This window comes from Lepisosteus oculatus, unplaced genomic scaffold (genome assembly GCF_040954835.1).
Source record: "Lepisosteus oculatus isolate fLepOcu1 unplaced genomic scaffold, fLepOcu1.hap2 HAP2_SCAFFOLD_85, whole genome shotgun sequence".
Taxonomy (NCBI): domain Eukaryota; kingdom Metazoa; phylum Chordata; class Actinopteri; order Semionotiformes; family Lepisosteidae; genus Lepisosteus; species Lepisosteus oculatus.
Window position 1 is genome coordinate 1 of NW_027168414.1, and position 72089 is coordinate 72089.

At 40.8% G+C, this 72089-nt stretch overlaps 2 protein-coding genes across 5 annotated transcripts; both read left to right on the top strand.

Annotated features, from left to right (window-relative positions):
• Positions 1–2061: 2061 nt before the first annotated feature.
• LOC138236008 (cathepsin E-like) lies at positions 2062–16724 on the top strand. The gene is made up of 12 exons (XM_069186771.1): positions 2062–2285; positions 3309–3644; positions 3950–3995; positions 4158–4322; positions 10786–10945; positions 11252–11369; positions 11609–11727; positions 12040–12239; positions 12555–12677; positions 13441–13585; positions 13994–14092; positions 14719–16724. Exons 1-12 carry the CDS (start codon positions 2249–2251, stop codon positions 14884–14886), a joined length of 1716 nt encoding a protein of 571 aa, XP_069042872.1. The 5' UTR covers positions 2062–2248; the 3' UTR covers positions 14887–16724.
• Positions 16725–17887: 1163 nt separating this feature from the next.
• Positions 17888–27203, top strand: LOC102685383 (ras-related protein Rab-7b). Of its 4 annotated transcripts, none has more exons than XM_015342736.2 (6): positions 17888–18046; positions 20415–20467; positions 20764–20899; positions 21536–21751; positions 21963–22019; positions 24922–27203. In XM_015342736.2, the coding sequence occupies exons 2-6, from the start codon at positions 20424–20426 to the stop codon at positions 25009–25011; spliced, it is 543 nt and encodes a 180-aa protein (XP_015198222.2). In that variant the 5' UTR covers positions 17888–18046; positions 20415–20423; the 3' UTR covers positions 25012–27203. The 4 variants fall into 4 exon arrangements, with proteins under 4 accessions (XP_015198222.2, XP_015198220.2, XP_006628677.3 ...); XM_015342734.2 differs by having other exon boundaries at positions 17890–18046; positions 21963–22088; XM_006628614.3 differs by having other exon boundaries at positions 17891–18046; positions 20764–20890; positions 21963–22088; positions 24922–26243.
• Positions 27204–72089: the final 44886 nt, after the last annotated feature.

Below are 72089 nucleotides of genomic sequence, written 5' to 3' on the forward strand. Positions count from 1 at the left end.
ACCAGTACTGCACCAGTGGCATCATGGGTACCTACCTGCCATCCCAGAACGGCCAGCCTCTGTGGATCTTGGGAGATGTGTTCCTTAGGGAGTATTACTCCGTCTATGACAGGCAGAACAACAGAGTTGGATTCGCCGCTGCTGCCTAAGCTGACCTGCCCTTCATCTCTCCTCCCTAAATCTCTCTTCCACATGCCCAGATTACAACACATTCTCTCCCCATCTCTCCCTGTCCCTCTGGAGGTGTGAACAGCACCCTGTCCACTTTTGATAATCTCATACCTGAGACTGCGAGTCCCTTAAATACCCTTACATCATGGTGCAATGCACAGAGAACCTGCGTACTTGGAAAGGAGCAGCCGAATTCTCATGGGTTTTTGGAACAAGTCGGTGTCCTACTCTGAGTCTTTGTGATGTCCCCAATGGTACCCGCTTACCTGACAGTACTGAAGGTTGTTGTCCTGGGGATACTTTTAGAATTGTGTAGCCAATACTATGGACTTCCCACATCAGAAGTCTCCATTAGTATCCTGTGTTGATTAATTTAAATTGTTTTTAACCAAAAACAGTGTGTTGTAAAGTGTATGTGATCAATTTAATCATTCTAACATAGATCATTTAAAATCTGAATTTTATCAACTCTCTTGTAATCAGCTTTGAAGTAACTGTATAATAGGTCAGTGTAATAAATAGTTTTTCCAACTATCTCGACTAGAAGCCGTGTCCAGTTTTTACTATTTTAAGTGGGTGTGAGGGTGTCCACTTACTGAACCTGATAGTCCTCTGTGATTCAGCTTTGTGTTATGCCTAGAGTTGGCAAAATCTGAAAAAGGGAACTTAGATTTAGAAATCCCTATGCAGGAGGCCCAAAGGAAAGGGACTGTACAGTTCTATTTATTCCCACAGCTGGTGCAAATCCCTTTCACAGGTTATTTTTAGTTGTGTAAAACTGTTGTCACCTCAGTTGGCTCAAACTCAGCTGCCAATCAGAGAACATCTGCTGCTCGTTGGCACCCATCCTGTTATTTACAAAAATTGAAAGACAGACTCTTGTTTTTTTATGTGAGGGGGGAGAGAAAAAGCACCAGGAATTCCAGGAATGAATAGAGGAGGGAGGTGTGTGGTATTTTTTCCAGATTATAAACAATGTAATTTTAAAATAAATGCAAATGCAATAACTAAGCAGATAAATGTGATTTAAGTTACTAATTGGACTAAGGATGCACTAGTGATCTCTTGACACACTGGGATCCTTTACACAATAGTCATTAGAATAATCTTGCTAACTTTAGGCCCTGTCTTTTTACTTGTGCTTATGCAGAAGAATGTGGCTTATGCCAGGGTCACTACATCACTTACAGCCCCACTGTAAGTCAGAGGTCAGAGATGAAAGACGGAACTTTAGAATCGGAGCAACTTGCAGCCATGGGCCTCTGCTCCTGCACTTGACAATTAACACCTGGCTCATTTCACTTCTCATACATGTACATTTCTAAGTCAAGCAGAGTGTCTAGCTTGCTTTAACATTGAAGGTGTTCTCCTGTGTAGGCACATGCAGAATGTGTGTTTGCCTGTGATTGTAGCCAAGTGTTTTGCTTGCCTTGGCTCAAAGCTGTGAATCCAGTAGCTATGTGCAGGGGAATGAGGGAATGGAGGCTGCAGAGGTCGCCATGCTCATAAAAGCCTAGACAGCCCTGACTGACTAATCCCACTCTTGGGAATCCCAGTCTCTTACCTGCGATCAGAACACACAACCCATGCTTGGGGAAGTGCCTGTACTTGTTGAGCCGCTGAATTACACCCAATTTATTCCACCTCCTCTAGAGTTAAAGAACACACAAGTTTATCATGGTTGTTTAACCCATAGATCGTGAAAACAACATCTGCTGTCCGTCACTGGTCCTCGGTTACCAGTTATCATCCAGAACAGCAGCTGTATGTGCTTCGTGTCAGACCCCTTTCTAATTGTAATTTTTACTCATTTTGTTAACAAAGGAGTCAGAGACAGACATATTGTGCAATTTCCACACTGGGGTTATTTAAAGCACACATTGCCATGACTGTTATCCAGCACTTCCTCCTTAGAAACCCTTTACAAATTGCTATAGGACATATATTTGCTGTTTTTTTTTTCCTTTTTTTGGAAAGATAAGACAGTGGGGGTAGCTAGTATCAGCACTCACTCCCCAACTCCTGCTCCCAGCTTGGGCACAGCCTCCTCGCAGTGCTTTCTCTGTAGACGCTCATCATGCTGCAGCTGCTCATACTCCTGGCTGTGACAACAGGCAAGTACCTCTCTATTAGCATAACCGGGCATTTCCACATAAGTGCAAATCTTTCTTGAAATATTATTTGTATTCTTTCAGGATTTACTACTTTGCGATAGAGCAACAGGAGTTTCTTTTCTTTGGCAGCAGTGCACAGTTTTTGGCAAGGCCCATGTGGAGGAATGGTGTTCTAGAGTGTTGCAACATGCGCTGTAAATGGTTGTTCCCCGTTGTCATTGTAAATGACTTTTTATGGGTTTTTAATAAAGATTTGTTTAACTAAGAAACTAACCTGTTGAGGTAGAAGATATATTTATCTGGAATATTTAGAAAAAAAATTAGAATTTACTTAAATATGAAGCTAATTTATCTTGGACATCTTAAAGATATTTGCAGCTTATAAAATGCAAAAATCTAATTAAAAAATTCTTCCATATTTGTGGTGGTTTCTTAATATCATAATTTCATTTTTTAATAAAGATTTATTTTTACAATTTTGTTTGTTGCTATTCTCAAATGATTAAATAACTTTTTTTAAAGAATGAAATACCTCTTGAAAAAATAATTATATTGTAAATGAAATTATAGCCAATTGATCGACTTTGTATTTAATGAGCCACTTAAAAGCAGGTTATTTACCCTTTATAACTGTAAGGGTGGAATTGTTATTTAAAGTTGTAGAGCATTTTGCTTTGTTTTGAATGGAATGGAAAAATCAGTGAGCATTTGACTGTTTCAAGTGGAAAAAAATGGTGAGCACTGAGCGTGGAGAAATAACCACTAAAGACAAGAGACAATAGTGTACTGTATATGTACTAAACATCTGAGCACATCTGCCCAGTGAGGGAGCCCCATTATTAAAAGCTCAGTGATATTTCGGTGGCAACAAACTGAGAACAATATCAGAGCAAGATGCACAGTGTCTCTTGCATCTTTTTGCATATTGTGTATTTTTCCACTTGTAATTAACACATCTCCTCTATGGTTTAGTGTTGAGAGCGTGTTAAGGGGTCCCCTGACCACATGCTGTGTGTCCGGCAGGGTGGCCCGTCAGGTGTCAGGAGGAGCAGGTGAGGGTGCATGAGAGGAGCAACTTGACCCTGTTCTGCCGCTACAACATCCCGAAGTACCGGCTGCACAAGAAGTCCTGGTGCCTCCAGCAGGGGGCAGGAGGGTTCATGCCACTTGTTGGCACTGACGGCTACTTGGCTGATAGCTACAAGGGCCGGGTGTCCATCGTGGACCTGAAGAAGAGTGGGATGGTATTAGTTAGGATGGCCGGGCTGCGGGAGAGCGACTCGGGAAACTACGGATGCGCTGCCAGGATGTTGTATGGACTGGAGGTCCTGCACAGCATTGAGCTGCAAGTCTACACTGGTGAGCCCTACGGCTTCAGCTGGTACAAATACAAACAAAAATAAAAAGAGTTGTTCTCACCAAAGAGCCCAGGTAGTGTAGGGCAACATACTGTTAATGTTTGGACCATAACATGAAATTATTATTTTTATGAAATTGTCCCTCTAAGGGCAGGGGTGTAGATTGATAGTTTCTCATCCAGCCTATTTATTTGGCAGGATTAGGGATTTCTATCTCTAAATTCTTCTCAGATGCAGGCATTTGTAGTAACATCCTGTGCCTTACACTGTGGTTGTGCTAAACTGACTCTTCATTACTGCTTGCAGATGCAGATGCACATTCGGTATCTACAGAAACCCCTGCACCTGAAAGGTAAGTCACATCTTGGCTGTTGTCATTTTTACGTACAGAAGAGGCTCGGCTTTTCTTCCTACAGGATGTAAGATGATGACTAAAAACACAAAGCTATAACAACTTAAAATGCCATTAACCTTCAAACAGTTTTTACTGTCCTGATTTTTGTCCTTTAAACAGATTCCACCTTGCTGCACAGGAAATACACGGGAGCAAATCACACGGGGAGGGAGACAGACCCCTCCTGTGGGGCATCTTGCGATGGGTTTTGTTTGGAGTGATGGCATCGTGCCCAGTGCTGGTCTGCATCATTGCGCGGTCTGGGAGAGGTGAGCCTACATTAGAAGACAGATGGGGGAAAGTGGAATAGTTATGTGATATTGAAAAATGCTGATCAAATACACCTGCCTTTTTCAAATATAGTTAATAAATCTTAACAGCTATTATACAAATAATTATTGTGATATAAATGCTTGGACAATAGTAGATTTTCTCACATTTATGAAACTATGTGCAGAACAAAAATCAAGGAAATCCTATATTATAGGACAGTTATTGGATACTGTAGGATAGCATACCCTCAGTATGGCAGTGTTGTGTCATACAAATGACAAAGTTCAGGTGTCTGTGAAGCAGAAGTGTCTTTATTTTATATGCATATGGAAGTCTGGCTTGCAACCACCAGACTTATATATAAGTAGCTGAAGATGGTTCTTTATACCTTAAAACAAACCAGTTACTATGACACATTCTAAACAAATGATAAGATAGCAACAAATGCCAATTAATTATATCTAAATTGCAGACTAGACAACAGTTGGTTCTTTTCACATTCTGGGCGTACAGCCAGCTTACCACATACATGCCCTTTATTTTACTGACCAAGGACAGGCAGCATCTTTATATATTTGGGCGCGAAGCCAACTTCTGGCTACTAGACTGTATAGTTTGCAAAAATATTTAGGAAAAATAACAGGAAATTATATTATTATCTCACTTCCCAGGTGTCTCTCTTATCTCTTCAGCAGTGATTATGTTAACTATTAGTACATTTAAGACTTGAGGTGCTTCAGTCTCAGTTCTATACTGCCAAATGTTTCAAATCAAAACGTGCAAAATGTAAAGGAAAGCAGGCAATCCAAAACATCAAACTACATTTTAGGCTCTGATCTCAATGGTACTTAGCCCTTCACTCAAAGGGAGTGCCTTTTTATCCTGTTTGATACTTTATCTACAATGTGTAACTCTGGTATTCTTTCTGTGTCCATTTCCTCAGAGAAAACCAGCCAGCAGCTTGTGAAGGAGGGGGTGCTTCGTGTCACGGTAATGAGATGAATTATCTGCACTGTGTTTCTGACTCACTGGCACATGACTGTGAGAGGGACTGTAGCACTGCAGTGTCACAGCTGTATAGTGGTAGAATCTCAATAAGGGAACAGAAAAAAGGAGCAACAGCAATTACAAGGCAGAGGAAATGGGTGCAATAAAATGATGTACAGCGTGTACAGAGAAATGGAATAAGAGCTCTTGCTCTGTTCTTCTGTCAGTTTTCCAGGAACCCAGAAGTAGCAGCCTCTGTCTGCACTGAGGAGGTCCAGCCGTGACCAAGAGGAGCCAGGAACAGAATGATACCTGACAGTCCTGCAGTAGCTCTTCACTCACTTTCAGCTTCCTCGAGCCACTGCTATCGACACGAATAAACAATGGACATTTCCCCCTTTGTCGAAAGGACTGAAACAAGACATTACTTGCTCCAGATCTGAGCGCCAGAAGACAGTTTCTTAAGGCCACAGGTATATAGCCTTAGGTGGTCACTTGACAGTACCCGGGATATCATCTCTATATAACCTGTATACTGTACCTTTGATTGTAATAATCAATCTGAATGGCTCTTAAGAAGCTGACTTATTATTAGCTTAGAAGCTATGTCACAACAAATTAAAATATTTTAATAAAAACATTTTTAAAATGAAGGTTCATCAGATGTCTAAATTAATCAACTAAAGTAATTAGTAAACTAATGTTTTTCATTCAGCAAATAAATCATAAACAGAAATGTATTGCAAAGACTAAACAGGGAAAGTTGTTCAAGAAAGGTACAATACTTGTACCAATGTGTAGCATTGATGGTGAAGTAAGAAACAAGATGTAAAAAGGGTTAACTTAAGTCAGTTCTGCCTGAAAATTAGACTTCTAAGCAACAGGGGTTTATGGCAGGAAAGGGGGTTAACTGATAAGGATTCCAGATGCGAGCAAGGAACCCCCTGGGGGCATAATCTTAAACTGACCATTTGGCCAGGGCCTCTTAACTGGCCAAATACCATGACCCTCCCCTTACCATAACACCAAATGACGTACGAAGCAGCAAGGAAGGACTATATAACTTAATAGTTTGTACCGGCACATCGAACAATACTTTGGTTTTGTTGTTTCTTGCGGGAAACAAGACTTCGGCTTTATTGTTCCTTGCATGCAATAAATTATTTTACTTCATCTTGGGATCAAGAACCTTATTCCTTCTGTTACAACAATGGGAAATGCAAAGCCAAATCAGATGATTTAGTACATCCATACAATTGGATTATTACAAAATGAACATGAGCCACTGTTATGAGAAAGTCTCTAAATATGGATGAATTAGTGTGCAAAATAGATATAAACATCTCTGAACACTTAAAAACATAAAAAAGCCCAAACTATAAAATAAATAAAATAATTTCTGAGGAATACAGAAAAAGAGAACAAAGCTTTCTTAGCTGATTTCATATTTTTTTGTTGGCACGTGGTTCCTTCTTTTGGCTGCAGGAGCAGTGATGTGTCACTGGTGTTTGTGCAGTAGGATGTACCAACATTGGAGATTTCCTTCATCATGATGTTTTAACTCTTATACAAGTTCTACAATGAAATGAGTAAAACAACAAAGAATCTAAGGGATTATTTGTGCTTAACAACATAATAGTGTACAATGTTTCTTTTTGTTCGAAGAAATTATCTATCATAAAAAACTCAATGAAATACTAAGTGTGTAGTGTACAACAAGGAGTATGTTTTACTTAGTGTTATTACAGTAAATATGTAACTTTAAGATGCTTAAAACTATAGATAATGCTGCTTTTGTACAAGAACACATTTCATATTGTATCACAGTACAGTGTATCTAGTAAGGTTGTGATTTAAAAATCATGTTTTTTTGTTGATGGTACAGTTTTCTATAACAGCAGGTTTCCAAGGAAATCCAATAGTCTGGTGTCCAAGTACCATGACACAATCCTACTTATGTCTATGGATGCCTTGTTGTGTCTTACAACATATCCCCAGATAATCTTCAAACCTTCGATGGAGGTCTGTTGTCTGGTAATTTGTCCCAACTGTTTATATTCAGTGCTAGCAGCTATCTTCATGAACATGCTTTATCAATAAACATGATGTGTAACTTGTGAAGGAAAATAAAACTATTCTTCTTGAGCTGCAGATGGCACTATAATCAAGGTTTAACCAAGCTGTTAGCTCTGAAAAGTGCTGCTGTTTAGTGTAACTTTAAACATAATATTGTTCCATTGTCTTAACTCATTCTGTAATATCAAACCTTCCAGGTTAACCAACTCTCAGCAGTGGCAGATGTTGACATCTGGACATCTGGAAATGAATATAGTTGGATGGGAGGGGTCAGGCAAAGTGAGAGTATTGAAGTAAAGTTTGAAACCAGCTAAAGTATTCCTATAACATATGTATTAGGTGTTAAAGTGTTGCACAGAAATGGTCTCAGAAAGCATACAGGGTATGACAGAGTGGTTATTTGGCTAACCATTTAGACCCTTTAATTTATCTCTCCTTCTTTATTTCTCTCTCTGGGGTTTTCAGGTCTCACTCACGTTCTTTTGCTGAATCATCATTTTTCACTTATTACTGTTTATGATCTGCTGTAATAAATTAAAAAATGATGTAATATTACATGAACATAAGAACAATTCCAAACTAATGTTATGATTCTTCCCATCTAGCCTGCTTGGTGGATAGTAGGTAATTGATCCAAGGATCTCGTCCAGCTTGTCAGGTGAGTCTTGAGTTTGGTATAAGTATTTTTGAATTTGCCTTTATGGAGTATTTGATTATTCTCGTATTTTGATATCATTTTGAAATTGACTAAATTGCTAATTGTACCAAAATCACCATCTCATTGTGTTTTGCAAGTTGGATCCCTGTACTGGCATCTATACCATGTACAATGCACAGTATGTCTCAGTAGTTTTCATTTCATTTCTCTCTATTGACTTATACTTCCATATGTGTTCAATATTTTATTTTAATCGGATATCAAAGTAAAATGCAAAGAAGACCGCCCAGAACCATCTAAACATTGGAGCTCAAAGTAAAGGTTCTTACGAAAAATGTAAAATAATGTTTGACTTTAACTTACATAATTACACTAATCTGCTATTAATGAATAAAACTGATGTCAGAAAACTAGCACATAGCAGGCTGTGGGTAAAAGAGCTATAACAACAATCCCACCTTCCTTAGTACCATGTCATCACCCATGTCCAATACCAACTGGAATACATAAACCAGAAAAAGGAGTCAAATTGTTACTGGGTTTGATGCCAAAATCTAAAGGGTAATACTGTATATTGCTGGGCTTGTAGTAATAAAGGAGAAGTAATTGAATTCTACATAACCATTGGACCTGCCTTACTTTTGGGTATTGTAATTTAATCCAATAGACACAGTCTCCTTTACATTATGTAGTTTTGTGTGATTTGCACTGAAGTGTATGGGAGGTAGGGAAATCCCTTTGATGTGAACCTCCTCCTTGCTATCTGAGCAATTAGAACACAGGTTCTTACATGAATATTACAGAATGTCAGCCAAGTGTTTACTGTTTTTCTTTCTTAGTACATATCAAGCTGTATATTTTTTAGCAGAAGTTGTATAGTTAACTATGTTTGTTAGTTAATATAAAAGCCTTTGAGATGCCTCCACAGACCAGGATCCTGACCCTAGCTCTTGTCATAGCCCTGATCTGAGCGCCATCTCTTGCTGTGTGTTATGCACGGGATATCTCCAACAGAGAGCCCAGCCCTGTGGCTGAGTGTAAGCATGTTGGCATTGGGCCTGTGGACCACAGTGTATCAAACTCTACCACAACATAGCCCAGGGGATATTAACAATGCTGCTGGATTCAATCTCCACAGATAGGAATAATACTTTAATGAAGGTTACTTCTAATATTTTGTGTTGCAAATTATAAGTCAGAGTCCTAACTGGCATGAAAATCAAAAATAAGATTCTGAAAAAAAAAATCTCCCTCCCTTTGTTCTCCTCAAACGTGCTTGTACAGTATTTATTATGCAGCAGCTGCTGTGGAACAGAGCTGTGGCGAGATGACAGGCCGAAGGCAAGAGTGGGACTCAGGGGCTCTTCGGGCTTTTCTGGAGAGACTCAGTGGGAGTGTGGCTGTGAGTGATGAACAGAGAAAGAGAAGAAGCAGGTAGGCTGATTGCTAGGCAAATGGTGTGATGAGGAAGCTGGGTGAGGACTATATAGGAAAAAAGGCTGGATACCCAGCTGGACATAAACTGCCTGGCCAATGGCAGAGGAGAGGCTGGAATCGAGACACCTCTGGAACATAGACAGAACCAGCTGGAAAAAAAGGAGAGATCAGCACCTTGAGTCTTTGGAAGGCTGGCTGTAGCTGGCCCGAATGAAAGTGAGTCTGCTGGATTGGTGCTCTGAACAAAAACACTGAGAAATTATTTTTAAGACGGCTGGATGGAGCGGATACATTCGCTCAAGTATCTCAAAGTTGGAGCAATAATTCAGCAGAGAAAGCTGCCTTAAATAGCCAGACTAATGAGTTGATTGAGAAGAAGATTAGCAGCCTAATTGAAAGGCAACTAGTCTAATAGAGACATGCCCCGATCTCGTCCACACAGGGTCTGAGGAAGGCTAAATACTTGTGCGATGATTCGGGTAGCCCCAGGCAATGGCGGGATGTGAGCCACTCCCAGGTTGGGCGTAACTGTAGTATGCTGGACTTGGTCTCACACTGTTTGTGCAAACAACCTGTACAATGTGTACAGTACGTGCATTAAGGTGAATGATTAACCAACAAAGGCGTGAAAAATAAAAAGACCTCTTCAACCAAAAGCCAAATGTCTGACGTCTCTTGTTTACCCTAGTCAGATAAATGTATGGGCTGTTTTCACTTCCTGTCCCAGAATCAGAGCAGTACTGTAACAAAGTTGTAATTGCTAGTGTGGAAGGACCTCTCACTGAGTACTTGTGTAAAAAGCCAGTTGAAACTGGGCACCAATGGCTGAGAAAATTGTTCTACTTCTGCTGATGTCCTTGACTCTCTGTGCTGGCGTCAAAAGGTATTGTCATAATTAAATAAATATTTTATTCCTGCGGCTTCTCTTTAAAAAGCCCCTGAAAACATTCTGTATGCAGGGACAACGACTGCGCAGCTGTTCTCTGTAGACATCTCATCTAAGGATTAAGTGAAATGTGTTTTCTTGCCGTACTAAAATTTCTGATCTGGTGGATCACTGGAACATTGTGCATGATGTTTCATGATTTTTTTACACTTCCTAAAACGGGTATTAGTAGGATATATACTGACAAATGTAGAATTAATTTTAAGATTATTAGAAAATGATCGATTGCTTCCAGTAACATAATTAAGACACAGTAGACTGTGGGAAATCTGCAATCTGAAATCTATATATGGATAATAGTTTGCATGCTTTCTTCAGACTACCATGCAGAACAAAATTTAACTTTGCTTGTTGTTGTGTGCTGTGTGGACCAGGGTGGCCCTAAGTAGACACAGGTCTCAAAGGTACAGGATGAGAGCAGGGGGGATGCTGTCCCAGTTCTGGAACTCCCACCAGTTGGACATGATCCAGTACAGCAATGCTTGCCGCATTGCCTCACAGGCCAACGAGCCGCTCATCAACTACATGGATGTAAGGCTACTCGCCGATTTATAACCTAGAGCTGGAATTGTCATCTTGTCTTGCATGAAATTAAATGAGAGCAGCAATGTGATTTATTTAAGCTGAGCAGTACTATTGATTATTTAGCTGGTCAATAATTTGTCTCCTGTACTTCAATACTACCTCTGTGACATTTACATTTTATTTAATTGACCTGATTTTTCAGTGAAGCTGGGCAGCACAGACTGAACTGGCATGATGCATTGTTACTTTGTTGATGTGTACATTCTCAAGAACTTAAAATGATATTTGAACTCCCACTCTCGTTCCTTTCAGGCAGAGTATTTTGGCCAGATCACTATTGGGACCCCACCCCAGAACTTCACAGTGAATTTTGACACTGGCTCCTCCAACCTGTGGGTGCCCTCTGGCCTCTGCGACAGCAAAGCATGCAGTGAGTATTGGGGGACACAGCCAACAGGGATACCACTGCTGGCAAAGAGTAGAGATGCAGAGCTTGACAGTATTCAGGGATTCTTCACTGCTACATCAATTTGACCATTTTCAGAGTTACAGTGAAGCAAACACTGAATAACTTGATAATTTAAGTCCACACTAGTAGCCCAGTAATGAAAGCACCATGGTACTGAAGTTACTTATTGGTTAAACATGATTTGCACTTGTCATTCACAGAGGTACACCACAGATACCATTCTTCCCAGTCTTCAACCTATCAAGTTGATGGTCGGCCCTTTTCTATACAGTATGGCACAGGAAGCCTGACTGGGATTCTGGCATTTGACCTGGTCACTGTGAGTATACAGGATGGCACCTCTGCACTCTCTGGAGCTCAGGATCTGCAAACAGTTAAATAAAAAACACATTAAAATACTTATGATTTCTTATACTTCCTTTCCTTATGAGATTGTGTGAACACCAAACAGATTCCACTCCACTTTTTGTAATTATGTTAAAAAAGTTCCAATGAATGGAAAATGTAATTTGTTCAGTTTCTTAATCATTTGTAAACAATACATCTGTGCGGGAAAGTTACATGTTTTAGCACATATAGAAAATTATGTTTTGGGTCCTGTGGTCCGAGGGGGTTTGATTTTGTGTACTAGGTTGAAGGGATAGCTGTCTCCCATCAGAAGTTTGGGGAGAGTGTAAGGGAGCCGGGCAGCACCTTTGTTGATGCCAATTTTGATGGAATTCTGGGTTTGGGATACCCGAGCATTGCGGCAGGGGGAGCCACTCCAGTGTTTGATAACATGATGGCTCAGGGCGTGGTTGAACTCCCGGTCTTCAGTGTCTACCTCAACAGGTAATGTCTGTCCCAGACCGTATCAATCAAAACAGCATTATATCTGTGTCTCTGTGTAATCACTTTTCCCATCTCACTCCACCATCCTTAACCTGCACCTTATCAACAGTTTTATTGGTTAAAACTGATCATTTTGTACAAAGTTTATTTTAATCTTTTTATAAAAGCACTTTCATTCTTTGATTTAGTCCTCTTCCTTTTATGCTGCTGTAGATATTTATTAAAAAACTTATTGTTGACAAAAAGTAAATGCTTGTAAACACCTTCACATGTTCACTCAGTGAACCGATTGGTTTTATTCTGCTTGTTGTCCAGAAACCCCGATTACTCTTCTGGGGGGGAGATACTGTTTGGGGGATTTGACCAGTCCCACTTCTCAGGGATGCTGCACTGGGTTCCTGTCACCAAACAGGGCTACTGGCAGATCCTTCTAGACAAGTAAGTCCTGCAACACAGACACTTCTTTCTCACTTCTCCCCTCCACCCCTTTTATACCTGCAATAAACTGGTAACCTTTATCTCCAGGCTGCCCAGTCATTTCTGTACTTGGCTCCTTCTCTTTCACTGTGAAACTATGTAATTCACAAAACCTTAAGCTAGCCCTTGTGGCTCTGTTCTAAACATATGAAAATAGTGTCAACTGCCTATTTAAACCTTTCTATTGAATATGTTTCTATAAATTTAAGTGGGGTTTTCACTTTAATGGGATTGTTATTGGTGACTTTAGGGAAGATCAAAAAGTCTATTCATACCAAAGGTATGCTTTAACATTTTTTTTTAGAATTCCTGTAGATAGAGTAATTCAAGTTTTAAAACTGCTGTCTTTGCCTGCCCTCACTTTTCACTGTTTTCACCTCACTGTTACTTGTTGTTAATTTGAATTGTCAGGTGTTGGTCTGTGTGCCAATAAGTTGGGATGACCTTTCCTTTTTCTTACATGTTTGTTCGGTCAAAAAACTTTTTGAGGATTTGTACCTGAATTTGTACCTCATTTACCAGTGATGTGGCATCAGGGCCATCAAGCTACTTTCTTGTGACCACACTTTCATTGGCCAAAAGAACCTTCAACATGACTGCCATGAAATATAGCCTAGAGCAGTTTTCTCCTTCACCTGTCCAATGATGGTGTGCAAGTGAGATTATGGCTACTCCAGTGCATAGAAGGTCCTTGTGATTTGGATATATACATATTTAATTGTAGTGTGAAGGTGAATGGTCAGGTAAGATTCTGTGCAGATGGGTGCCAAGCAATCGTGGACACAGGGACGTCTCTACTGACAGGACCCACAGAGGATATCAAAGCCCTGCAGGAAGAGCTAGGAGCAACACCAGCAGGGGGTGGAATGGTAAGAGGTGTGCTCCTGGCACTTCAATAAAAAAATATTACTGTTGTCCCACTATGATCACTGTGTGACTACTAGTACTAGTTAGTAAAAAGAATAACACTACCGGTGTTCTAATACTGCTACCCAAATTACTGTGTCATTACTAGCATGCTATTAGTACTGTATTACATCTGCTTTCACTCAGTACTGTACCTCTTTCTTTACTACTAATATTACTGCTAAGGATAGTAGTTTTAAAAGTATAAGGATATGTATGAACAAACATCTTCAGTAATTACTCCTAGGATTACTGTGGGTACTAAAAGATGTTTCTTCATATTGCCTATTCTGTTTCACTATGGTTTCAAGACCCTGTGTGTGTACTGACTCTGCCTCCATCTCTTTTCCTTTTTATGTTTGGTTGAGTAGTATGCTGTAGCATGCAGCAGCCTCCCCTGGCTCCCTGACGTGACATTTACTATCAATGGTGCCGAGTTTCCTCTTACTCCTGAGGCTTACATTCAATCGGTAAGAATCAATCCAGAGAGCACATCAGCATGCAGAGTGCTGTTGGTTGGGCTGCACATGTTATATACAGAATTTTGGAAATACCAATACAATTTCAGAACTGCGAGTTGTTTTCAGATTTATCAGCATCTAGTCTTAAGCCTGGCAATGAGGTCTAGGGGGCCTGCAGGCAGACCTGACTAATACTCCTGTCTTAACTTGTTGAGCAGATTGTAACAAGTTAAAGGTTCTACCCGACTTAATTAAGCTTGTTGTTTTTGAGCAATTAATCACACCTGACTAAGTTAATTATATTTTCAAAATCTTATACAATTAGCATGCACTGAAAAGACTTTGATCCTGGAGATGTGAAAGACTACTTCATCCTTTTTACAAAATGTAGAAATTGATCTTTCTTTAGAGACTCAGAGAATGGAGGGAGACGATATGATCTACTACAATATTACTGTAGATAAAACAGTACTCATCCAGCCCAGCTCTACAGATATCTGAATGTAGTACTGATGCAATGGTTATTTAAAATGAATGATGTCCTCTGAAGCAATACTGCAATACTGTAATTCTGTTACAAACTTTTTCAGTATGGAGGTGTCTGGCTTAACCCCTTTGTTGTTCTGGTCCTGCAGGAAGAGCTAATCGGACAGGCTGTTCTATGCATGACAGGTTTTCAGGGCATGGACATCCCCCCACCAGCTGGGCCCCTCTGGATTCTGGGGGATGTTTTTATTGGCCAGTTCTACTCAGTCTTTGACAGAGGACACAACCAGGTGGGCTTGGCCAGGGCTGCTCCCTAAACCAAACAGTACCACATCATGCTGCATCAGGAGAGCTTCTTCTGTGTCTTCAAAAAAGGGTACAATATGAGATTATTTTGCAATTAGGTTAAATATTTTACCAGCTTTACCCTTTGTCACAATATTTTAATAACATATTGTCGGAAAAAACAGCTATCCAGAGTTTATTTGGCAAACAAATTACAAATTTATTGATATTAATGAACTACATCCAAAATACATTTTCTGTTCTAAAGTACTATAAAAGGCGAATGGACCCTAAACAGGACAGAGCACTGAAGATTCTGTAATTAAAGCTTCATTGTAGAAGTCTGTCTGACTGCCAAGGTAGCCAGCTGTGCTAGGTCATGTCCCACAGGCTCAGAATTAGCAGGAATTGGGCCTAAGAACGTCATACAACTGTGCCACACTTGAAAGAAAGCTGGCAGCCATCTCCAGCGTCAGAACTAAAAGCATTCTTTTTCAAGTGGCTTTTTTCCAGTACATTTGTTTCAGTGTGACCTTTTTGAAACTCACCTGAGAAATACTTAGGATGTAGATCAGTGGGTTATTAAGGACTGCCAATGCCACACTAAGCCAAACTGTTACGTGAAAAAGGCCCTTGTAATATTTAGATTGTTAAAAAGTTGTTTTCAGATTGGGGAATTTACATAGAAGCTAAGTGAAAATTAACTTTCTTTTTTATTATTACTATTTTTTAATGAAAGATTTGATTACCTACAGGAACAACATTTTTGGGAATTTGATCAAGTTTTAATAATTTTTGCTTGTGAAAGTACTTAAGTAACGTTTACTTTAGGGAGCTAGTTTCGAGCTTGTTCTGTATCTTTTCTCTAATTTGTTTTGTTCAGCTGTCTGATTTTAAAGCATTTGTAATGAATATGAAACACCCAGCTGTCTCTAAAAATCCTAGGTTGAGAAAATGATTTCCAGAGAAGGAACATAATATTCCAGATGTGTTGCTGTCTGTAAAATGATATGGTTAAGGACAGGTGCAGGAAGTGGGGGCTCAATTTACTGTAAGATCAAAACTAATCAATAATACACTGACATTGTAAAGACCCTCAATATGTAGCAATACAGAGTGCCACTAATTTATCAGCACCTGTAGGAGGATTTGTATGACATAGGAATTATTCATTTTGTAATTATTTTTTTTGGCTGTGGACTACAGTGACTGAATTTTTCACATGAGTCAACTGCTAAATAATAAAACAATAATGATGACAACAACAAAACAGAAACCTAAGGGTATGCTACTGATGCTTAAGAAGTAGCCTCTTCTTGTAGTAAATAATCTTTAAGAATAGTTTCGGTTGCAGGCAGCCAGATTTTGTCTCCTTTACATGTTTTCTGAAAAGTAATATGGAGAACAAATATGTTCTGCAGAGGAAATTGCACAAAGCATGATGAAAGAGTTTAACGTTTGTGGGCTAACAAACAAAGGGTGGCAACTGACAAGTTCAACTTTATAATTTCTTGTAACCAGTATCAGTGTACAAATCCTTATAAATAACTACTTAATCATTTCTTAGACTCAGCTAAAACTTAATTGTGAATTGCCATTAAGTTTTTTAATTATGTATTACATTAATAAAAAATTAATTCTACTATGATCATTTTGTAAAGTATTTGTCAAGGTTATGATACTGCAAATATGAAAAAAGCCAGTGTTTCTTAAATTACATCATAGGATGTACAGCAATTAAAGTTCAGACCAATGTGATGTATGGGGTAGTGAGTAAAAATGTGATGTTATCATATACCCTTTTATATTAAACTGTCTTTAATTCTCTAAATAAAATACAGAAAATTAATATAAATGTTGTCAATACATAAGATAATCATACAGTACATTTGAATGAGCTATGTTAGTAGCGATATAACTAAACTAATTTAACTCCTTTTTATAAAGTACTGTATCAGGTACAGCATGGGATTTTATGGGATTTTGCAGGTTTACTCCCACCTTTTAGTTACATGTTGGCTGTGTTATTTGGTGTCTCTAAATTATTCCTGTGTGCTTGTGTTGTGCATGTGTTCAGAGAGTGAAGGGCTGTATTGCACCCTGTATTTTCGGAACAGGCTTCAGGTTGATTCAACGTTGAGGAATAAGCACCAATATACAATGTATGCCATGATGGACAATTTTCACATTACATTGTTTTCTGCATTTTGGGAAGGAGCTGTTAAAAAAATTCTAGAGTGTTTCAGTATCTGTTGCTCAAAATTACACAGGGTTGGCTATACCTGTGTGAACAACACTCCTGCCCGATCCTTTTTCCAATCATCATCACAGCTGATACAACTCAGCACACTGTTCAGACATGATCACCACATTCTTCAGTGCAGTTTTTTGGGAAGCCGATTCCTGTCCCATTCTGTTACCTTTAACTCACAGATTTGTCCATTTGTTAGCAGAGGTAAGAGAGAATTTGTACATGTGGTGTTTAAACAGAGTTTTCAAAGACATAAACAGAATGCTGTCCCCTTGTGGCAAAATTAGTAAACTTTTTTAAATGTTTGTTGCATGTACACTTAATAAATGAGGAAATGTTTTAGCAATAGAGAGCTTTAAACCACAAAACCCATGACTTTTTTGTTATTTAGTGTATATTACACGCTGTATACCTTGAAATTGATCATTTCCAAAAGGGTTGATGCTGTTTTATTTCTTCTTTGTTTAAAAATATATTTATAATATTGATTTCGTGAGGTTTACCCTTTGTGTATTATTATTTAATAATCATAATCATCATCATCATCATCATCCACCTAACAATAAGAAATGAATGAAACTGGTAATTGTTTTCATCATATATTTATGCATTTCACTGGAAATGAAGAACAAACATAGAAATAAAAATCCCATCCTAACATAGTGATTTCAGATTTGTCTTCATTGTGCCATGCTAGTGGTTTTCTGTCTTGATTGACTGTGGGCCTGGCTTGTGGGAAGACTGCCTCAGAGACAGCAGAGGGAGGGATAGAGACAGAGGGAGTGTTTATTCAGCAGCCAGCGAGGACGAAACATACAGTGCTCACAGCCCTGCACAGGAAAAGGCCTGCTGCTCTTGTGTAGTCATCGAAAGAACTGGCTCAGGATGACAGAGGGTGAAGACTGTTCTGCTCCTTGAACCTGGCCTGTAGTCATCAACCTGTAAGTACTTAAATTGTGTGTGAGAGCTTTACTCTTCACCACATTTTTCTTCTGTTTTGAAGGAATCTTTTACTGGAGTTATGCACTGGAGGCCTTTGTATATCAAGGAGTTTTCTTTTAAAGTTATGGAGGAAAGGAGGCTTTTTAAGAAATGTAACACCAAGAGAGACAAGACTGAGGTGAAGTGAAACTGAGTTGAACGTTTGCTGTGTAGTTTTATTTTACAGTGAACCTCACTGCCTGAAGTGTTAACACAGCTGTATAATCCCTCATGGGTTTATAATGAGTATTTTGGGGAAATCACTAAAACTGCTTTTTTATTTGGTTATTTTATTTATTTACAAATATTCACAAGATTCAGGTTTTGATTTTCAATACCCAGAGAACTGGGAGTGCAGGGGTCTGAGACCCCACATGAGATTATATTTTTGCTCTCTTCTAATTCTGCATTGGGTGAGTGGTTAAGAGAAAATGAAAGTTTCCTTTAGAGTGTCATTATCTCTATTTTGTTCAGCCGTCTGACAGCCTAGCAATCTACTGAACTTTACTTTACTTTATCTACTGACACAAACGAACAATAAATGAGAAACAACCTGTTTTCACTGGTATTTTGGGCACACCCAGTTACCTAGCCCTAGACTTAAAATGTTTAGGAAACAGCATCTGACTGTAATGTAGTCTCTGCATTGGTTGTCTAAAAGCGGCTGCAGAATCCAGAATTTTAATTTAACTCACTTAATTTTGTTTCAATGTAGTTTCTGGCAGAATTACACACAATTACCAGGAAATTATCTACTAGCATAATTCCCTGAACAGTGGTTCCCCAGCTATTACTCATTAAGACTGTCGAATGTCTTTCTATTCATGCAGTAGCCTGGATAGAATTGCTTCATTTCACCTACGTCATTCAGATGTCTGTCTGTAACACAGAGCTTTCAATCATGAAAAGAAATGCTATTATTTTAGCGGATGATGGAGTGTATGCTGCTAACTACCCATACTAATTTCACATTGTTCCTGGAATGTTTGTGTGAACTGGGATCTGTTCCAAACCATTGGGTGTACATTCTGTGCTTTGAATCACATTGAAAAACATAGAGAACACTTGGCAAATGCAAGTCATTTTAGACATTTTTACATCTGAGCTTGGTAGCAAGATAACTGAGGATTCCTGACCAAGTCCATGCTAGGAAAATTTTAGGATCTCTGCAATGGGTGACAAATGAAAAATGAACTGAATGCCTTTTTTAAAGGAAAGTACCAGGTAATTTATAGTTAATGAATATTATTCCTATTTCTGTTGTCTGTTATGGTGTCTAACAGAGGACAATGGCAAATATTGATAAGACGTCAATCTGCAGCTTGTGTGCTATTACTGACAATGGGAGCACTTTCTTCTTGTTGAGCTCTGTGACAGAAGAACCGTTGAAATGTAATCTCTATTGCTAAATCCATGTGAAAGGGATGAAATGCAATGCACAAGTTCAGCTTATTCCAGCAAAACTGGATATGTCAATAAATGAGAGTGAAGTGTTCAGCACAGAAAATTCTGTTGGTACTTCCCCAATACTTTCCCCAATGCTGTTCAGTTTATTGGCTTGAATGAGTCAGTATGAGTCATTGTGCCTGTTGTTTAACATACTGTACCATAGGTATGGCAACCATTGTAAACAGCCTCAGTTTTTGTGTCCTCCAATTAAAATGTGCCTGGGTGTTGTTTCAAAGTATCATTTGGGAACTGAATCAGCAAAACTTAAAAACATGTGAGAAGCATGGGGTTTTGAAGCATTTCTATATCATTATTTGGGCAGTGGGACATAGACATACAGAAAGGTCAGACAGCAGGTTGCTCATTGTGATTTGTACTCTTAACTGTTTGCTGCTGGTTTGGTCCTAATGCAATGTCCCATGGCATATCTACAATATTCTCCAAGGTATTTATGTTTGCATTGCTGTTTTGTTCTGTGTTAAGTGGTTTGCATTGCAGAAGAATGTCTTCACACAGAGCAGAATCACGGATGCCAATGGTATTACAATTTTAAAGTCCTGTTTTTGTGCTGTGTTCGACCTCTTTTCTGGAATGAGAGATTGCATCTGCAACACACCCTTTATTCACAAAAAGAAACCTATCTAAGGCCACCGAATTAAACAGATCCAACCTGTATCCAAACAGCTGAATTGACTTTCTTCAGTGAGTTTTCCTTTTGTTTCTAAATACAGCATACAGAATTAACAAATATTTTGTATGCATAAATTACAGTACTCATTTTTAAACTTTAACTATAGAACTGTTTAACATCACGTGTTTATACAAATGTCTAAAGTTGTAGTGACAGTTGAAGCCTCATGCATTATCATCTTCACCCAGGCTACCTTGATGAAGCAAGTGGAACTGAAGATCATCATCCTAGGAGCTCTTGGGTAAAACAGACTTGACTGTTCATCTCTCCTGCCTAATTATTATGATTTTTTCCCCCACAAATCATCCATAGCTTTAGACAAAGAAAACTAAATAGAGGGTTGTTGTCCTTACACTTTCAGTATCTGCTTCCTGCTGATTTGCTGTTTCAGATTGGAACCAATATGAGCGCACATGGAAATTCCTTCAACTTTCCTAGAGTACACCTCTGGGTGTTATAGATTTCCCAGCTTTTTTTAGTGTGCTGCTCCTGTGAGATCTATTTGTCTGTTAAGTGTTATTTTACTCCTGAATACAGTGTGGGAAAGACATCATTGCTACACCAGTATATCCATCAACAATTTCATGAGGATTACCGCAGCACACTGGGAGCCAGCGTACTATCCAAGAACATTACAGTGGACAGGAGTGCTGTCAAGTTGCAGGTGAGATGGGTGTGTATGACAGGTTTTATCTTGTAAAAGACGTGCGGTGAAAAGCTTGCAAAATACCTTGTGACAGCCTTTTCATTTTATGAGAAAGAAAAGCTCTGTCAGTGCTAAAACTGCAAAACCATGGAAAACGAAGTGAAATTCTGCTCTGCAGGGCACATTGGATGGTGAATCATCTCCAACTGTGTTGATTGCAGTTTTCAGTTTCAAAGCAAATTGTCATATCTTAATGTACTGCTAAAGCACAATTTAGTTTTTTTATTCTTATACTTTAGTTTACATCTGTATAGGATCCTTTTTGTCTTTATTCATGGACATAACACAACTTACTTATAAAGTACCTGTACCTGTAGTCTGTACCTCTGTGTTAACATTGCAAGACTGTACTTGCAACCCATTAACTAATTCTAATACTGTTTATTATAAAAAATATATGCCATGTACAAATCAACTTGTTTATATTTCTTTAGTTGTGCAACCTCACAAGAATACAGATGACAAATGCTATAAACAAATATCAAAATAAGGAGTACAACAAAGTTGGAACAAATATGGATAACATGCTGTGACTCGGGGTTTGTACAGATAAGGCTTCAGATTGCCCACAAAATTCAGTGACCATGGCTGTCTCTCCTCCAGATCTGGGACACTGGAGGGCAGGAGAGATTCCGCGCAGTAGTGTCCTCTTTCTACAAGGGGGCGGATGGCTGTGTTCTGGTCTTCGATGTCACTGACAGGGATTCTTTCCTGGAACTGGAGGGCTGGAGGCAAGACATCCTGGAGAAGAGTCATCCCCCTGACCCCAGCCTACCTTTTGTGGTGCTAGGAAACAAGATTGACATGGAAGAGAGACAGGTAGGAGCTGCAGGAATTTAGCAAATTGGAGCAAGTTTGTAGATAAAAGGGGTAACTGAGCAATCAGTGACCTATGATGTCTGGAAAAATGGAAAGAGAAATGACTTTGTAAATCAGGTTTTGATTTGTGCCTCCTTATTCAAAAATCTCAAAATTTAATTGCAGTAAAGCCTGCTTAAGGAAATAAGTTTGACAAATTGTCTCTATACAGGTGACCAGAAGTGAGGCTTTGTCATGGTGTGAGGACAGACACATCCCATGCCTGGAGGTCAGTGCCAAGAACAACATCAATGTGGAGCAGGCCTTCCAGACACTGGCAAAGCATGCACTTATCAAGGTTAGATGCTCCTTTGTCATAAGGATCAAAAATAACTGAGCATCAAGAACTCTAAAGGGGATGTTTTTCACTTTTTATGGCCTTTGAAAATTCTAAATGTATGTAAATTTTAGGCCTTCACAGTTTAAAACCCTAATTCTTATAGTGCCACAAAGACTGCTGGGTGAGCACCACCTGCTGGCCCCACTAACACCTCTTCCAGCAGCAACCTTAGTTTTTCCCAGGAGGTCTCCCATCCAGGTACTGACTAGGCTCACACCTGCTTAGCTTCAGTGGGTTACCAGTTGTGAGTTGCAGGGTGATAGGGTTGCTGGCATTTTTGCTGCATTATTTAAGGACACACAATTAATGATGTTATTCTTACACCAAAAATGTATTTGAATAACGTGCCTCGCTAAAGCACATGGAATTTTAAAGTCATAAAACAGCAAAAAGTAAATTAATCGTACCTCAGACAAGTGCTGTACTAATCTGAACATTTCATGGTCTTTAGTTAATAGATAAAAATTTCCTTGCTCAGTTCAGTTCAGTTTATTGTCATATACACAAGTGCAATGAAATGATTATTTGCATGTATGCTCTGATACAAAGACATTAAGGAAACACCAAAAACATAAATACAAAACAGCAGCAGCAATGACAACAAGTTAAAAAACATACATATTAGAAAAAAAAACACATCAGTGTGAGCCAGTGGTGGGGTAGAGTTCAATAATCTGGCTACTATATCGCTTACCGGTGGAAAGGGGGGAGAAAAATGAGAAAGCAGGATGACTGGTATCCTGAGCAATACTTCCAGCCTTCCTTAGACAGCAAATTGTAAAAATGTCTGAAATAGAGGGGAGCTATACTCCAATGATGGACTGGGCTGACCTGATCACCCCCATAATGCCTTCCGGTCAGATAAGGAGCTGCTGTCAAACTACTCTGTAATACCACATGTGAGCACACTCTCAATAGTGCACCTGTAAAATGAGGTAAGGACAGTTGAAGATAGACCAATTTTTTTTCAACTGTCTGAGCAAGTAAAGGCTCTGTTATGCCTTTTTTGTAGCTCCAGTTACATGCTGGGACCACGTTAAATCATTAGTGATGAAGGTACCCAGGAACTTGAAACTGTTAAGCATCTCAACAGCCACCCTATTGATGTGAACAGGGGTGTGGTTCCCACCCTGCTTTCTAAAATTGATTACCTGCTCCTTGGTTTTGCTGACATTGAGGAAGAGATTATTGTCAAGGCACCACTCCACCAGGCTCCTGACCTCATCCCTGTAGGCTGTCTCATCCTTAGCAGTGATTCGGCAGTGATGATGGTAGTATCGTCAGCATATTTGTAGATGGAATTTGGAGCTGTGTCTGGCCACACAATCATTGGTAAACAAGGGGAACAGCAGGGGACTAAGCACACAGCCCTGAGGGGCATCTATATTGATGGTCATTGTGGAAGAAAGTATTCCATCTACCCTCACAGTCTGTGGTCTGCCAGTCAGGAAAACCGGGACCTGTTACACCAGCATGCAAACTGCAGGGGGTCTAAGCACTCAGGCACTATTGTGTTAATGTGTCTCATGACCAGCTTTTCAAAGCATTTCATTACAGTGGATGCGAGTGCTACCGGTCTATCATTAAAACAGGTCACAGTATTTTTCTTTGGCACTGGAATAATGGTAGTTTTTTTAAAACTCACGGGAACGGAGGATTGTAAAAATTAAATATTAAAAATATCTGTAAAACCTTTGGCCAACTGGTCTGCACAGGACTGATGGAATCCGTTCTGAAACGCTGTCCGGGCTGGTCGCCATTCCATGTGTTCATCCATCTGAATGTTGCCCTGACTTCAGCCTCCGTGACAAACAGGGCTGGACCATCGGTGGCCGGGAGCACCGACGCTGACGGTTCTGTGATTTCCTTCTCAGACCAAGCGTAATAGGCGTTCAGCTCCTCTGGGAGAGAGAAATCACTGTCAGTGGATGTAACACTGCTTATTTTGGTTTTATGGTTTGTTATTGTCTGAATATCCCGCCACATTTGCACACATCTGCAGAGGCAGCCTGTAGTTCTATCTTGTTGCGGTATTGCCTTTTAGCATCCCCAATAGCGTCCCTGATAGCTCAGATAAATGACTGATCTATTTAGTTAGCATCTTTGATCCACTGTATGCAGATGAACATACAGTAGATCTGTAAAAATCAGTAAGTGGAGCTTTACTAAAACACTTCATGCTCAGATTAACTATTTTGGGAGCTTGTCTCCAGTCAGTGGCTCAGAAATGGTACATGACTTGCCATTGAATGGTAAAGCAAGGAATAACTAACTTATATAGGGTAAATATACTGAAAAGTTTTATCTGTTCAAGTGCTTATTCTGACCATTCACATGAGATGAAACAATAGCTGATGATGCAATTCTATCAACATACTAGTATTCTATAAACAGAGTCAAGGTTCTACTATTGGGGAGTTTGTACCCTCAAATTACTCATTGATGGACTATACCAGGAACTTAGTCCTCCACTAAAAAGTCATGGCTTTTTGACTATGACCATTTTGACTATAGAAACTTAGTCATAAAAGCATGTCATATCAATTATATAATTGTTAGAATATTGATTAAAATGTAAAGATTTAAAATAAAGCTTACAATGATTGTCACTACTTTATTTGGTAATTCTTCCCAGTCTATATGCATTGTTTATAATCTAAATGTTTTGAATCCAGTAATATTTTCAAGCAAAAATGTTTCAAAAGGCTTGGCACCCAGACAAATGGACAAATTGACAAATTTTTGGAATTGAGAAGTTTTGTTTTAAATAACTTTCTTTTCTTTCTGGCAGTACAAAGAAGGGCTAATGAGCTGCATGACAGACTCCATCAAACTGAAGCCAGACAAGGTAGTGAAGAAGAAAAAAAAATGCTGCTCATAGGACAGGCTGCACTGCAACTGTATTTAGACACCACTACTCATGTTGGAGGTGCTATCTAAGTGGACTACATAAGTTTGACTTGGAGTCAGAAGAAGTGTTTTTGATGTTGAGAGCATTTTGCACAAAAATGACTGAATTTGGATCAGACGGTATGTTCTGTCACAAAACTCCAGCTCTCAAAACAGAACTAAGGATTACATAACTCAATTCAAATCTTGAATATTCACTGGCATTGTATTAAAGATTGCATGTAAGCACTACCCTCTAAAATATATTTGAGGACCCACAAATATTAAAAACCACCTAAAAGATAATTCTGCTATAACTTTGTCTATACATTTGATAGTATTTTGCTGTTTTTATATATTGTTTTGCCTGGACTCTTTGGAAGTCATATCAAAATGGACCATGTGACCATGAAATTCCCAAGGCAAAGATCCCGTGTTTTTAATGTACAGTAATATGGCAACACGTATATAAATATGTAAGATCACATTTTTTTCTGAAGTAAACAGAAAATTCCTTTGTTTTACATTGCAACCTCAGGATTCTTGTGGAGAATGTTTACATCAATACACAGATCACTGATATAATGTATCAGATCTATAAAACATGCCTTACATAAAATATGATAAAACTTAATTAAAAGCCCTCCCAAGAAACATTATTACTCAAATGTATTGAAGGTATTCAAAGGTATTTATTCAAAACATAAGGGTCATCAGTTCCAGCTGATGTGCCTGCAATCAAACCACTAAATGGGCCTTGATCAGTGTGAGGTTGGCTGATTAGAATGGTGAAGGTAGTACCTGCTTCACCTTCTAGACAACTAAATGGCAATAGGTACCAGCCAGCATGTACCACCCGGCCTATTTGTTGTGATTCCATGTGTAGCAGGAACCACCCTACCGCATTCTATAGTCTGATTCACTTAAAAGAATTATAGGATCAGGATCAGGCTTTAAATATATGACAATAATCATTGGTATTAGATTGTTGTCACAAAACAAAACAGGAAGGCCCAAGCAATTTGCAGATTGCTAGTTTTTCCACGACTTCCCCCCCAAGGGATAGTATAGCAAGAAGAAAATGTGACTTTGAAAGAGCCACATTTTCCCAACAGGAGGCAATTAAATCAGCTCCCTGTTTTGTCGATGCTTCTGTACAGTAGGATGTAGTACCAGAAAAGATTTTCTGTACATATTGAACTGATAAAATTTTGATAAACTGAATCTTGTTGAAAGTGATTTCTAGGACTTCTTACGGGAAAATGGTTTGAAATTGTTTGTCTCTATACATAACAAAAGTGTGGGGTTAAAAAAAGTATAAAAAAGTTGAAACACTTTAAATTGTTTAAAGTTTAAATTGCCTCCTATAATCAGGAATGAAGTCTTTCCAAGGGGATCAAATGGTTTCTTTTTTTTCTCAGAAAATATGTATAAAAAAGTAAGACACCCAGGACACATATCAAGAAAATACTAACAGGCTAAAATTTACATCTAAAGAGATGCGTCTATCCTTCTCTGCCAGATCTCTAATATCGAGCAGCTTAATGCATTTAGAAATTGATTTACAGTAAATACTTATTAGGGTAAGTAGAACTGTTCAAAAACTAAATAATCTGTGGTTCACATTCATTTGTGAGCATTCATTTAGAGAGGGAGAATTAGTCCTGGCCAAGATCCTTATAGCTTCTATAAAAGTATGGATAAAATGCCCCTTTAAAATCAGGAATGAAATCTAACTAAGTGGATCATTATATAATTAACAAGTAATAGGTTTATTCCATGCTGAAAAGAGAAGAAAGAAAACAACGTTTCGGTCGTGGAGCCTTCTTTAGCCGTCTTCTCAATGGCCGAAATGTTGCGTTTTCTTTCTTCTCTTTTCAGCATGAAATAAACCTACTACTTGTTCCTTTGCAGCCTACGCATGCTGATGCAGCCATCCACCTGAACTACTTCATTATATAATGTATAATGTTTATAGTGTAGGTGCATAATTCTGTATGGGTTTTCTATCTGCAAAAGGCAGGGCTTTCATTTTTTACAGACTTGTAAATATCTGTATAATAGTTTAACCATTCTGTTGAGTTGTTGAATTTGTTAGTCCTGTATAAATTTACCTCCTTTGTCATTACTTATTTCAGGTTGTGCTATAGAATAAAAAAAAATATGCTGTGTAAAACTGGGAAATCGTTGACTTCAGACTGTGAAATTATTCTTAATCTTTATAATTTGCTGGCAAAGTCAGCTGGTGTCAGAACCTGATTGTGAAATTGATTTGAAAGACCAGGAACTGGAAAAGAATAATTTACCTGAAACTATAATCAGGAATGTACTATAATAGCAAAGGATAAAGTAAAATGCATCAATGCTTTTAAAGGGAATCTTCCAGATACTGTAAAGAATACAACACCCTTCAGGTAGCAGAAAGGCAATACTCTGTATTAAACAGCATTATCATAATTGAATCAAGCATTAGTGGAGGTAGAATAACTTACATTTCCAGGTTTTAATTCATATTTTCCAACTATAGTAAAGGAAACAGATGCTTTTCATAGGCCATATAAAATATTCACCAGCCAAGCAAAACAAGTAATTGGGAAATGGTAAAGAACGTTCTAATGTAGAATCCATTCTTACATACATACAGTACATACTGTATGGTTAAAGCTCAACCAAGTAATTATATAACAATATTTACTACAAATAGGATTATGTAAATGTATAGAATGAAGAACAAAGGTTACTAACAAGATTAGACCATTTGCATAATCTAGACTGTTGGGTAGTTAGTAGCTAATTGATCCAAGGATCTCATTTGGCTTTTAAAAGAAGCCTGGGTGTCTGCTTCAATGTGGCTGGGTAGCTTGTTTGAAATCCATCAATCTTTAGCAGAAATACGTATCCTGCTCTTGTGTAATTAAGAATCCTGATTGATCTCAGGGTCAAGTATGCAACAGTGGTCACCTGACCCCTGTATGCTGCAATGGTCAAATGAGCTGTGGGACACAGCAGAAGTCTCCAGATGCAACCCAGCACACAGCAGAGGTCACTTGGCCCCGCTCTGCTGGGGAGGTCACATGACCACGGATGACGCAGCAGAGATCACCTGGCCCCTGTGATACAGGTCTCTTAACCCCCTGGGATGCAGAAGAGGAAAAGAAGAGATGGAGAGGCTCAAAGTACCACCACTACTGTACCTCGCAGGTGCAACAGCAAATCTCAGTGTGTCAAACCACATAACACTGCGAAACAGCCTATCTTACCATGCCAAGCTAGCTCACTGGTAACACAATATATCTCAGCATGTGAAACCAAAGCTCTTTATTCTAAACATGTTTACTAAATTATGTAATAAGTTTTATTTGAAGTTGAAACATCTTGCAAACAAAGCAACTGGTTATTGATTTTAGGAAAAATCTAACACTCCTTAATTGTACTGTAATTAAAGGACAGAGTGTAGACACTGTCAAGGAGTAAAAGTACTAGAGATTGGCCATAGATAAAAGCCTAAGATGGTACTAATGTGATACCATTTATAAACAGTTTTTTTAAAAAAAGCTCAGATACTGCTATTTTCTTGTTTTTCTATAAGTCAGTTATTGACAGTGTCTAACATATTGTCTCACTTGTTGGTCTGGCAACATCAGTACCATGAGCTGAAAAAGGTTGGGAAAGTTAGTAAAAATAAGCAGCTAAATAATTGGGGCAAATCAGATAAACTTTAAATACCCTTTACGAACAAAAGGATTTATAGAAGATCAAGAGCATTATGGAGTGTGTCTCACCCCCTCCATTTTTAATGTACACATCTGGGAAATACCTCTGTGCCCCCAAGTTTAAAAGTAAAACACTCAGGAAATCTTTCGTTCATGGAATACAAGGCCCTGGACACATCCAAGACTTCTGGGTTTGAGGGAAGTTGGATCTGCTGTATATATCAGAAGTGATGAGTCTGGGAGCCTCTGAATACTGACCCTCTACGTTTTATTTTGCAGATGCATTTCCCCTCTCTCTGCCTCTATAAATAGGGGTCCCTTCACTTTCCTCTTGCACCTAGCCCCCAAACTGAGCAGTTTCAGTTATTTCTGTCTTCCTTCTTTGCCTTCTACCTGCCCCTGGTACCTCAGTGACTAGCACACCCATGTAGCAGAAAAGGACAATAAAACTAGTAAGCTGCAGGTCCAGTCTCCTGCTTCTCTTAATACACTGCCTGTCTTAATACACTACTGTAAGGGTAAACTAGTGGGGATTGCTACAGTCTTATATATTGTGGCCTTCCGCTTCCCCCGGAGTTATGGACTGTGTTGCTGCCCCATTGGAAACTGTGCTCTCTTGTTCTCTCTTTCTGCTGCCACACTCAAATTCAAACAGCTATTTGAGCATGACCAAGGAATTACAGTGTTCCCAAAGCATATGTAATTAATTCAACATGTAGAATATTTACATACATTATACAACACAGGAAAAATGTTTAATTTATCCCAGATTATTTCACACAGTGCATTCTCTCTCTTTGCTTGTCCCTGCTGGCAGTGGGAGCAGAGACTGTCTTCCCTAGGCAGTCAGGTCTTCTTGTGCTGCCCAGTTTCTATGGGCAGATTTTGGTCACCGAGCCTGTGCATTGTTAGAGTCCTTTTGCTTTTCTTATCCTTTTTTTAGCTGTGCTGTCCTGAGGCTGGTTGTGAGTGAGCTTCAGGACCAGGTGGCTGAGTTTCCTCTTCTCTGGGCATAATTCTTGGCTTAGCAAGCCTTATAATGGTAGGAATTTTGGTCGATGTTTTTGAGGTGAAACAAATATTTTGATTTTCTTTTCTTTTCTGTATGTTGATAAGTAATGGGTGGTGACTTGATTCAAGCCCTGCATGCATTGTTAGGAGTTTTTCTCTACATATGGAGAATGCTTTTACAGAATTCTGTGTACAGAATGGGTGTTTATGGGGTGTTTATTCCATTTAGTACAATCCTGGTCTGATATTGGACCCCACAGTTCATGACTATGTAGAGAAATGGGTTGGATTAAACTTTTAAATATTCCCAGACAAATTTTTATGGGGAGGCTGATGTTGTAGAAACTCATTCTAATAGCACAGAAAGCCCCGGGCAACTTCTTTTTCAGTGATAGGTAAAAAAATACCAGATGAACTGATTGTCATACCCAGGTACAATACGTGTAGCTTGTTGTTGCTCAGTATAAAGTGATTTATGTTTCCCATATTTTACATACTTTCCCATATTCCCTGGGACACCAGACACTACAAGTACTTTCTTCCTGGTAAGAGCACACTTCTGTAACTAAAAGAGCAATAAATCCTTTGCCATTGTGAAGCTGCAGACCTGTCTCCTTCCTATTTGCCGCCAGGTTTGAGACAATTCACCACAACATTCTTAGATTGTTATTTTTTGTAATATTGTGCTAGCAATGTAATATTAAGCTGTATTATATTAATATAGTTAATACTTACCGTAACGTAATACAGTTCAACCACAGTATGAATGGGAACTTTCAGAAATCCAAGTACGTCCTGCTTCAAAACAAATAAAAAGGGCAGGTTGATAAAGAGGTGTGTATATAACTGGATGTAATATTTATTGCATCTCCTAGTGCCATCTAAGCAGGAGTTGTGAAATGCGAAAATAATCCACATATACAGAATATGTGAAACTCACCAGGTGTTGGATTTTGACATGTTCCCCAATCCTAAAAGTATGAGTGTGAAACAATCAAACCCATTGATAAAAGCTCTTGTAAATGGATTAGATTCAACAATGCTTGCTTACAACTTTTCATCCGACTGACTCAGTTTTGGGATACAAATACTGAGTGGTGCACCGTGCCTTCCAAGCACCAAAAAATCTCCAAAAAAATGTTTTCAGATAAGAGCAAAAAATCACTTGACCTATATCTTGCTTGTGCTGCAAAATCCAGCACTGAACTTAAAAATTGTATAAGTAAGTGAATGCTAACCCTAACCCTAGCTGGGGTGTCAACTAAGCAGTTCCGCAGTCCATATCCGAACCTCACAAGGCATTGGAATTTGACATGTTCCCCAAACCTAGAAGTATGAGCATCAAACATTCAGAACCATTGATAAAAGCTCTTGTAAATGTATTAGATTAAATAAAGCTTGCATACAACTACTGATCTGACCAATTCAGTTTTGGGATACTATTACAAAGCGGTGCACTGTGCCTTCCAAACACCAAAAAATCTCAGTTAGGAGTCTCAGTTAGGAGCAATACTTAAAAGCAAAACATCTCTTGTCCGTTAGCTGGTGTGGGGCCCAAAATATAGCACTGAGCTTAAAAATTGTCTAAGAAGAAAGTGAAAGCTAACCCTAACCCTAGCTGGGGTGTCAACTGATCAGTTCCGCAGTCTATGTCTGAACCTGAACAGGTGTCGGAATTTAAACTGAGGAAACTACAAAGCAACACTCTTCCCTCATTTCAAATACAAATTAAAGCACAACCAAGGCATTCCAAAATGTCTAGGTGTTGATTTCAAACTAACCCTAACTCGGACACTATTTGACAGGCAAAAGCAAAAATCACAAAATTGGGCCAAATTTATTTTTAGAGGAAAAAACAAAAAAACACTCTTCCAGAATTTCAAATGCAACCTAAAACACAACAAAAGCATCCCAAAATATGAAGGTGTTGTGTTCAACCCAACCCAAACCCTAGATCGGACAATATTTAACAGACGCGCGTATTAGCAAAAAATCACAAAAATTGGGCCAAATTTCTATCTAAAAAAAACAACACTCTTCCAGCATTTCAAATGCACCCTAAAGCATAACAAAAACCTCTAAAAATGTCTAGGTGTTGTTCTAAACCAAACACTAACCCTATCTAGGACACAATTTGACAGGCGCACAGCTTAGCAAAAATCACAAAATGGGGCCAAATTTATTTTTCGAGGAAACAAGAAAAAACACTTTTGCAGAATTTCAAATGCAACCTAAAACACAACCAAGGCATCCCAAAATGTCTAGGTGTTGTTTTCAACCTAACCCTAACCCAAGCTCGGACACTATTTGCCAGGCGCGAGGCTTAGCAAAAATCACAAAATTGGGCAAAAATTCTATTTCGAGGAAACAAGAAAACAAAACTCACCCAGAATTTCAAATGCAACCCTAAACACAACCAAGACATCCCAAAATGTCTAGGTGTTATTTTCAACCTAACCCGAACCCTAGCCCGGACACTACTTGACAGTCGCGTGGCTTAGCAAAAATAACAAAATTGGGCCAATATTCTATTTCGAGGAAACAAGAAAACAACACTCACCCAGAATATCAAATGCAACCCTAAACACAACCAAGGCATCCCAAAATGTCTAGGTGTTATTTTCAACCAAACCCTAACCCTAGCCCGGACACTATTTGACAGGCGCGCGGCTTAGCAAAAATCACAAAATTGGGCCAAATTTCTATTACGAGGAAAGAAGAAAACAACACTCACCCAGAATTTCAAATGCAACCCTAAACACAACCAAGGCATCCCAAAATGTCTAGGTGTTATTTTCAACCTAACCCTAACCCTAGCCCGGACACTACTTGACAGGCGCGCGGCTTAGCAAAAATCACAAAATTGGGCCAAAATTCTATTTCGTGGAAACAAGAAAACAACACTGACCCAGAATGTCAAATGCAACCCTAAACACAACCAAGGCATCCCAAAATGTCTAGGTGTTATTTTCAACCTAACCCTAACCCTAGCCCGGACACTACTTGACAGGCGCAAATTGGGCAAAAATTCTATTTCGAGGAAACAAGAAAACAACACTCACCCAGAATTTCAAATGCAACCCTAAACACAACCAAGGCATCCCAAAATGTCTAGGTGTTATTTTCAACCTAACCCTAACCCTAGCCCGGACACTACTTGACAGGCGCGCGACTTAGCAAAAATAACACAATTGGGCCAAAATTCTATTTCGAGGAAACAAGAAAACAACGCTCACCCAGAATTTCAAATGCAACCCTAAACACAACCAAGGCATCCCAAAATGTCTAGGTGTTATTTTCAACCTAACGCTAACCCTAGCCCGGACACTACTTGACAGGCGCGCGGCTTAGCAAAAATCACAAAATTGGGCCAAATTTGTTTCTCGAGGAAACAATAAAACAACACTCACCCAGAATTTCAAATGCAACCCTAAACACAACCAAGGCATCCCAAAATGTCTAGGTGTTATTTTCAACCTAACCCTAACCCTAGCCCGGACACTACTTGACAGGCGCGCGGCTTAGCAAAAATCACAAAATTGGGCCAAATTTCTATTACGAGGAAACAAGAAAACAACACTCACCCAGAATTTCAAATGCAACCCTAAACACAACCAAGGCATCCCAAAATGTCTAGGTGTTATTTTCAACCTAACCCTAACCCTAGCCCGGACACTACTTGACAGGCGCGCGGCTTAGCAAAAATCACAAAATTGGGCCAAAATTCTATTTCGTGGAAACAAGAAAACAACACTCACCCAGAATGTCAAATGCAACCCTAAACACAACCAAGGCATCCCAAAATGTCTAGGTGTTATTTTCAACCAAACCCTAACCCTAGCCCGGACACTATTTGACAGGCGCGCGGCTTAGCAAAAATCACACAATTGGGCCAAAATTCTATTTCGAGGAAACAAGAAAACAACACTCACCCAGAATTTCAAATGCAACCCTAAACACAACCAAGGCATTCCAAAATGTTCAGGTGTTATTTTCAACCTAACCCTAACCCTAGCCCGGACACTACTTGACAAGCGCGCGGCTTAGCAAAAATAACAAAATTGGGCCAAAATTCTATTTCGTGGAAACAAGAAAACAACACTCACCCAGAATGTTAAATGCAACCCTAAACACAACCAAGGCATCCCAAAATGTCTAGGTGTTATTTTCAACCTAACCCTAACCCTAGCCCGGACACTACTTGACAGGCGCGCGACTTAGCAAAAATAACACAATTGGGCCAAAATTCTATTTCGAGGAAACAAGAAAACAACACTCACCCAGAATTTCAAATGCAACCCTAAACACAACCAAAGCATCCCAAAATGTCTAGGTGTTATTTTCAACCAAACCCTAACCCTAGCCCGGACACTATTTGACAGGCGCGCGGCTTAGCAAAAATCACAAAATTGGGCCAAAATTCTATTTCGAGGAAACAAGAAAACAACACTCACCCAGAATTTCAAATGCAACCCTAAACACAACCAAGGCATCCCAAAATGTCTAGGTGTTATTTTCAACCTAACCCTAACCCTAGCCCGGACACTACTTGACAGGCGCGCGGCTTAGCAAAAATCACAAAATTGGGCCAAATTTGTTTCTCGAGGAAACAATAAAACAACACTCACCCAGAATTTCAAATGCAACCCTAAACACAACCAAGGCATCCCAAAATGTCTAGGTGTTATTTTCAACCTAACCCTAACCCTAGCCCGGACACTACTTGACTGGCGCGCGGCTTAGCAAAAATCACAAAATTGGGCCAAATTTTTTTCTCGAGGAAACAAGAAAACAACACTCACCCAGAATTTCAAATGCAACCCTAAACACAACCAAGGCATCCCAAAATGTCTAGGTGTTATTTTCAACCTAACCCTAACCCTAGCCCGGACACTATTTGACAGGCGCGCGGCTTAGCAAAAATCACAAAATTGGGCCAAATTTGTTTCTCGAGAAAACAAGAAAACAACACTCACCCAGAATTTCAAATGCAACCCTAAACACAACCAAGGCATCCCAAAATGTCTAGGTGTTATTTTCAACCTAACGCTAACCCTAGCCCGGACACTACTTGACAGGCGCGCGGCTTCGCAAAAATCACAAAATTGGGCCAAATTTGTTTCTCGAGGAAACAAGAAAACAACACTCACCCAGAATTTCAAATGCAACCCTAAACACAACCAAGGCATCCCAAAATGTCTAGGTGTTATTTTCAACCTAACCCTAACCCTAGCCCGGACACTACTTGACTGGCGCGCGGCTTAGCAAAAATCACAAAATTGGGCCAAATTTTTTTCTCGAGGAAACAAGAAAACAACACTCACCCAGAATTTCAAATGCAACCCTAAAAACAACCAAGGCATCCCAAAATGTCTAGGTGTTATTTTCAACCTAACCCTAACCCTAGCCCGGACACTACTTGACAGGCGCGCGACTTAGCAAAAATAACACAATTGGGCCAAAATTCTATTTCGAGGAAACAAGAAAACAACACTGACCCAGAATTTCAAATGCAACCCTAAACACAACCAAGGCATCCCAAAATGTCTAGGTGTTATTTTCAACCAAACCCTAACCCTAGCCTGGACACTATTTGACAGGCGCGCGGCTTAGCAAAAATCACAAAATTGGGCCAAAATTCTATTTCGAGGAAACAAGAAAACAACACTGACCCAGAATTTCAAATGCAACCCTAAACACAACCAAGGCATCCCAAAATGTCTAGGTGTTATTTTCAACCAAACCCTAACCCTAGCCTGGACACTATTTGACAGGCGCGCGGCTTAGCAAAAATCACAAAATTGGGCCAAAATTCTATTTCGTGGAAACAAGAAAACAACACTCACCCAGAATTTCAAATGCAACCCTAAACACAACCAAGGCATCCCAAAATGTCTAGGTGTTATTTTCAACCTAACCCTAACCCTAGCCCGGACACTACTTGACAGGCGCGCGGCTTAGCAAAAATCACACAATTGGACAAAAATTCTATTTCGAGGAAACAAGAAAACAACACTCACCCAGAATTTCAAATGCAACCTTAAACACAACCAAGGCATCCCAAAATGTCTAGGTGTTATTTTCAACCTAACCCTAACCCTAGCCCGGACACTACTTGACAGGCGCGCGGCTTAGCAAAAATTACAAAATTGGGCCAATATTCTATTTCGAGGAAACAAGAAAACAACACTCACCCAGAATTTGAAATGCAACCCTTAACACAACCAAGGCATCCCAAAATGTCTAGGTGTTATTTTCAACCTAACCCTAACCCTAGCCAGGACACTATTTGACAGGCGCGCGGCTTAGCAAAAATCACAAAATTGGGCCAAAATTCTATTTCGAGGAAACAAGAAAACAACACTCACCCAGAATTTCAAATGCAACCCTAAACACAACCAAGGCATCCCAAAATGTCTAGGTGTTATTTTCAACCTAACCCTAACCCTAGCCCGGACACTACTTGACTGGCGCGCGGCTTAGCAAAAATCACAAAATTGGGCCATATTTTTTTCTCGAGGAAACAAGAAAACAACACTCACCCAGAATTTCAAATGCAAACCTAAACACAACCAAGGCATCCCAAAATGTCTAGGTGTTATTTTCAACCTAACCCTAACCCTAGCCCGGACACTATTTGACAGGCGCGCGGCTTAGCAAAAATCACAAAATTGGGCCAAATTTGTTTCTCGAGAAAACAAGAAAACAACACTCACCCAGAATTTCAAATGCAACCCTAAACACAACCAAGGCATCCCAAAATCTCTAGGTGTTATTTTCAACCTAACCCTAACCCTAGCCCGGACACTACTTGACAGGCGCGCGGCTTAGCAAAAATCACAAAATTGGGCAAAAATTCTATTTAGAGGAAACAAGAAAACAACACTCACCCAGAATATCAAATGCAACCCTAAACACAACCAAGGCATCCAAAAATGTCTAGGTGTTATTTTCAACCAAACCCTAACCCTAGCCCGGACACTACTTGACAGGCGCGCGGCTTAGCAAAAATCACAAAATTGGGCCAAATTTGTTTCTCGAGGAAACAAGAAAACAACACTCACCCAGAATTTCAAATGCAACCCTAAACACAACCAAGGCATCCCAAAATGTCTAGGTGTTATTTTCAACCTAACCCTAACCCTAGCCCGGACACTACTTGACAGGCGCGCGGCTTAGCAAAAATCACAAAATTGGGCCAAATTTTTTTCTCGAGGAAACAAGAAAACAACACTCACCCAGAATTTCAAATGCAACCCTATACACAACCAAGGCATCCCAAAATCTCTAGGTGTTATTTTCAACCTAACCCTAACCCTAGCCCGGACACTACTTGACAGGCGCGCGGCTTAGCAAAAATCACAAAATTGGGCCAAATTTGTTTCTCGAGAAAACAAGAAAACAACACTCACCCAGAATTTCAAATGCAACCCTAAACACAACCAAGGCATCCCAAAATCTCTAGGTGTTATTTTCAACCTAACCCTAACCCTAGCCCGGACACTACTTGACAGGCGCGCGGCTTAGCAAAAATCACAAAATTGGGCCAAAATTCTATTTAGAGGAAACAAGAAAACAACACTCACCCAGAATATCAAATGCAACCCTAAACACAACCAAGGCATCCCAAAATGTCTAGGTGTTATTTTCAACCTAACCCTAACCCTAGCCCGGACACTACTTGACAGGCGCGCGGCTTAGCAAAAATAACAAAATTGGGCCAATATTCTATTTCGAGGAAACAAGAAAACAACACTCACCCAGAATTTCAAATGCAACCCTAAACACAACCAAGGCATCCCAAAATGTCTAGGTGTTATTTTCAACCTAACCCTAACCCTAGCCCGGACACTACTTGACAGGCGCGCGGCTTAGCAAAAATCACAAAATTGGGCCTAATTTGTTTTTCGAGAAAACAAGAAAACAATACTCACTCAGAATTTCAAATGCAACCCTAAACACAACCAAGGCATCCCAAAATGTCTAGGTGTTATTTTCAACCTAACCCTAACCCTAGCCCGGACACTATTTGACAGGCGCGCGGCTTAGCAAAAATCACAAAATTGGGTCAAAATTCTATTACGAGGAAACAAGAAAACAACACTCACCCAGAATTTCAAATGCAATCCTAAACACAACCAAGGAATCCCAAAATGTCTAGGTGTTATTTTCAACCTACACCTAACCCTAGCCCGGACACTACTTGACAGGCGCGCGGCTTAGCAAAAATAACAAAATTGGGCCAAAATTTTATTTCGTGGAAACAAGAAAACAACACTCACCCAGAATTTCAAATGCAACCCTAAACACAACCAAGGCATCCCAAAATGTCTAGGTGTTATTTTCAACCTAACCCTAACCCTAGCCCGGAAATTATTTGACAGAAGCGCGGCTTAGCAAAAATCACAAAATTGGGCCAAAATTCTATTTCGAGGAAACAAGAAAACAACACTCACCCAGAATTTCAAATGCAACCCTAAACACAACCAAGGCATCCGAAAATGTCTAGGTGTTATTTTCAACCTAACCCTAACCCTAGCCCGGACACTACTTGACAGGCGCGCGACTTAGCAAAAATAACACAATTGGGCCAAAATTCTATTTCGAGGAAACAAGAAAACAACACTCACCCAGAATTTCAAATGCAACCCTAAACACAACCAAGGCATCCCAAAATGTCTAGGTGTTATTTTCAACCTAACCCTAACCCTAGCCCGGACACTACTTGACAGGCGCGCGGCTTAGCAAAAATCACAAAATTGGGCCAAAATTCTATTTCGAGGAAACAAGAAAACAACACTCATCCAGAATTTCAAATGCAACCCCAAACACAACCAAGGCATCCCAAAATGTCTAGGTGTTATTTTCAACCTAACCCTAACCCTAGCCCAGACACTACTTGACAGGCGCGCGGCTTAGCAAAAATCACAAAATTGGGCCAAATTTGTTTCTCGAGAAAACAAGAAAACAACACTCACCCAGAATTTCAAATGCAACCCTAAACACAACCAAGGCATCCCAAAATCTCTAGGTGTTATTTTCAACCTAACCCTAACCCTAGCCCGGACACTACTTGACAGGCGCGCGGCTTAGCAAAAATCACAAAATTGGGCCAAAATTCTATTTAGAGGAAACAAGAAAACAACACTCACCCAGAATATCAAATGCAACCCTAAACACAACCAAGGCATCCCAAAATGTCTAGGTGTTATTTTCAACCTAACCCTAACCCTAGCCCGGACACTACTTGACAGGCGCGCGGCTTAGCAAAAATAACAAAATTGGGCCAATATTCTATTTCGAGGAAACAAGAAAACAACACTCACCCAGAATTTCAAATGCAACCCTAAACACAACCAAGGCATCCCAAAATGTCTAGGTGTTATTTTCAACCTAACCCTAACCCTAGCCCGGACACTACTTGACAGGCGCGCGGCTTAGCAAAAATCACAAAATTGGGCCTAATTTGTTTTTCGAGAAAACAAGAAAACAATACTCACTCAGAATTTCAAATGCAACCCTAAACACAACCAAGGCATCCCAAAATGTCTAGGTGTTATTTTCAACCTAACCCTAACCCTAGCCCGGACACTATTTGACAGGCGCGCGGCTTAGCAAAAATCACAAAATTGGGTCAAAATTCTATTACGAGGAAACAAGAAAACAACACTCACCCAGAATTTCAAATGCAATCCTAAACACAACCAAGGAATCCCAAAATGTCTAGGTGTTATTTTCAACCTACACCTAACCCTAGCCCGGACACTACTTGACAGGCGCGCGGCTTAGCAAAAATAACAAAATTGGGCCAAAATTTTATTTCGTGGAAACAAGAAAACAACACTCACCCAGAATTTCAAATGCAACCCTAAACACAACCAAGGCATCCCAAAATGTCTAGGTGTTATTTTCAACCTAACCCTAACCCTAGCCCGGAAATTATTTGACAGAAGCGCGGCTTAGCAAAAATCACAAAATTGGGCCAAAATTCTATTTCGAGGAAACAAGAAAACAACACTCACCCAGAATTTCAAATGCAACCCTAAACACAACCAAGGCATCCGAAAATGTCTAGGTGTTATTTTCAACCTAACCCTAACCCTAGCCCGGACACTACTTGACAGGCGCGCGACTTAGCAAAAATAACACAATTGGGCCAAAATTCTATTTCGAGGAAACAAGAAAACAACACTCACCCAGAATTTCAAATGCAACCCTAAACACAACCAAGGCATCCCAAAATGTCTAGGTGTTATTTTCAACCTAACCCTAACCCTAGCCCGGACACTACTTGACAGGCGCGCGGCTTAGCAAAAATCACAAAATTGGGCCAAAATTCTATTTCGAGGAAACAAGAAAACAACACTCATCCAGAATTTCAAATGCAACCCCAAACACAACCAAGGCATCCCAAAATGTCTAGGTGTTATTTTCGACCTAACCCTAACCCTAGCCCGGACACTATTTGACAGGCTCGCGGCTTAGCAAAAATCACAAAATTGGGCCAAAAGTCTATTTTGAGGAAACAAGAAAACAACACTCACCCAGAATTTCAAATGCAACCCTAAACACAACCAAGGCATCCCTAAATGTCTAGGTGTTATTTTCAACCTAACCCTAACCCTAGCCCAGACACTACTTGACAGGCGCGCGGCTTAGCAAAAATCATAAAATTGGGCCAAATTTTTTTCTCGAGGAAACAAGAAAACAACACTCACCCAGAATTTCAAATGCAACCCTAAACACAACCAAGGCATCCCAAAATGTCTAGGTGTTATTTTCAACCTAACCCTAACCCTAGCCCGGACACTACTTGACAGGCGCGCGGCTTAGCAAAAATCACAAAATTGGGCCAAATTTTTTTCTCGAGGAAACAAGAAAACAACACTCACCCAGAATTTCAAATGCAACCCTAAACACAACCAAGGCATCCCAAAATGTATAGGTGTTATTTTCAACCAAACCCTAACCCTAACCCGGACACTACTTGACAGGCGCGCGGCTTAGCAAAAATCACAAAATTGGGCCAAAATTCTATTTCGAGGAAACAAGAAAACAACACTCACCCAGAATTTCAAATGCAACCCTAAACACAACCAAGGCATCCGAAAATGTCTAGGTGTTATTTTCAACCTAACCCTAACCCTAGCCCGGACACTACTTGACAGGCGCGCGACTTAGCAAAAATAACACAATTGGGCCAAAATTCTATTTCGAGGAAACAAGAAAACAACACTCACCCAGAATTTCAAATGCAACCCTAAACACAACCAAGGCATCCCAAAATGTCTAGGTGTTATTTTCAACCTAACCCTAACCCTAGCCCGGACACTACTTGACAGGCGCGCGGCTTAGCAAAAATCACAAAATTGGGCCAAAATTCTATTTCGAGGAAACAAGAAAACAACACTCACCCAGAATTTCAAATGCAACCCTAAACACAACCAAGGCATCCCAAAATGTCTAGGTGTTATTTTCAACCTAACCCTAACCCTAGCCCGGACACTACTTGACAGGCGCGCGGCTTAGCAAAAATAACAAAATTGGGCCAAATTTTATTTCGAGGAAACAAGAAAACAACACTCATCCAGAATTTCAAATGCAACCCCAAACCAGCCAAGGCATCCCAAAATGTCTAGGTGTTATTTTCGACCTAACCCTAACCCTAGCCCGGACACTATTTGACAGGCTCGCGGCTTAGCAAAAATCACAAAATTGGGCCAAAATTCTATTTTGAGGAAACAAGAAAACAACACTCACCCAGAATTTCAAATGCAACCCTAAACACAACCAAGGCATCCCTAAATGTCTAGGTGTTATTTTCAACCTAACCCTAACCCTAGCCCAGACACTACTTGACAGGCGCGCGGCTTAGCAAAAATCATAAAATTGGGCCAAATTTTTTTCTCGAGGAAACAAGAAAACAACACTCACCCAAAATTTCAAATGCAACCCTAAACACAACCAAGGCATCCCAAAATGTCTAGGTGTTATTTTCAACCTAACCCTGACCCTAGCCCGGACACTACTTGACAGGCGCGCGGCTTAGCAAAAATCACAAAATTGGGCCAAATTTTTTTCTCGAGGAAACAAGAAAACAACACTCACCCAGAATTTCAAATGCAACCCTAAACACAACCAAGGCATCCCAAAATGTCTAGGTGTTATTTTCAACCAAACCCTAACCCTAACCCGGACACTATTTGACAGTCGCGCGGCTTAGCAAAAATCACAAAATTGGGCCAAATTTGTTTCTCGAGGAAACAAGAAAACAACACTCACCCAGAATTTCAAATGCAACCCTAAACACAACCAAGGCATCCCAAAATGTCTAGGTGTTATTTTCAACCTAACCCTAACCCTAGCCCGGACACTACTTGACAGGCGCGCGGCTTAGCAAAAATCACAAAATTGGGCCAAATTTTTTTCTCGAGGAAACAAGAAAACAACACTCACCCAGAATTTCAAATGCAACCCTATACACAACCAAGGCATCCCAAAATCTCTAGGTGTTATTTTCAACCTAACCCTAACCCTAGCCCGGACACTACTTGACAGGCGCGCGGCTTAGCAAAAATCACAAAATTGGGCCAAATTTGTTTCTCGAGAAAACAAGAAAACAAGACTCACCCAGAATTTCAAATGCAACCCTAAACACAACCAAGGCATCCCAAAATCTCTAGGTGTTATTTTCAACCTAACCCTAACCCTAGCCCGGACACTACTTGACAGGCGCGCGGCTTAGCAAAAATCACAAAATTGGGCCAAAATTCTATTTAGAGGAAACAAGAAAACAACACTCACCCAGAATATCAAATGCAACCCTAAACACAACCAAGGCATCCCAAAATGTCTAGGTGTTATTTTCAACCTAACCCTAACCCTAGCCCGGACACTACTTGACAGGCGCGCGGCTTAGCAAAAATAACAAAATTGGGCCAATATTCTATTTCGAGGAAACAAGAAAACAACACTCACCCAGAATTTCAAATGCAACCCTAAACACAACCAAGGCATCCCAAAATGTCTAGGTGTTATTTTCAACCTAACCCTAACCCTAGCCCGGACACTACTTGACAGGCGCGCGGCTTAGCAAAAATCACAAAATTGGGCCTAATTTGTTTTTCGAGGAAACAAGAAAACAATACTCACTCAGAATTTCAAATGCAACCCTAAACACAACCAAGGCATCCCAAAATGTCTAGGTGTTATTTTCAACCTAACCCTAACCCTAGCCCGGACACTATTTGACAGGCGCGCGGCTTAGCAAAAATCACAAAATTGGGTCAAAATTCTATTACGAGGAAACAAGAAAACAACACTCACCCAGAATTTCAAATGCAATCCTAAACACAACCAAGGAATCCCAAAATGTCTAGGTGTTATTTTCAACCTACACCTAACCCTAGCCCGGACACTACTTGACAGGCGCGCGGCTTAGCAAAAATAACAAAATTGGGCCAAAATTTTATTTCGTGGAAACAAGAAAACAACACTCACCCAGAATTTCAAATGCAACCCTAAACACAACCAAGGCATCCCAAAATGTCTAGGTGTTATTTTCAACCTAACCCTAACCCTAGCCCGGACACTATTTGACAGAAGCGCGGCTTAGCAAAAATCACAAAATTGGGCCAAAATTCTATTTCGAGGAAACAAGAAAACAACACTCACCCAGAATTTCAAATGCAACCCTAAACACAACCAAGGCATCCGAAAATGTCTAGGTGTTATTTTCAACCTAACCCTAACCCTAGCCCGGACACTACTTGACAGGCGCGCGACTTAGCAAAAATCACAAAATTGGGCCAAAATTCTATTTTGAGGAAACAAGAAAACAACACTCACCCAGAATTTCAAATGCAACCCTAAACACAACCAAGGCATCCCAAAATGTCTAGGTGTTATTTTCAACCTAACCCTAACCCTAGCCCGGACACTACTTGACAGGCGCGCGGCTTAGCAAAAATAACAAAATTGGGCCAAATTTTATTTCGAGGAAACAAGAAAACAACACTCATCCAGAATTTCAAATGCAACCCCAAACACAACCAAGGCATCCCAAAATGTCTAGGTGTTATTTTCGACCTAACCCTAACCCTAGCCCGGACACTATTTGACAGGCTCGCGGCTTAGCAAAAATCACAAAATTGGGCCAAAATTCTATTTTGAGGAAACAAGAAAACAACACTCACCCAGAATTTCAAATGCAACCCTAAACACAACCAAGGCATCCCTAAATGTCTAGGTGTTATTTTCAACCTAACCCTAACCCTAGCCCAGACACTACTTGACAGGCGCGCGGCTTAGCAAAAATCATAAAATTGGGCCAAATTTTTTTCTCGAGGAAACAAGAAAACAACACTCACCCAAAATTTCAAATGCAACCCTAAACACAACCAAGGCATCCCAAAATGTCTAGGTGTTATTTTCAACCTAACCCTGACCCTAGCCCGGACACTACTTGACAGGCGCGCGGCTTAGCAAAAATAACAAAATTGGGCCAATATTCTATTTCGAGGAAACAAGAAAACAACACTCACCCAGAATTTCAAATGCAACCCTAAACACAACCAAGGCATCCCAAAATGTCTAGGTGTTATTTTCAACCTAACCCTAACCCTAGCCCGGACACTATTTGACAGGCGCGCGGCTTAGCAAAAATCACAAAATTGGGCCAAATTTGTTTCTCGAGAAAACAAGAAAACAACACTCACCCAGAATTTCAAATGCAACCCTAAACACAACCAAGGCATCCCAAAATGTCTAGGTGTTATTTTCAACCTAACCCTAACCCTAGCCCGGACACTATTTGACAGGCGCGCGGCTTAGCAAAAATCACAAAATTGGGCCAAATTTGTTTCTCGAGAAAACAAGAAAACAGCACTCACCCAGAATTTCAAATGCAACCCTAAACACAACCAAGGCATCCCAAAATCTCTAGGTGTTATTTTCAACCTAACCCTAACCCTAGCCCGGACACTACTTGACAGGCGCGCGGCTTAGCAAAAATCACAAAATTGGGCCAAAATTCTATTTCGAGGAAACAAGAAAACAACACTCACCCAGAATATCAAATGCAACCCTAAACACAACCAAGGCATCCCAAAATGTCTAGGTGTTATATTCAACCTAACCCTAACCCTAGCCCGGACACTACTTGACAGGCGCGCGGCTTAGCAAAAATCACAAAATTGGGCCTAATTTGTTTTTCGAGAAAACAAGAAAACAACACTCACCCAGAATTTCAAATGCAACCCTAAACACAACCAAAGCATCCCAAAATGTCTAGGTGTTATTTTCAACCTAACCCTAACCCTAGCCCGGACACTACTTGACAGGCGCGCGGCTTAGCAAAAATAACTAAATTGGGCCAAATTTTATTTCGAGGAAACAAGAAAACAACACTCATCCAGAATTTCAAATGCAACCCCAAACACAACCAAGGCATCCCAAAATGTCTAGGTGTTATTTTCAACCTAACCCTAACTATAGCCCGGACACTATTTGACAGGCGCGCGGCTTAGCAAAAATCACAAAATTGGGCCAATATTCTATTTCGAGGAAACAAGAAAACAACACTCACCCAGAATTTCAAATGCAACCCTAAACACAACCAAGGCATCCCAAAATGTCTAAGTCTTATTTTCAACCTAACCCTAACCCTAGCCCGGACACTATTTGACAGGCGCGCGGCTTAGCAAAAATCACAAAATTGGGCCAAAATTCTATTTAGAGGAAACAAGAAAACAACACTCACCCAGAATATCAAATGCAACCCTAAACACAACCAAGGTATCCCAAAATGTCTAGGTGTTATTTTCAACCTAACCCTAACCCTAGCCCGGACACTACTTGACAGGCGCGCGGCTTAGCAAAAATAACAAAATTGGGCCAATATTCTATTTCGAGGAAACAAGAAAACAACACTCACCCAGAATTTCAAATGCAACCCTAAACACAACCAAGGCATCCCAAAATCTCTAGGTGTTATTTTCAACCTAACCCTAACCCTAGCCCGGACACTACTTGACAGGCGCGCGGCTTAGCAAAAATCACAAAATTGGGCCAAATTTGTTTCTTGAGGAAACAAGAAAACAACACTCACCCAGAATTTCAAATGCAACCCTAAACACAACCAAGGCATCCCAAAATGTCTAGGTGTTATTTTCAACCAAACCCTAACCCTTGCCCGGACACTATTTGACAGGCGCGCGGCTTAGCAAAAATCACAAAATTGGGCCAAAATTCTATTTCGAGGAAACAAGAAAACAACACTCACCCAGAATATCAAATGCAACCCTAAACACAACCAAGGCATCCCAAAATGTCTAGGTGTTATTTTCAACCTAACCCTAACCCTAGCCCGGACACTACTTGACAGGCGCGCGGCTTAGCAAAAATCACAAAATTGGGCCTAATTTGTTTTTCGAGAAAACAAGAAAACAACACTCACCCAGAATTTCAAATGCAACCCTAAACACAACCAAGGCATCCCAAAATGTCTAGGTGTTATTTTCAACCTAACCCTAACCCTAGCCCGGACACTACTTGACAGGCGCGCGGCTTAGCAAAAATAACAAAATTGGGCCAAATTTTATTTCGAGGAAACAAGAAAACAACACTCATCCAGAATTTCAAATGCAACCCCAAACACAACCAAGGCATCCCAAAATGTCTAGGTGTTATTTTCAACCTAACCCTAACCCTAGCCCGGACACTATTTGACAGGCGTGCGGCTTAGCAAAAATCACAAAATTGGGCCAATATTCTATTTTGAGGAAACAAGAAAACAACACTCACCCAGAATTTCAAATGCAACCCTAAACACAACCAAGGCATCCCAAAATGTCTAGGTGTTATTTTCAACCTAACCCTAACCCTAGCCCGGACACTATTTGACAGGCGCGCGGCTTAGCAAAAATCACAAAATTGGGCCAAAATTCTATTTAGAGGAAACAAGAAAACAACACTCACCCAGAATTTCAAATGCAACCCTAAACACAACCAAGGCATCCCAAAATGTCTAGGTGTTATTTTCAACCTAACCCTAACCCTAGCCCGGACACTACTTGACAGGCGCGCGGCTTAGCAAAAATAACAAAATTGGGCCAAATTTTATTTCGAGGAAACAAGAAAACAACACTCATCCAGAATTTCAAATGCAACCCCAAACACAACCAAGGCATCCCAAAATGTCTAGGTGTTATTTTCAACCTAACCCTAACCCTAGCCCGGACACTACTTGACAGGCGCGCGGCTTAGCAAAAATAACAAAATTGGGCCAATATTCTATTTCGAGGAAACAAGAAAACAACACTCACCCAGAATTTCAAATGCAACCCTAAACACAACCAAGGCATCCCAAAATGTCTAGGTGTTATTTTCAACCTAACCCTAACCCTAGCCCGGACACTACTTGACAGGCGCGCGGCTTAGCAAAAATCACAAAATTGGGCCTAATTTGTTTTTCGAGAAAACAAGAAAACAATACTCACTCAGAATTTCAAATGCAACCCTAAACACAACCAAGGCATCCCAAAATGTCTAGGTGTTATTTTCAACCTAACCCTAACCCTAGCCCGGACACTATTTGACAGGCGCGCGGCTTAGCAAAAATCACAAAATTGGGTCAAAATTCTATTACGAGGAAACAAGAAAACAACACTCACCCAGAATTTCAAATGCAATCCTAAACACAACCAAGGAATCCCAAAATGTCTAGGTGTTATTTTCAACCTACACCTAACCCTAGCCCGGACACTACTTGACAGGCGCGCGGCTTAGCAAAAATAACAAAATTGGGCCAAAATTTTATTTCGTGGAAACAAGAAAACAACACTCACCCAGAATTTCAAATGCAACCCTAAACACAACCAAGGCATCCCAAAATGTCTAGGTGTTATTTTCAACCTAACCCTAACCCTAGCCCGGACACTACTTGACAGGCGCGCGGCTTAGCAAAAATAACAAAATTGGGCCAAATTTTATTTCGAGGAAACAAGAAAACAACACTCATCCAGAATTTCAAATGCAACCCCAAACACAACCAAGGCATCCCAAAATGTCTAGGTGTTATTTTCAACCTAACCCTAACCCTAGCCCGGACACTATTTGACAGGCGTGCGGCTTAGCAAAAATCACAAAATTGGGCCAATATTCTATTTTGAGGAAACAAGAAAACAACACTCACCCAGAATTTCAAATGCAACCCTAAACACAACCAAGGCATCCCAAAATGTCTAGGTGTTATTTTCAACCTAACCCTAACCCTAGCCCGGACACTATTTGACAGGCGCGCGGCTTAGCAAAAATCACAAAATTGGGCCAAAATTCTATTTAGAGGAAACAAGAAAACAACACTCACCCAGAATTTCAAATGCAACCCTAAACACAACCAAGGCATCCCAAAATGTCTAGGTGTTATTTTCAACCTAACCCTAACCCTAGCCCGGACACTACTTGACAGGCGCGCGGCTTAGCAAAAATAACAAAATTGGGCCAAATTTTATTTCGAGGAAACAAGAAAACAACACTCATCCAGAATTTCAAATGCAACCCCAAACACAACCAAGGCATCCCAAAATGTCTAGGTGTTATTTTCAACCTAACCCTAACCCTAGCCCGGACACTACTTGACAGGCGCGCGGCTTAGCAAAAATAACAAAATTGGGCCAATATTCTATTTCGAGGAAACAAGAAAACAACACTCACCCAGAATTTCAAATGCAACCCTAAACACAACCAAGGCATCCCAAAATGTCTAGGTGTTATTTTCAACCTAACCCTAACCCTAGCCCGGACACTACTTGACAGGCGCGCGGCTTAGCAAAAATCACAAAATTGGGCCTAATTTGTTTTTCGAGAAAACAAGAAAACAATACTCACTCAGAATTTCAAATGCAACCCTAAACACAACCAAGGCATCCCAAAATGTCTAGGTGTTATTTTCAACCTAACCCTAACCCTAGCCCGGACACTATTTGACAGGCGCGCGGCTTAGCAAAAATCACAAAATTGGGTCAAAATTCTATTACGAGGAAACAAGAAAACAACACTCACCCAGAATTTCAAATGCAATCCTAAACACAACCAAGGAATCCCAAAATGTCTAGGTGTTATTTTCAACCTACACCTAACCCTAGCCCGGACACTACTTGACAGGCGCGCGGCTTAGCAAAAATAACAAAATTGGGCCAAAATTTTATTTCGTGGAAACAAGAAAACAACACTCACCCAGAATTTCAAATGCAACCCTAAACACAACCAAGGCATCCCAAAATGTCTAGGTGTTATTTTCAACCTAACCCTAACCCTAGCCCGGACACTATTTGACAGAAGCGCGGCTTAGCAAAAATCACAAAATTGGGCCAAAATTCTATTTCGAGGAAACAAGAAAACAACACTCACCCAGAATTTCAAATGCAACCCTAAACACAACCAAGGCATCCGAAAATGTCTAGGTGTTATTTTCAACCTAACCCTAACCCTAGCCCGGACACTACTTGACAGGCGCGCGACTTAGCAAAAATAACACAATTGGGCCAAAATTCTATTTCGAGGAAACAAGAAAACAACACTCACCCAGAATTTCAAATGCAACCCTAAACACAACCAAGGCATCCCAAAATGTCTAGGTGTTATTTTCAACCTAACCCTAACCCTAGCCCGGACACTACTTGACAGGCGCGCGGCTTAGCAAAAATCACAAAATTGGGCCAAAATTCTATTTCGAGGAAACAAGAAAACAACACTCATCCAGAATTTCAAATGCAACCCCAAACACAACCAAGGCATCCCAAAATGTCTAGGTGTTATTTTCGACCTAACCCTAACCCTAGCCCGGACACTATTTGACAGGCTCGCGGCTTAGCAAAAATCACAAAATTGGGCCAAAAGTCTATTTTGAGGAAACAAGAAAACAACACTCACCCAGAATTTCAAATGCAACCCTAAACACAACCAAGGCATCCCTAAATGTCTAGGTGTTATTTTCAACCTAACCCTAACCCTAGCCCAGACACTACTTGACAGGCGCGCGGCTTAGCAAAAATCATAAAATTGGGCCAAATTTTTTTCTCGAGGAAACAAGAAAACAACACTCACCCAGAATTTCAAATGCAACCCTAAACACAACCAAGGCATCCCAAAATGTCTAGGTGTTATTTTCAACCTAACCCTAACCCTAGCCCGGACACTACTTGACAGGCGCGCGGCTTAGCAAAAATCACAAAATTGGGCCAAATTTTTTTCTCGAGGAAACAAGAAAACAACACTCACCCAGAATTTCAAATGCAACCCTAAACACAACCAAGGCATCCCAAAATGTATAGGTGTTATTTTCAACCAAACCCTAACCCTAACCCGGACACTATTTGACAGGCGCGCGGCTTAGCAAAAATCACAAAATTGGGCCAATATTCTATTTCGAGGAAACAAGAAAACAACACTCACCCAGAATTTCAAATGCAACCCTAAACACAACCAAGGCATCCCAAAATGTCTAGGTGTTATTTTCAACCTAACCCTAACCCTAGCCCGGACACTACTTGACAGGCGCGCGGCTTAGCAAAAATAACACAATTGGGCCAAATTTGTTTCTCGAGAAAACAAGAAAACAACACTCACCCAGAATTTCAAATGCAACCCTAAACACAACCAAGGCATCCCAAAATGTCTAGGTGTTATTTTCAACCTAACCCTAACCCTAGCCCGGACACTATTTGACAGGCGCGCGGCTTAGCAAAAATCACAAAATTGGGCCAAAATTCTATTTCGAGGAAACAAGAAAACAACACTCACCCAGAATTTCAAATGCAACCCTAAACACAACCAAGGCATCCCAAAATGTCTAGGTGTTATTTTCAACCTAACCCTAACCCTAGCCCGGACACTACTTGACAGGCGCGCGGCTTAGCAAAAATAACAAAATTGGGCCAAATTTTATTTCGAGGAAACAAGAAAACAACACTCATCCAGAATTTCAAATGCAACCCCAAACACAACCAAGGCATCCCAAAATGTCTAGGTGTTATTTTCGACCTAACCCTAACCCTAGCCCGGACACTACTTGACAGGCGCGCGGCTTAGCAAAAATCACAAAATTGGGCCAAAATTCTATTTTGAGGAAACAAGAAAACAACACTCACCCAGAATTTCAAATGCAACCCTAAACACAACCAAGGCATCCCTAAATGTCTAGGTGTTATTTTCAACCTAACCCTAACCCTAGCCCAGACACTACTTGACAGGCGCGCGGCTTAGCAAAAATAACTAAATTGGGCCAAATTTTATTTCGAGGAAACAAGAAAACAACACTCATCCAGAATTTCAAATGCAACCCCAAACACAACCAAGGCATCCCAAAATGTCTAGGTGTTATTTTCAACCTAACCCTAACTATAGCCCGGACACTATTTGACAGGCGCGCGGCTTAGCAAAAATCACAAAATTGGGCCAATATTCTATTTCGAGGAAACAAGAAAACAACACTCACCCAGAATTTCAAATGCAACCCTAAACACAACCAAGGCATCCCAAAATGTCTAGGTGTTATTTTCAACCTAACCCTAACCCTAGCCCGGACACTATTTGACAGGCGCGCGGCTTAGCAAAAATCACAAAATTGGGCCAAAATTCTATTTAGAGGAAACAAGAAAACAACACTCACCCAGAATATCAAATGCAACCCTAAACACAACCAAGGTATCCCAAAATGTCTAGGTGTTATTTTCAACCTAACCCTAACCCTAGCCCGGACACTACTTGACAGGCGCGCGGCTTAGCAAAAATAACAAAATTGGGCCAATATTCTATTTCGAGGAAACAAGAAAACAACACTCACCCAGAATTTCAAATGCAACCCTAAACACAACCAAGGCATCCCAAAATGTCTAGGTGTTATTTTCAACCTAACCCTAACCCTAGCCCGGACACTACTTGACAGGCGCGCGGCTTAGCAAAAATCACAAAATTGGGCCAAATTTGTTTCTTGAGGAAACAAGAAAACAACACTCACCCAGAATTTCAAATGCAACCCTAAACACAACCAAGGCATCCCAAAATGTCTAGGTGTTATTTTCAACCAAACCCTAACCCTTGCCCGGACACTATTTGACAGGCGCGCGGCTTAGCAAAAATCACAAAATTGGGCCAAAATTCTATTTCGAGGAAACAAGAAAACAACACTCACCCAGAATATCAAATGCAACCCTAAACACAACCAAGGCATCCCAAAATGTCTAGGTGTTATTTTCAACCTAACCCTAACCCTAGCCCGGACACTACTTGACAGGCGCGCGGCTTAGCAAAAATCACAAAATTGGGCCTAATTTGTTTTTCGAGAAAACAAGAAAACAACACTCACCCAGAATTTCAAATGCAACCCTAAACACAACCAAGGCATCCCAAAATGTCTAGGTGTTATTTTCAACCTAACCCTAACCCTAGCCCGGACACTACTTGACAGGCGCGCGGCTTAGCAAAAATAACTAAATTGGGCCAAATTTTATTTCGAGGAAACAAGAAAACAACACTCATCCAGAATTTCAAATGCAACCCCAAACACAACCAAGGCATCCCAAAATGTCTAGGTGTTATTTTCAACCTAACCCTAACTATAGCCCGGACACTATTTGACAGGCGCGCGGCTTAGCAAAAATCACAAAATTGGGCCAATATTCTATTTCGAGGAAACAAGAAAACAACACTCACCCAGAATTTCAAATGCAACCCTAAACACAACCAAGGCATCCCAAAATGTCTAGGTGTTATTTTCAACCTAACCCTAACCCTAGCCCGGACACTATTTGACAGGCGCGCGGCTTAGCAAAAATCACAAAATTGGGCCAAAATTCTATTTAGAGGAAACAAGAAAACAACACTCACCCAGAATATCAAATGCAACCCTAAACACAACCAAGGTATCCCAAAATGTCTAGGTGTTATTTTCAACCTAACCCTAACCCTAGCCCGGACACTACTTGACAGGCGCGCGGCTTAGCAAAAATAACAAAATTGGGCCAATATTCTATTTCGAGGAAACAAGAAAACAACACTCACCCAGAATTTCAAATGCAACCCTAAACACAACCAAGGCATCCCAAAATGTCTAGGTGTTATTTTCAACCTAACCCTAACCCTAGCCCGGACACTACTTGACAGGCGCGCGGCTTAGCAAAAATCACAAAATTGGGCCAAATTTGTTTCTTGAGGAAACAAGAAAACAACACTCACCCAGAATTTCAAATGCAACCCTAAACACAACCAAGGCATCCCAAAATGTCTAGGTGTTATTTTCAACCAAACCCTAACCCTTGCCCGGACACTATTTGACAGGCGCGCGGCTTAGCAAAAATCACAAAATTGGGCCAAAATTCTATTTCGAGGAAACAAGAAAACAACACTCACCCAGAATATCAAATGCAACCCTAAACACAACCAAGGCATCCCAAAATGTCTAGGTGTTATTTTCAACCTAACCCTAACCCTAGCCCGGACACTACTTGACAGGCGCGCGGCTTAGCAAAAATCACAAAATTGGGCCTAATTTGTTTTTCGAGAAAACAAGAAAACAACACTCACCCAGAATTTCAAATGCAACCCTAAACACAACCAAGGCATCCCAAAATGTCTAGGTGTTATTTTCAACCTAACCCTAACCCTAGCCCGGACACTACTTGACAGGCGCGCGGCTTAGCAAAAATAACAAAATTGGGCCAAATTTTATTTCGAGGAAACAAGAAAACAACACTCATCCAGAATTTCAAATGCAACCCCAAACACAACCAAGGCATCCCAAAATGTCTAGGTGTTATTTTCAACCTAACCCTAACCCTAGCCCGGACACTATTTGACAGGCGTGCGGCTTAGCAAAAATCACAAAATTGGGCCAATATTCTATTTTGAGGAAACAAGAAAACAACACTCACCCAGAATTTCAAATGCAACCCTAAACACAACCAAGGCATCCCAAAATGTCTAGGTGTTATTTTCAACCTAACCCTAACCCTAGCCCGGACACTATTTGACAGGCGCGCGGCTTAGCAAAAATCACAAAATTGGGCCAAAATTCTATTTAGAGGAAACAAGAAAACAACACTCACCCAGAATTTCAAATGCAACCCTAAACACAACCAAGGCATCCCAAAATGTCTAGGTGTTATTTTCAACCTAACCCTAACCCTAGCCCGGACACTACTTGACAGGCGCGCAGCTTAGCAAAAATAACAAAATTGGGCCAAATTTTATTTCGAGGAAACAAGAAAACAACACTCATCCAGAATTTCAAATGCAACCCCAAACACAACCAAGGCATCCCAAAATGTCTAGGTGTTATTTTCGACCTAACCCTAACCCTAGCCCGGACACTATTTGACAGGCTCGCGGCTTAGCAAAAATCACAAAATTGGGCCAAAATTCTATTTTGAGGAAACAAGAAAACAACACTCACCCAGAATTTCAAATGCAACCCTAAACACAACCAAGGCATCCCTAAATGTCTAGGTGTTATTTTCAACCTAACCCTAACCCTAGCCCAGACACTACTTGACAGGCGCGCGGCTTAGCAAAAATCATAAAATTGGGCCAAATTTTTTTCTCGAGGAAACAAGAAAACAACACTCACCCAAAATTTCAAATGCAACCCTAAACACAACCAAGGCATCCCAAAATGTCTAGGTGTTATTTTCAACCTAACCCTGACCCTAGCCCGGACACTACTTGACAGGCGCGCGGCTTAGCAAAAATCACAAAATTGGGCCAAATTTTTTTCTCGAGGAAACAAGAAAACAACACTCACCCAGAATTTCAAATACAACCCTAAACACAACCAAGGCATCCCAAAATGTCTAGGTGTGATTTTCAACCAAACCCTAACCCTAACCCGGACACTATTTGACAGGCGCGCGGCTTAGCAAAAATCACAAAATTGGGCCAAAATTCTATTTCGAGGAAACAAGAAAACAACACTCACCCAGAATTTCAAATGCAACCCTAAACACAACCAAGGCATCCCAAAATGTCTAGGTGTTATTTTCAACCTAACCCTAACCCTAGCCCGGACACTACTTGACAGGCGCGCGGCTTAGCAAAAATAACAAAATTGGGCCAATATTCTATTTCGAGGAAACAAGAAAACAACACTCACCCAGAATTTCAAATGCAACCCTAAACACAACCAAGGCATCCCAAAATGTCTAGGTGTTATTTTCAACCTAACCCTAACCCTAGCCCGGACACTATTTGACAGGCGCGCGGCTTAGCAAAAATCACAAAATTGGGCCAAATTTGTTTCTCGAGAAAACAAGAAAACAACACTCACCCAGAATTTCAAATGCAACCCTAAACACAACCAAGGCATCCCAAAATGTCTAGGTGTTATTTTCAACCTAACCCTAACCCTAGCCCGGACACTATTTGACAGGCGCGCGGCTTAGCAAAAATCACAAAATTGGGCCAAATTTGTTTCTCGAGAAAACAAGAAAACAGCACTCACCCAGAATTTCAAATGCAACCCTAAACACAACCAAGGCATCCCAAAATCTCTAGGTGTTATTTTCAACCTAACCCTAACCCTAGCCCGGACACTACTTGACAGGCGCGCGGCTTAGCAAAAATCACAAAATTGGGCCAAAATTCTATTTCGAGGAAACAAGAAAACAACACTCACCCAGAATATCAAATGCAACCCTAAACACAACCAAGGCATCCCAAAATGTCTAGGTGTTATATTCAACCTAACCCTAACCCTAGCCCGGACACTACTTGACAGGCGCGCGGCTTAGCAAAAATCACAAAATTGGGCCTAATTTGTTTTTCGAGAAAACAAGAAAACAACACTCACCCAGAATTTCAAATGCAACCCTAAACACAACCAAGGCATCCCAAAATGTCTAGGTGTTATTTTCAACCTAACCCTAACCCTAGCCCGGACACTACTTGACAGGCGCGCGGCTTAGCAAAAATAACAAAATTGGGCCAAATTTTATTTCGAGGAAACAAGAAAACAACACTCATCCAGAATTTCAAATGCAACCCCAAACACAACCAAGGCATCCCAAAATGTCTAGGTGTTATTTTCAACCTAACCCTAACTATAGCCCGGACACTATTTGACAGGCGCGCGGCTTAGCAAAAATCACAAAATTGGGCCAAAATTCTATTTAGAGGAAACAAGAAAACAACACTCACCCAGAATATCAAATGCAACCCTAAACACAACCAAGGTATCCCAAAATGTCTAGGTGTTATTTTCAACCTAACCCTAACCCTAGCCCGGACACTACTTGACAGGCGCGCGGCTTAGCAAAAATAACAAAATTGGGCCAATATTCTATTTCGAGGAAACAAGAAAACAACACTCACCCAGAATTTCAAATGCAACCCTAAACACAACCAAGGCATCCCAAAATCTCTAGGTGTTATTTTCAACCTAACCCTAACCCTAGCCCGGACACTACTTGACAGGCGCGCGGCTTAGCAAAAATCACAAAATTGGGCCAAATTTGTTTCTTGAGGAAACAAGAAAACAACACTCACCCAGAATTTCAAATGCAACCCTAAACACAACCAAGGCATCCCAAAATGTCTAGGTGTTATTTTCAACCAAACCCTAACCCTTGCCCGGACACTATTTGACAGGCGCGCGGCTTAGCAAAAATCACAAAATTGGGCCAAAATTCTATTTCGAGGAAACAAGAAAACAACACTCACCCAGAATATCAAATGCAACCCTAAACACAACCAAGGCATCCCAAAATGTCTAGGTGTTATTTTCAACCTAACCCTAACCCTAGCCCGGACACTACTTGACAGGCGCGCGGCTTAGCAAAAATAACAAAATTGGGCCAAATTTTATTTCGAGGAAACAAGAAAACAACACTCATCCAGAATTTCAAATGCAACCCCAAACACAACCAAGACATCCCAAAATGTATAGGTGTTATTTTCAACCTAACCCTAACCCTAGCCCGGACACTATTTGACAGGCGTGCGGCTTAGCAAAAATCACAAAATTGGGCCAATATTCTATTTCGAGGAAACAAGAAAACAACACTCACCCAGAATTTCAAATGCAACCCTAAACACAACCAAGGCATCCCAAAATGTCTAGGTGTTATTTTCAACCTAACCCTAACCCTAGCCCGGACACTATTTGACAGGCGCGCGGCTTAGCAAAAATCACAAAATTGGGCCAAAATTCTATTTAGAGGAAACAAGAAAACAACACTCACCCAGAATATCAAATGCAACCCTAAACACAACCAAGGCATCCCAAAATGTCTAGGTGTTATTTTCAACCTAACCCTAACCCTAGCCCGGACACTACTTGACAGGCGCGCGGCTTAGCAAAAATCACAAAATTGGGCCAAATTTGTTTCTCGAGAAAACAAGAAAACAACACTCACCCAGAATTTCAAATGCAACCCTAAACACAACCAAGGCATCCCAAAATCTCTAGGTGTTATTTTCAACCTAACCCTAACCCTAGCCCGGACACTACTTGACAGGCGCGCGGCTTAGCAAAAATCACAAAATTGGGCCAAATTTGTTTCTTGAGGAAACAAGAAAACAACACTCACCCAGAATTTCAAATGCAACCCTAAACACAACCAAGGCATCCCAAAATGTCTAGGTGTTATTTTCAACCAAACCCTAACCCTAGCCCGGACACTACTTGACAGGCGCGCGGCTTAGCAAAAATAACTAAATTGGGCCAAATTTTATTTCGAGGAAACAAGAAAACAACACTCATCCAGAATTTCAAATGCAACCCCAAACACAACCAAGGCATCCCAAAATGTCTAGGTGTTATTTTCAACCTAACCCTAACTATAGCCCGGACACTATTTGACAGGCGCGCGGCTTAGCAAAAATCACAAAATTGGGCCAATATTCTATTTCGAGGAAACAAGAAAACAACACTCACCCAGAATTTCAAATGCAACCCTAAACACAACCAAGGCATCCCAAAATGTCTAGGTGTTATTTTCAACCTAACCCTAACCCTAGCCCGGACACTATTTGACAGGCGCGCGGCTTAGCAAAAATCACAAAATTGGGCCAAAATTCTATTTAGAGGAAACAAGAAAACAACACTCACCCAGAATATCAAATGCAACCCTAAACACAACCAAGGTATCCCAAAATGTCTAGGTGTTATTTTCAACCTAACCCTAACCCTAGCCCGGACACTACTTGACAGGCGCGCGGCTTAGCAAAAATAACAAAATTGGGCCAATATTCTATTTCGAGGAAACAAGAAAACAACACTCACCCAGAATTTCAAATGCAACCCTAAACACAACCAAGGCATCCCAAAATCTCTAGGTGTTATTTTCAACCTAACCCTAACCCTAGCCCGGACACTACTTGACAGGCGCGCGGCTTAGCAAAAATCACAAAATTGGGCCAAATTTGTTTCTTGAGGAAACAAGAAAACAACACTCACCCAGAATTTCAAATGCAACCCTAAACACAACCAAGGCATCCCAAAATGTCTAGGTGTTATTTTCAACCAAACCCTAACCCTTGCCCGGACACTATTTGACAGGCGCGCGGCTTAGCAAAAATCACAAAATTGGGCCAAAATTCTATTTCGAGGAAACAAGAAAACAACACTCACCCAGAATATCAAATGCAACCCTAAACACAACCAAGGCATCCCAAAATGTCTAGGTGTTATTTTCAACCTAACCCTAACCCTAGCCCGGACACTACTTGACAGGCGCGCGGCTTAGCAAAAATCACAAAATTGGGCCTAATTTGTTTTTCGAGAAAACAAGAAAACAACACTCACCCAGAATTTCAAATGCAACCCTAAACACAACCAAGGCATCCCAAAATGTCTAGGTGTTATTTTCAACCTAACCCTAACCCTAGCCCGGACACTACTTGACAGGCGCGCGGCTTAGCAAAAATAACAAAATTGGGCCAAATTTTATTTCGAGGAAACAAGAAAACAACACTCATCCAGAATTTCAAGTGCAACCCCAAACACAACCAAGGCATCCCAAAATGTCTAGGTGTTATTTTCAACCTAACCCTAACCCTAGCCCGGACACTATTTGACAGGCGTGCGGCTTAGCAAAAATCACAAAATTGGGCCAATATTCTATTTTGAGGAAACAAGAAAACAACACTCACCCAGAATTTCAAATGCAACCCTAAACACAACCAAGGCATCCCAAAATGTCTAGGTGTTATTTTCAACCTAACCCTAACCCTAGCCCGGACACTATTTGACAGGCGCGCGGCTTAGCAAAAATCACAAAATTGGGCCAAAATTCTATTTAGAGGAAACAAGAAAACAACACTCACCCAGAATTTCAAATGCAACCCTAAACACAACCAAGGCATCCCAAAATGTCTAGGTGTTATTTTCAACCTAACCCTAACCCTAGCCCGGACACTACTTGACAGGCGCGCGGCTTAGCAAAAATAACAAAATTGGGCCAAATTTTATTTCGAGGAAACAAGAAAACAACACTCATCCAGAATTTCAAATGCAACCCCAAACACAACCAAGGCATCCCAAAATGTCTAGGTGTTATTTTCGACCTAACCCTAACCCTAGCCCGGACACTATTTGACAGGCTCGCGGCTTAGCAAAAATCACAAAATTGGGCCAAAATTCTATTTTGAGGAAACAAGAAAACAACACTCACCCAGAATTTCAAATGCAACCCTAAACACAACCAAGTCATCCCTAAATGTCTAGGTGTTATTTTCAACCTAACCCTAACCCTAGCCCAGACACTACTTGACAGGCGCGCGGCTTAGCAAAAATCATAAAATTGGGCCAAATTTTTTTCTCGAGGAAACAAGAAAACAACACTCACCCAAAATTTCAAATGCAACCCTAAACACAACCAAGGCATCCCAAAATGTCTAGGTGTTATTTTCAACCTAACCCTGACCCTAGCCCGGACACTACTTGACAGGCGCGCGGCTTAGCAAAAATCACAAAATTGGGCCAAATTTTTTTCTCGAGGAAACAAGAAAACAACACTCACCCAGAATTTCAAATGCAACCCTAAACACAACCAAGGCATCCCAAAATGTCTAGGTGTGATTTTCAACCAAACCCTAACCCTAACCCGGACACTATTTGACAGGCGCGCGGCTTAGCAAAAATCACAAAATTGGGCCAAAATTCTATTTCGAGGAAACAAGAAAACAAAACTCACCCAGAATTTCAAATGCAACCCTAAACACAACCAAGGCATCCCAAAATGTCTAGGTGTTATTTTCAACCTAACCCTAACCCTAGCCCGGACACTACTTGACAGGCGCGCGGCTTAGCAAAAATAACAAAATTGGGCCAATATTCTATTTCGAGGAAACAAGAAAACAACACTCACCCAGAATTTCAAATGCAACCCTAAACACAACCAAGGCATCCCAAAATGTCTAGGTGTTATTTTCAACCTAACCCTAACCCTAGCCCGGACACTATTTGACAGGCGCGCGGCTTAGCAAAAATCACAAAATTGGGCCAAATTTGTTTCTCGAGAAAACAAGAAAACAACACTCACCCAGAATTTCAAATGCAACCCTAAACACAACCAAGGCATCCCAAAATGTCTAGGTGTTATTTTCAACCTAACCCTAACCCTAGCCCGGACACTATTTGACAGGCGCGCGGCTTAGCAAAAATCACAAAATTGGGCCAAATTTGTTTCTCGAGAAAACAAGAAAACAGCACTCACCCAGAATTTCAAATGCAACCCTAAACACAACCAAGGCATCCCAAAATCTCTAGGTGTTATTTTCAACCTAACCCTAACCCTAGCCCGGACACTACTTGACAGGCGCGCGGCTTAGCAAAAATCACAAAATTGGGCCAAAATTCTATTTCGAGGAAACAAGAAAACAACACTCACCCAGAATATCAAATGCAACCCTAAACACAACCAAGGCATCCCAAAATGTCTAGGTGTTATATTCAACCTAACCCTAACCCTAGCCCGGACACTACTTGACAGGCGCGCGGCTTAGCAAAAATCACAAAATTGGGCCTAATTTGTTTTTCGAGAAAACAAGAAAACAACACTCACCCAGAATTTCAAATGCAACCCTAAACACAACCAAGGCATCCCAAAATGTCTAGGTGTTATTTTCAACCTAACCCTAACCCTAGCCCGGACACTACTTGACAGGCGCGCGGCTTAGCAAAAATAACTAAATTGGGCCAAATTTTATTTCGAGGAAACAAGAAAACAACACTCATCCAGAATTTCAAATGCAACCCCAAACACAACCAAGGCATCCCAAAATGTCTAGGTGTTATTTTCAACCTAACCCTAACTATAGCCCGGACACTATTTGACAGGCGCGCGGCTTAGCAAAAATCACAAAATTGGGCCAATATTCTATTTCGAGGAAACAAGAAAACAACACTCACCCAGAATTTCAAATGCAACCCTAAACACAACCAAGGCATCCCAAAATGTCTAGGTGTTATTTTCAACCTAACCCTAACCCTAGCCCGGACACTATTTGACAGGCGCGCGGCTTAGCAAAAATCACAAAATTGGGCCAAAATTCTATTTAGAGGAAACAAGAAAACAACACTCACCCAGAATATCAAATGCAACCCTTAACACAACCAAGGTATCCCAAAATGTCTAGGTGTTATTTTCAACCTAACCCTAACCCTAGCCCGGACACTACTTGACAGGCGCGCGGCTTAGCAAAAATAACAAAATTGGGCCAATATTCTATTTCGAGGAAACAAGAAAACAACACTCACCCAGAATTTCAAATGCAACCCTAAACACAACCAAGGCATCCCAAAATCTCTAGGTGTTATTTTCAACCTAACCCTAACCCTAGCCCGGACACTACTTGACAGGCGCGCGGCTTAGCAAAAATCACAAAATTGGGCCAAATTTGTTTCTTGAGGAAACAAGAAAACAACACTCACCCAGAATTTCAAATGCAACCCTAAACACAACCAAGGCATCCCAAAATGTCTAGGTGTTATTTTCAACCAAACCCTAACCCTTGCCCGGACACTATTTGACAGGCGCGCGGCTTAGCAAAAATCACAAAATTGGGCCAAAATTCTATTTCGAGGAAACAAGAAAACAACACTCACCCAGAATATCAAATGCAACCCTAAACACAACCAAGGCATCCCAAAATGTCTAGGTGTTATTTTCAACCTAACCCTAACGCTAGCCCGGACACTACTTGACAGGCGCGCGGCTTAGCAAAAATAACAAAATTGGGCCAAATTTTATTTCGAGGAAACAAGAAAACAACACTCATCCAGAATTTCAAATGCAACCCCAAACACAACCAAGACATCCCAAAATGTATAGGTGTTATTTTCAACCTAACCCTAACCCTAGCCCGGACACTATTTGACAGGCGTGCGGCTTAGCAAAAATCACAAAATTGGGCCAATATTCTATTTCGAGGAAACAAGAAAACAACACTCACCCAGAATTTCAAATGCAACCCTAAACACAACCAAGGCATCCCAAAATGTCTAGGTGTTATTTTCAACCTAACCCTAACCCTAGCCCGGACACTATTTGACAGGCGCGCGGCTTAGCAAAAATCACAAAATTGGGCCAAAATTCTATTTAGAGGAAACAAGAAAACAACACTCACCCAGAATATCAAATGCAACCCTAAACACAACCAAGGCATCCCAAAATGTCTAGGTGTTATTTTCAACCTAACCCTAACCCTAGCCCGGACACTACTTGACAGGCGCGCGGCTTAGCAAAAATCACAAAATTGGGCCAAATTTGTTTCTCGAGAAAACAAGAAAACAACACTCACCCAGAATTTCAAATGCAACCCTAAACACAACCAAGGCATCCCAAAATCTCTAGGTGTTATTTTCAACCTAACCCTAACCCTAGCCCGGACACTACTTGACAGGCGCGCGGCTTAGCAAAAATCACAAAATTGGGCCAAATTTGTTTCTTGAGGAAACAAGAAAACAACACTCACCCAGAATTTCAAATGCAACCCTAAACACAACCAAGGCATCCCAAAATGTCTAGGTGTTATTTTCAACCAAACCCTAACCCTAGCCCGGACACTATTTGACAGGCGCGCGGCTTAGCAAAAATCACAAAATTGGGCCAAAATTCTATTTCGAGGAAACAAGAAAACAACACTCACCCAGAATTTCAAATGCAACCCTAAACACAACCAAGGCATCCCAAAATGTCTAGGTGTTATTTTCAACCTAACCCTAACCCTAGCCCGGACACTACTTGACAGGCGCGCGGCTTAGCAAAAATAACAAAATTGGGCCAATATTCTATTTCGAGGAAACAAGAAACAACACTCACCCAGAATTTCAAATGCAACCCTAAACACAACCAAGGCATCCCAAAATGTCTAGGTGTTATTTTCAACCTAACCCTAACCCTAGCCCGGACACTACTTGACAGGCGCGCGGCTTAGCAAAAATCACAAAATTGGGCCAAAATTCTATTTCGAGGAAACAAGAAAACAACACTCACCCAGAATATCAAATGCAACCCTAAACACAACCAAGGCATCCCAAAATGTCTAGGTGTTATATTCAACCTAACCCTAACCCTAGCCCGGACACTACTTGACAGGCGCGCGGCTTAGCAAAAATCACAAAATTGGGCCTAATTTGTTTTTCGAGAAAACAAGAAAACAACACTCACCCAGAATTTCAAATGCAACCCTAAACACAACCAAGGCATCCCAAAATGTCTAGGTGTTATTTTCAACCTAACCCTAACCCTAGCCCGGACACTATTTGACAGGCGCGCGGCTTAGCAAAAATCACAAAATTGGGCCAATATTCTATTTCGAGGAAACAAGAAAACAACACTCACCCAGAATTTCAAATGCAACCCTAAACACAACCAAGGCATCCCAAAATGTCTAGGTGTTATTTTCAACCTAACCCTAACCCTAGCCCGGACACTATTTGACAGGCGCGCGGCTTAGCAAAAATCACAAAATTGGGCCAAAATTCTATTTAGAGGAAACAAGAAAACAACACTCACCCAGAATATCAAATGCAACCCTAAACACAACCAAGGTATCCCAAAATGTCTAGGTGTTATTTTCAACCTAACCCTAACCCTAGCCCGGACACTACTTGACAGGCGCGCGGCTTAGCAAAAATAACAAAATTGGGCCAATATTCTATTTCGAGGAAACAAGAAAACAACACTCACCCAGAATTTCAAATGCAACCCTAAACACAACCAAGGCATCCCAAAATCTCTAGGTGTTATTTTCAACCTAACCCTAACCCTAGCCCGGACACTAATTGACAGGCGCGCGGCTTAGCAAAAATCACAAAATTGGGCCAAATTTGTTTCTTGAGGAAATTAGAAAACAACACTCACCCAGAATTTCAAATGCAACCCTAAACACAACCAAGGCATCCCAAAATGTCTAGGTGTTATTTTCAACCAAACCCTAACCCTAGCCCGGACACTATTTGACAGGCGCGCGGCTTAGCAAAAATCACAAAATTGGGCCAAATTTCTATTACGAGGAAACAAGAAAACAACACTCACCCAGAATTTCAAATGCAACCCTAAACACAACCAAGGCATCCCAAAATGTCTAGGTGTTATTTTCAACCTAACCCTAACCCTAGCCCGGACACTACTTGACAGGCGCGCGGCTTAGCAAAAATCACAAAATTGGGCCAAAATTCTATTTCGTGGAAACAAGAAAACAACACTCACCCAGAATGTCAAATGCAACCCTAAACACAACCAAGGCATCCCAAAATGTCTAGGTGTTATTTTCAACCAAACCCTAACCCTAGCCCGGACACTATTTGACAGGCGCGCGGCTTAGCAAAAATCACACAATTGGGCCAAAATTCTATTTAGAGGAAACAAGAAAACAACACTCACCCAGAATATCAAATGCAACCCTAAACACAACCAAGGCATCCCAAAATGTCTAGGTGTTATTTTCAACCTAACCCTAACCCTAGCCCGGACACTACTTGACAGGCGCGCGGCTTAGCAAAAATCACAAAATTGGGCAAAAATTCTATTTCGAGGAAACAAGAAAACAACACTCACCCAGAATTTCAAATGCAACCCTAAACACAACACAGGCATCCCAAAATGTCTAGGTGTTATTTTCAACCTGACCTTAACCCTAGCCCGGACACTACTTGACAGGCGCGCGACTTAGCAAAAATAACACAATTGGGCCAAAATTCTATTTCGAGGAAACAAGAAAACAACACTCACCCAGAATTTCAAATGCAACCCTAAACACAACCAAGGCATCCCAAAATGTCTAGGTGTTATTTTCAACCTAACCCTAACCCTAGCCCGGACACTATTTGACAGGCGCGCGGCTTAGCAAAAATCACAAAATTGGGCCAAAATTCTATTTCGAGGAAACAAGAAAACAACACTCACCCAGAATTTCAAATGCAACCCTAAACACAACCAAGGCATCCCAAAATGTCTAGGTGTTATTTTCAACCTAACGCTAACCCTAGCCCGGACACTACTTGACAGGCGCGCGGCTTAGCAAAAATCACAAAATTGGGCCAAATTTGTTTCTCGAGGAAACAATAAAACAACACTCACCCAGAATTTCAAATGCAACCCTAAACACAACCAAGGCATCCCAAAATGTCTAGGTGTTATTTTCAACCAAACCCTAACCCTAGCCCGGACACTATTTGACAGGCGCGCGCCTTAGCAAAAATCACAAAATTGGGCCAAATTTCTATTACGAGGAAACAAGAAAACAACACTCACCCAGAATTTCAAATGCAACCCTAAACACAACCAAGGCATCCCAAAATGTCTAGGTGTTATTTTCAACCTAACCCTAACCCTAGCCCGGACACTACTTGACAGGCGCGCGGCTTAGCAAAAATCACAAAATTGGGCCAAAATTCTATTTCGTGGAAACAAGAAAACAACACTCACCCAGAATGTCAAATGCAACCCTAAACACAACCAAGGCATCCCAAAATGTCTAGGTGTTATTTTCAACCAAACCCTAACCCTAGCCCGGACACTATTTGACAGGCGCGCGGCTTAGCAAAAATCACACAATTGGGCCAAAATTCTATTTAGAGGAAACAAGAAAACAACACTCACCCAGAATATCAAATGCAACCCTAAACACAACCAAGGCATCCCAAAATGTCTAGGTGTTATTTTCAACCTAACCCTAACCCTAGCCCGGACACTACTTGACAGTCGCGTGGCTTAGCAAAAATAACAAAATTGGGCCAATATTCTATTTCGAGGAAACAAGAAAACAACACTCACCCAGAATATCAAATGCAACCCTAAACACAACCAAGGCATCCCAAAATGTCTAGGTGTTATTTTCAACCAAACCCTAACCCTAGCCCGGACACTATTTGACAGGCGCGCGGCTTAGCAAAAATCACAAAATTGGGCCAAAATTCTATTTCGTGGAAACAAGAAAACAACACTCACCCAGAATGTCAAATGCAACCCTAAACACAACCAAGGCATCCCAAAATGTCTAGGTGTTATTTTCAACCTAACCCTAACCCTAGCCCGGACACTATTTGACAGGCGCGCGGCTTAGCAAAAATCACACAATTGGGCCAAAATTCTATTTCGAGGAAACAAGAAAACAACACTCACCCAGAATTTCAAATGCAACCCTAAACACAACCAAGGCATCCCAAAATGTCTAGGTGTTATTTTCAACCTAACCCTAACCCTAGCCCGGACACTACTTGACAGGCGCGCGGCTTAGCAAAAATAACAAAATTGGGCCAAAATTCTATTTCGTGGAAACAAGAAAACAACACTCACCCAGAATGTCAAATGCAACCCTAAACACAACCAAGGCATCCCAAAATGTCTAGGTGTTATTTTCAACCTAACCCTAACCCTAGCCCGGACACTACTTGACAGGCGCAAATTGGGCAAAAATTCTATTTCGAGGAAACAAGAAAACAACACTCACCCAGAATTTCAAATGCAACCCTAAACACAACCAAGGCATCCCAAAATGTCTAGGTGTTATTTTCAACCTAACCCTAACCCTAGCCCGGACACTACTTGACAGGCGCGCGACTTAGCAAAAATAACACAATTGGGCCAAAATTCTATTTCGAGGAAACAAGAAAACAACGCTCACCCAGAATTTCAAATGCAACCCTAAACACAACCAAGGCATCCCAAAATGTCTAGGTGTTATTTTCAACCTAACGCTAACCCTAGCCCGGACACTACTTGACAGGCGCGCGGCTTAGCAAAAATCACAAAATTGGGCCAAATTTGTTTCTCGAGGAAACAATAAAACAACACTCACCCAGAATTTCAAATGCAACCCTAAACACAACCAAGGCATCCCAAAATGTCTAGGTGTTATTTTCAACCTAACCCTAACCCTAGCCCGGACACTACTTGACAGGCGCGCGGCTTAGCAAAAATAACAAAATTGGGCCAAAATTCTATTTCGTGGAAACAAGAAAACAACACTCACCCAGAATGTCAAATGCAACCCTAAACACAACCAAGGCATCCCAAAATGTCTAGGTGTTATTTTCAACCTAACCCTAACCCTAGCCCGGACACTACTTGACAGGCGCAAATTGGGCAAAAATTCTATTTCGAGGAAACAAGAAAACAACACTCACCCAGAATTTCAAATGCAACCCTAAACACAACCAAGGCATCCCAAAATGTCTAGGTGTTATTTTCAACCTAACCCTAACCCTAGCCCGGACACTACTTGACAGGCGCGCGACTTAGCAAAAATAACACAATTGGGCCAAAATTCTATTTCGAGGAAACAAGAAAACAACGCTCACCCAGAATTTCAAATGCAACCCTAAACACAACCAAGGCATCCCAAAATGTCTAGGTGTTATTTTCAACCTAACGCTAACCCTAGCCCGGACACTACTTGACAGGCGCGCGGCTTAGCAAAAATCACAAAATTGGGCCAAATTTGTTTCTCGAGGAAACAATAAAACAACACTCACCCAGAATTTCAAATGCAACCCTAAACACAACCAAGGCATCCCAAAATGTCTAGGTGTTATTTTCAACCTAACCCTAACCCTAGCCCGGACACTACTTGACAGGCGCGCGACTTAGCAAAAATAACACAATTGGCAAAAATTCTATTTCGAGGAAACAAGAAAACAACACTCACCCAGAATTTCAAATGCAACCCTAAACACAACCAAGGCATCCCAAAATGTCTAGGTGTTATTTTCAACCAAACCCTAACCCTAGCCCGGACACTATTTGACAGGCGCGCGGCTTAGCAAAAATTACAAAATTGGGCCAAATTTCTGTTACGAGGAAACAAGAAAACAACACTCACCCAGAATTTCAAATGCAACCCTAAACACAACCAAGGCATCCCAAAATGTCTAGGTGTTATTTTCAACCTAACCCTAACCCTAGCCCGGACACTACTTGACAGGCGCGCGGCTTAGCAAAAATCACAAAATTGGGCCAAAATTCTATTTCGTGGAAACAAGAAAACAACACTCACCCAGAATGTCAAATGCAACCCTAAACACAACCAAGGCATCCCAAAATGTCTAGGTGTTATTTTCAACCAAACCCTAACCCTAGCCCGGACACTATTTGACAGGCGCGCGGCTTAGCAAAAATCACACAATTGGGCCAAAATTCTATTTCGAGGAAACAAGAAAACAACACTCACCCAGAATTTCAAATGCAACCCTAAACACAACCAAGGCATTCCAAAATGTTCAGGTGTTATTTTCAACCTAACCCTAACCCTAGCCCGGACACTACTTGACAAGCGCGCGGCTTAGCAAAAATAACAAAATTGGGCCAAAATTCTATTTCGTGGAAACAAGAAAACAACACTCACCCAGAATGTCAAATGCAACCCTAAACACAACCAAGGCATCCCAAAATGTCTAGGTGTTATTTTCAACCTAACCCTAACCCTAGCCCGGACACTACTTGACAGGCGCGCGGCTTAGCAAAAATAACAAAATTGGGCCAAAATTCTATTTCGAGGAAACAAGAAAACAACACTCACCCAGAATTTCAAATGCAACCCTAAACACAACCAAGGCATCCCAAAATGTCTAGGTGTTATTTTCAACCTAACCCTAACCCTAGCCCGGACACTACTTGACAGGCGCGCGACTTAGCAAAAATAACACAATTGGGCCAAAATTCTATTTCGAGGAAACAAGAAAACAACACTCACCCAGAATTTCAAATGCAACCCTAAACACAACCAAAGCATCCCAAAATGTCTAGGTGTTATTTTCAACCAAACCCTAACCCTAGCCCGGACACTATTTGACAGGCGCGCGGCTTAGCAAAAATCACAAAATTGGGCCAAAATTCTATTTCGAGGAAACAAGAAAACAACACTCACCCAGAATTTCAAATGCAACCCTAAACACAACCAAGGCATCCCAAAATGTCTAGGTGTTATTTTCAACCTAACCCTAACCCTAGCCCGGACACTACTTGACAGGCGCGCGGCTTAGCAAAAATCACAAAATTGGGCCAAATTTGTTTCTCGAGGAAACAATAAAACAACACTCACCCAGAATTTCAAATGCAACCCTAAACACAACCAAGGCATCCCAAAATGTCTAGGTGTTATTTTCAACCTAACCCTAACCCTAGCCCGGACACTACTTGACTGGCGCGCGGCTTAGCAAAAATCACAAAATTGGGCCAAATTTTTTTCTCGAGGAAACAAGAAAACAACACTCACCCAGAATTTCAAATGCAACCCTAAACACAACCAAGGCATCCCAAAATGTCTAGGTGTTATTTTCAACCTAACCCTAACCCTAGCCCGGACACTATTTGACAGGCGCGCGGCTTAGCAAAAATCACAAAATTGGGCCAAATTTGTTTCTCGAGAAAACAAGAAAACAACACTCACCCAGAATTTCAAATGCAACCCTAAACACAACCAAGGCATCCCAAAATGTCTAGGTGTTATTTTCAACCTAACGCTAACCCTAGCCCGGACACTACTTGACAGGCGCGCGGCTTCGCAAAAATCACAAAATTGGGCCAAATTTGTTTCTCGAGGAAACAAGAAAACAACACTCACCCAGAATTTCAAATGCAACCCTAAACACAACCAAGGCATCCCAAAATGTCTAGGTGTTATTTTCAACCTAACCCTAACCCTAGCCCGGACACTACTTGACTGGCGCGCGGCTTAGCAAAAATCACAAAATTGGGCCAAATTTTTTTCTCGAGGAAACAAGAAAACAACACTCACCCAGAATTTCAAATGCAACCCTAAAAACAACCAAGGCATCCCAAAATGTCTAGGTGTTATTTTCAACCTAACCCTAACCCTAGCCCGGACACTACTTGACAGGCGCGCGACTTAGCAAAAATAACACAATTGGGCCAAAATTCTATTTCGAGGAAACAAGAAAACAACACTGACCCAGAATTTCAAATGCAACCCTAAACACAACCAAGGCATCCCAAAATGTCTAGGTGTTATTTTCAACCAAACCCTAACCCTAGCCTGGACACTATTTGACAGGCGCGCGGCTTAGCAAAAATCACAAAATTGGGCCAAAATTCTTTTTCGAGGAAACAAGAAAACAACACTCACCCAGAATTTCAAATGCAACCCTAAACACAACCAAGGCATCCCAAAATGTCTAGGTGTTATTTTCAACCTAACCCTAACCCTAGCCCGGACACTACTTGACAGGCGCGCGGCTTAGCAAAAATCACAAAATTGGGCCAAATTTTTTTCTCGAGGAAACAAGAAAACAACACTCACCCAGAATTTCAAATGCAACCCTAAACACAACCAAGGCATCCCAAAATGTCTAGGTGTTATTTTCAACCTAACCCTAACCCTAGCCCGGACACTACTTGACAGGCGCGCGGCTTAGCAAAAATAACAAAATTGGGCCAATATTCTATTTCGAGGAAACAAGAAAACAACACTCACCCAGAATTTCAAATGCAACCCTAAACACAACCAAGGCATCCCAAAATGTCTAGGTGTTATTTTCAACCTAACCCTAACCCTAGCCCGGACACTACTTGACAGGCGCGCGGCTTAGCAAAAATAACAAAATTGGGCCAAAATTCTATTTCGTGGAAACAAGAAAACAACACTCACCCAGAATTTCAAATGCAACCCTAAACACAACCAAGGCATCCCAAAATGTCTAGGTGTTATTTTCAACCTAACCCTAACCCTAGCCCGGACACTACTTGACAGGCGCGCGGCTTAGCAAAAATCACAAAATTGGACAAAAATTCTATTTCGAGGAAACAAGAAAACAACACTCACCCAGAATTTCAAATGCAACCTTAAACACAACCAAGGCATCCCAAAATGTCTAGGTGTTATTTTCAACCTAACCCTAACCCTAGCCCGGACACTACTTGACAGGCGCGCGGCTTAGCAAAAATTACAAAATTGGGCCAATATTCTATTTCGAGGAAACAAGAAAACAACACTCACCCAGAATTTCAAATGCAACCCTTAACACAACCAAGACATCCCAAAATGTCTAGGTGTTATTTTCAACCTAACCCTAACCCTAGCAAGGACACTATTTGACAGGCGCGCGGCTTAGCAAAAATCACAAAATTGGACCAAAATTCTATTTCGTGGAAACAAGAAAACAACACTCACCCAGAATTTCAAATGCAACCCTAAACACAACCAAGGCATCCCAAAATGTCTAGGTGTTATTTTCAACCTAACCCTAACCCTAGCCCGGACACTACTTGACAGGCGCGCGGCTTAGCAAAAATCACACAATTGGACCAAAATTCTATTTCGAGGAAACAAGAAAACAACACTCACCCAGAATTTCAAATGCAACCTTAAACACAACCAAGGCATCCCAAAATGTCTAGGTGTTATTTTCAACCTAACCCTAACCCTAGCCCGGACACTACTTGACAGGCGCGCGGCTTAGCAAAAATTACAAAATTGGGCCAATATTCTATTTCGAGGAAACAAGAAAACAACACTCACCCAGAATTTCAAATGCAACCCTTAACACAACCAAGGCATCCCAAAATGTCTAGGTGTTATTTTCAACCTAACCCTAACCCTAGCCAGGACACTATTTGACAGGCGCGCGGCTTAGCAAAAATCACAAAATTGGGCCAAAATTCTATTTCGAGGAAACAAGAAAACAACACTCACCCAGAATTTCAAATGCAACCCTAAACACAACCAAGGCATCCCAAAATGTCTAGGTGTTATTTTCAACCTAACCCTAACCCTAGCTCGGACACTACTTGACTGGCGCGCGGCTTAGCAAAAATCACAAAATTGGGCCGTATTTTTTTCTCGAGGAAACAAGAAAACAACACTCACCCAGAATTTCAAATGCAAACCT

Coding starts and splice junctions, on each gene's coding strand:
- LOC102685383 (XM_015342734.2), top strand. CDS start 20,424: ATGAAGCAAGTGGAACTGAAGATCATCATCCTAGGAGCTCTTGG. Junction 20,900..21,535: donor TCAAGTTGCAGGTGAGATGG/GTGTGTATGACA, acceptor TCTCTCCTCCAG/ATCTGGGACACTGGAGGGCA. Junction 21,752..21,962: donor TTGACATGGAAGAGAGACAG/GTAGGAGCTGCA, acceptor GTCTCTATACAG/GTGACCAGAAGTGAGGCTTT.
- LOC138236008 (XM_069186771.1), top strand. CDS start 2,249: ATGCTGCAGCTGCTCATACTCCTGGCTGTGACAACAG. Junction 3,996..4,157: donor GAAACCCCTGCACCTGAAAG/GTAAGTCACATC, acceptor TCCTTTAAACAG/ATTCCACCTTGCTGCACAGG. Junction 12,678..13,440: donor TGGCAGATCCTTCTAGACAA/GTAAGTCCTGCA, acceptor ATTTAATTGTAG/TGTGAAGGTGAATGGTCAGG.